A 72,089-nucleotide genomic window follows, 5' to 3' on the forward strand; every position below is an offset into this window, starting at 1 on the left:
AGGGCAGGCACAGTTCTGGAGCCACTAGCCTACTGTGTCGCCTCTTTGCCTGGCAAAGAAATAAAGCTACGCCTTCTCTTTCCTCCAAACCTCTGTCTCCGTATTTCCATTTGGCATGGGTGCATAGAGAGCCGAGATTTTCAGCGACACCTTGTGGGCCAGAGTAGGGAGGCTGGGTTTCATTTTACACACTGTTATTTGATGTTATTTTAAAAGTACATAGATTATTGAATCACATAATCTAAAAATTTTTGATAACTGTATTTTAATAATTTCCAATCTAGTTTCTTTTATCATCCTGTGCATATTATTTTATGCATCGAAAAACACAATTCTGCCTCAGGATTCCAATAAGGAGAGAAAGAGGATGCAGGGAATGAGGCCAAAGGAGGGGACCCACTGTGGCTTCTGTCATCACCTCCACCACCATCACGGCCACCTCTGTGCTCCTGGCCTTGGGAAAGGAGGTATAAATCCCCAGGTGTGAGCCCACGCCTGCAGGAGGGTCAACTGTGAGTAGGTGATGGCAGATACAGATAAACTCAACATCAACAGCCTCAACCAATGACTGCTGCAAATGAGAGGGTCTAAGCCACACAAGGATGTCTGGCTACAAGGAAAACGAAAAAAGAGAACTGCCGGGGACCAGCCCCGGCTGATCAGGGTATTCGAAGCGGGGACGGCGTCGGCGAGGATCAGGAAACAACTGCTTAATTAAACGTTAATTAAGGATATAAAGAGTAATAGAATGAGGATAGCTCAGTGAAGAAATTCAGTGGAGAAAAGAGGCTGAAATAAGGATAGCTCAGTGAGGAAATTCAGTGGAGAAAAGAGGCTGAATAATTCAGCCAGAAGGTAAGAGAAAGAACGACATGGTGAGACCAAGTTTCGGTGAACAAGGCCCACACTTTATTTTCCAAAGTAGTTTTTATACCTTAAGTTATGCATAGAGGATAATGGGGGAAGGGGTAGAGTCATGCAGCAAGCCAGGCTTTCTTCCTGCAAACTTATCATATGCAAAAGTTTAGGTGATTTGCATCATCTTCTGGCCCGGAGGCCTTTTTCTCTAAAGGTGATTATTCTAAAGTCAGGCGCCAGCCTCCAAAAAGCATTAGATAAAGTTGCATTCCTACAGAGCAAAGGTGTGGTGGGCTATAACAAGAAAAAGAATTAATTCAAGGGTCCCAGGTTACAAACATTAAAGCTACTATTTAAACCAATTATATTAATCAATACACTGCCAGGGACACAGCAGGTAAGGGATATGGAGACTTAGCAGCAAACATTGGCCCAACAAGTGAAAATCCCTTCACCAATACAATTTCTAATCAATCTTTTGACTGCTCAAAGGAATCTGTATTTAGACAGTTTAGAACATCTCATGCCTCTCACAGTTTGGAGGCTCTGAGCAATCACATGTGGCCGGAAAAACCTATTCAGGCAGGCTAGAGGACTTCCAAGGGAGTTTGTAGGTTGAAACACTGTCACACCCAGGAATTATTAACTGGAGCTATAAGCTAACTCTTTTTTCAGAGAGGTAGTGGGGGACAGCCCCCCGTAAAGTCAGAGGTGTAGGTGAAAGCACAAAGCAGAAAGTAGGCAGACTCTGGTTTTGGGGGTAGATTGCTCGAGAATTTCCAGGGAGACTCCTGAGGCTTGATCCCGCCTTTGCGTATGCCAAGCCTCCTTCCTCATGACCTTTGCCAGAGGCGGAGCTCGCTCCCCGCATCTCCCCCTTTTTTATTTCTTAAAACAGCCAGAGGCAGCTCAGTCGCGAGCTTTTGAATGCTCTGCCGAAGAATCCTGACAATACAAGGAAGAATGATTATGAGAAGCAAAATTAGAACTAAAGATATTAGACAGAATGCTTTTTCCAGAAGTAAAGTTAGAGAAGGTGTGAAATAAGTCATTAGCTGCTCCAGCGGTGGTAAAATCCAGTTGACAGTGTTCCAGGGTCTGTATTTGATTATGAAATTTCCCTAAGTCCAGGCCAATGTCAGAGCTGTTGCAAACACCTGAGATATGTTTTTTGATTTTTTCCCATTCATAATCTGTCTCGTTTACCTTTAAAGATGTCACGCATATCCACCGGTAATCAGCGTGGCAAGACAGAGCCATTTTCACTTTTAAAGCCTGTAACTCAGTCCCAATATGCATTATTGCCTCTTTTAAGGTGTCTACTCTCATCTCTAATTTCTTATCTATAGCTTCCTGTGTTGCTAGAGTTAAAGAAACACTTTTAGACGTGGTATCAACATATTGGGCAGTATGCACTTGTTGAGTCAATGATATTGCTGCCGCAGTAACAGAACTAATTGCTGCTATTAAAGCTGATATTCCTAAAATAAGTAAAGCCCACAAATCGTCGCGATCACATTAAATCTTGTAGTTGTTGTAACACAGCAAGACTATAGTTATATCAATAAGTGGTTACATCGTAAGATATGGTGGACATTGTAACACTACCAAAGAGCAAACATTATATTGAGGGTTTAAACAAGATGAGAGCATGCATTGTTCACAAGTCACTACATTGGGTCCACCAGTGAAAGTCACATGTACATTAAGTTTTCCAGAATCATTGGTAAAGAGAAAAACATAAGGAAAGGGTAGACAAGCCAAAACAGAATAAAGTAGAATTATTTTCTGGTTGGAGTTCGCACTGCAGCAGCCCCGTCAGTCTTGCCGGGATCTCGATGTTTATCTTGCTTCCCCTTCCGGCAGGCTCCTCTTTTGTGATCGAAGCAATGGGGGAACTGGATGTCTGGGGGTCTGCAACATGGCGAATCAACCTGTCTTGGATCTAAATTGGAGAATCTGCATCCTGTGGAAAAATACAAGCACATCCTCGACCGCTAGTTAATAAGGGGTCAGGACCCTTCCATTGTCCTGAGAGAAGGTCCTTCCATTTGACTAACGGTTTTGCATTTAATTGCTCCAGGCACCAATGACAAGCATTGCAGTAGTTCTAGCCAGATCAGTATTTAGAATATTTATTACGAAAAGAGCAAATATTTATTACGAAAAGAGCATGTTGCAAGATTTGATGGGGAGAACTATACTTAAACTCCCCTTCTTTTAGTTTTTGAATTTGGATTTTTAATGTTTGATGCGCTCTTTCAACAATGGCCTGTCCCTGGGGATTATAAGAGATGCCTGTATTATGTTTCCTGAAAAGACTTAGAAGTATAAGCAGGAGCATTGTCAGTTTTCAAAGCTTTTGGTAGGCCCAAATATGAAAAACAAGTAAAGAGATGTTGTATTACATCTTTAACTGCTTCCCCTGTACGAGCAGTTGCAATAATAACATGAGAAAAGGTGTCTACAGTTAAAGAACAAAGGACAGTTTTCCAAATGAAGAGACATGAGTTAGATCCATTTGCCAGAGTATGTTAGGTTTGAGACCGCGAGGATTAACTCCCATAGGTAGACTATTATAAACAGTGGGGCAATATAAGCAAGAACGCACAATCTCTCGAGCAGTCTCTCTGGGAATTTGGAATTGATATCTTAAAGCAGTAGCGTATTGATGAAGTGAGTGAGAGGCTCTGGCCTCCTCAATCACAGAAGCCACTGTATTTCTGGTTAACAAGTTAGCCAAATCATTAAAGGCATTTTAAGGGCCGGGCAATCCGGAATGAGCCCGAATGTTTCCAATGAAAAATATTTTATTTGTCTTCCAAATTTGTTGCTGTAATTTACTTAACAAATGAAATATGGTAGTTTTACTTTCAGGCAAAACCGCAGTTTCAATGTGTGGAAACAACCTGACAATATACTGAGAATCAGAATAAAGGTTAAATTCCTCATCTGCAAACATAGCAAAAGCCTTTATGACTGTTGTTATTTCAGCGCTTTAAGCTGAAGTTTTCTGTGTTTCTAAAACTTTTTGGTGATTTTTAGTAACTATGGAGGCTTTACCATTTGCTGACCCGTCAGTAAAGGCTATCTGAGCATTTGGACTAGGAGATTGTTTACATCTGACAGGAAAAATAACTGGATGTCTGGATATAAAATTCAGCAAAACATGTGAGGGTAAATGATGCAAAATTTTGACCAAAATAGTTTCCTATAGCAATCTGCCAATTTTTATCAAACATTAGAAGAGCAACAAGTTGTTCCTTATTATATGGAATTACAATTTTTGATGGCTCTTTACCAAATAATTCAATGTTCCGCTTTTTTCCTTTAATATCAAAGTAGCTATCAATCCCGGATAAGAAGCCACTACATTTTTAGTTTGAGCGGGAAGATGGACCCACTCTAGGGGGCCGTTTTTTTATAAAACCAATTTTTTGTCTGGTTATCCCAGTTACACCTATGGGGGGGTTTTATGGCAAAGGAATTGTCAAGCAGTTGTCAATTTAATTTTTAAAAATTTTTTAAAATTTACATTTTAACAACATAAATTTAGAGATATGTTAATTTAGGTCTAATGTTTAGTTTAGGTCTCCGTATAAATTTAAATAATAAATGTATAACCTCCTTATCTCATTTTAGTATACAGATATACCTGAATGCAAAATGTATTTATATATGGCAACAAGTATAAACTTATTGACATACAATATATATAAATCAATATACTTGAATTAATCTTATAATTAATATATTAATTCATATATATTACAGCAATACAACACGCACACAGCCAATACCAACCAACACAAACCAATGTACTGTAATAATACATGTCACACATATATAATTATACAGCATACAGAACATATATCACAGCACATCAATCCATACCAATTAATATCAGCCACACACATTATATTACTGCAATATACATTTAATTATACAGTATATATATAATACATATATTGATTTATATACAAATTAAGTAAGTATAGATCTATAAATAGAATTAGGTATACCTTTATTATGTTTTATTTATACCCATACCTAATTAGGCAAACTGTAGTTAGGCAAATATATTTATATTACGTATTTATAACAATATATAAAGTATTGTTAATTGTACCACCTGTTGATAACTAAGAAATTGAGAAAACCCTTCTCTGAGTATCTCCTATTTGAGACAGCACGTCCCTCCCCCATAGGGTAAAGGGGAGCGTAGGAACTACATACAGTTGGAAAGTTCCACAGGTATCCTCAAACTGCCAATCTAACATTTTTGAACTTTTAACTACTGTGGGGGCTTGAGGGCAAATGAAACAAAATTTGACCCCTGAAATCTATCAGGGCAACTTGACAATCATCACTATTTTGTAAAAGACTTGCAGTTGATCCTTATTGAGTGAAATTATTATATTTGCTACTTCTTTTCTAAAAAGTTCCACACTTTTTTCCTCCTTTTATAATTGATTGTGCCACCAAGCTGGGATAAGATAAAACTATTTTTCTTGGGATCACTGGTAGATGGAACCAATGGGCCTTTTTGTCACAAGCACCCTGTAGGTGTATGTTTTGTTGGAAGAATAATTTAATCTCATCTTTTGGTAATATTAATCCTAATTAACTGATCATTTAAAGTCTCATACACTTCAACAAGAGCTAACTCTGTCTCATTAGTCAACTTTCTCTTAGAACTGGAATTAGGATCAATTTTTAAGCAATCAAATAAAGGCTTTAAATCTGCAGTAGTCAGTTTTAAATGAGGGTGTATCCAATTAATGTCCCCTAATAATTTTTGGAAATCATTTAAAGTTAGTAAACAATCTCTCCGCAGCTTCAAAGGGGCATTATCAGTTTTTAAAACTTTTGGCAGACCTAAATATGAGAAGCAAGTAAAGAGGTATTGCACAACATGTTTATAAGCTTTTCCAGTTATCGTTTTGTAACCTAGATCTGGTCTACAGCTTTTTAGATGACAAGCAACCATCTAATCTTTGCTTGAATACTTCCAGCAACGGGGAACTCACTATTCTTCAAGGTTTTAAACTCTCCCTCACCTTTTTCTCTACAGCATTCCCACCCCACATACCACTTTCTCTAATCTCAACTCATTTTCAGTAGTATGTGTTGGCCAGGAGCTGGGTCAGTCTTTCCCAGCAATGTTAAGAGACGTCTGTTCCTGTGTCTAATAGCCCTGACATTTTATTTTCTTGAATTAAAAGATCTTTTAAAGGCCTTGGAGCTGTAATTTCCTGCACCCAAAAGGCTGGATCACTAGATCTAAACGCTCTGTGGCTCTTAGCTTGAGAAGTCAAATTTTTCCTGCCTGATAAGGTAAAAGCAAAAACTGTGTTATTCTTTGACCTTTATTAATTTGCACAGTTTTGGTAAGCGGCGAGATCAAAACTATAATTTCTCCAATATAATCAGAATCTACCACACCATATACCACCGAAATTTCTTGAAAAGAAAGCGAGCTACACCCTAGCACAAGTCCTACAATGCCCTCAGGCAGGGGGCCAGCCACTCCCATTGGAATGGGAGCAACCACAAGTCAGGGGTTAAAATTGTTGCTAAATCCCCTTACCGGTCCGCTTTTTTCTTAGCCTGGGTGAGACCCCCCTGAGGGGGTTTTCTCCAAAGAGCGCGCTCTGCATATTGTGCACGCAGTCTGTTTTAAAATCTCCACTGTTCAAAAAACTTTTTATCTTCCTCAGGCTTAGGCAACACTTTGAGAGGCTTTGGGGGCAAAGTGGGGAACTCTTGGGCCCTGGAAGGCGCAAACGGAGGCGGCGATCGCCTTAAATCAGAAAGTGGTGGATACGTTTTTCTTTTTTCTTTTTTTTTTTTTTTTAAGGTTTGCGCAGAGAGGGAGGGAGCTCGCCAGGGCACCTGGTCACAGCCTCTCTTACAGTCTCTCTCTTCCTCTCTTCCTGCTTTTCTCACTTTTCTCTCCCCCTTCCTTTTTCGCTACCCTTCTCTTTCCTTCGTTTCTTTCCCTTTACCCTCTTTCTTTCTTTTTTCTCCCTCTTTCTCTCTGTATCTCTTTTTCTAACTTCCTTTCTTCCTTTCTCAATCTTGCTGCATTCCCTGATTCCTTCCTTCTCTGTTCCTCTCTCCTTTTCACTCTTTAGCTTTTTCTCTATCTTTAGATCTTTCTCTATTTTTTCTTTTTTTTTTTACTTTTATTTTTATTTTTTTCTCTTTTTATTTATTTATTTATTTTTTGCTTGGGTGAGGCCCCCCTGAGGGGGTTTTCTTCAAGGAGCAGGCTCTGTATATTGTGTATTTTTTAAAAGCTCCTTTGTTTAAAAGAAGTCTTTTTTATGTTTTTCAGCTTTAGGCAATGCTCTGGGAGACTTTGGATGTAAACTGGGGAATTCTTAGGCCCTGGGAAGTGCAAGCGGAGGTGGAGTAGTCACCTTAAATCAGAAATTGTTGGATAAATTTTTAAAGGTTTGTGTAGAGGGGGAGGGGGCTCGTCAGGACGCCCGGCCGCAGCGTCCTGTAAGCCCTCTCCTTCCTCCGGAGGTAGAGCACAGTCTCCTCCTTTTCTTCGTCAATGGCAGAAAATATGATCTGCGCAGAAGGTGGAGACCCACTACCATCCACCGCTATAGCCTCTCCCATAGGTCATCCCACAGCCTCATGACGAGGGTCCAGAACATTTTTAATCATATTTATAGGATAAGTGTTTAGTTGTTTTTTACCTTCACCCAAGTATCTAAATTAACAGTAGCCTCTTTAACAGTTTCAAGATTACTTGTATAAAGAGTTGCCATTCTTAGTTTCAGTGTTACCCATGTCAGAAAATTAAGTATAATAGAAGATAAAGCTTTTAGCTTTTAAAAGATCAGGCTTTTCTTTGGCCTTTTAACTCTAGAAACCGGGTTTACTCTCAAACCCCTTTGACACTTTCAATAAAAACCGGGTTTTCTCTCAAACCCCTTTAACACTTCCCACCACTACTCACCCTGTCTGTCCTACAGGGGGGTCCGCGGCACCCTGGGTGGGGGCCTATCCGTCCCGTAAATTCAACACTTTCTCAACACTTTTTCAATTCAACACTTTCTCAACACTTTTTCTGAGGTACCTACCTTCGAATCAGCCTGTTTGGGCGCCACTTGCCGGGGACCAGCCCCGGCTGATCAGGGTATTCGAAGCGGGGACGGCGTCGGCGAGGATCAGGAAACAACTGCTTAATTAAACGTTAATTAAGGATATAAAGAGTAATAGAATGAGGATAGCTCAGTGAAGAAATTCAGTGGAGAAAAGAGGCTGAAATAAGGATAGCTCAGTGAGGAAATTCAGTGGAGAAAAGAGGCTGAATAATTCAGCCAGAAGGTAAGAGAAAGAACGACATGGTGAGACCAAGTTTCGGTGAACAAGGCCCACACTTTATTTTCCAAAGTAGTTTTTATACCTTAAGTTATGCATAGAGGATAATGGGGGAAGGGGTAGAGTCATGCAGCAAGCCAGGCTTTCTTCCTGCAAACTTATCATATGCAAAAGTTTAGGTGATTTGCATCATCTTCTGGCCCGGAGGCCTTTTTCTCTAAAGGTGATTATTCTAAAGTCAGGCGCCAGCCTCCAAAAAGCATTAGATAAAGTTGCATTCCTACAGAGCAAAGGTGTGGTGGGCTATAACAAGAAAAAGAATTAATTCAAGGGTCCCAGGTTACAAACATTAAAGCTACTATTTAAACCAATTATATTAATCAATACACTGCCAGGGACACAGCAGGTAAGGGATATGGAGACTTAGCAGCAAACATTGGCCCAACAAGTGAAAATCCCTTCACCAATACAATTTCTAATCAATCTTTTGACTGCTCAAAGGAATCTGTATTTAGACAGTTTAGAACATCTCATGCCTCTCACAGTTTGGAGGCTCTGAGCAATCACATGTGGCCGGAAAAACCTATTCAGGCAGGCTAGAGGACTTCCAAGGGAGTTTGTAGGTTGAAACACTGTCACACCCAGGAATTATTAACTGGAGCTATAAGCTAACTCTTTTTTCAGAGAGGTAGTGGGGGACAGCCCCCCGTAAAGTCAGAGGTGTAGGTGAAAGCACAAAGCAGAAAGTAGGCAGACTCTGGTTTTGGGGGTAGATTGCTCGAGAATTTCCAGGGAGACTCCTGAGGCTTGATCCCGCCTTTGCGTATGCCAAGCCTCCTTCCTCATGACCTTTGCCAGAGGCGGAGCTCGCTCCCCGCAGAGAACTGTGCTTAAAGTTCTGCCAAATCTTTCTCAGTCAGCCCATCCTACTAGAAATTGAAGCATTGCTCAAAATAGTGATGATACCCACAGGCAATACTTGGATTTGTCTCAACTTTTGCAGTGTGGTGGTTTCCCACTAGGAAGCAAACTATAGTGGCCGACACAGACTTTGGAGACTATCTGCCTTTTATTGGCTAAAGAAAAAAATTGATTATCCAGAGACTTTTTTCTTCTTAGAAGAAACCACAAATGTGCCATTATCAATAGATGTATGGATTTTGTGATGAATGTAAAAGATATAAAGTTACGTTATGGAAAACATGTTTCACAGACTGCTTTACCTGTTTACCAGTAGCAGCCTTCTTGGTCAAGAAAATACTCTGCTGTCCTGGAGGTTTGTCACCAGATCCTCAATCTATGGAGCAGATTTGGAAAACTATGTGACCCTCTGATGTACCAGATCAAGGTCTTCTTTGTGACCTTTTGCGGTGTGACCTGGGTAAAGTTGTCTTAGGATAAAAATGACAGAGGAGTGTCCTTCACACTTGGTGCAGAAGTGGTTGGCAAATTTCTCCATAAGTATGATTTGGGTCTTATATGTAGAGCCTATAAGGTGGTAGAAGATGGGTATGAATTTTTTGCCAAGAAACATTCGATCACTCTGTTGTCTGCACCCAATTATTGTGGAGAGTTTGACAATGGAGATACCACGCTGCTGCTGCTGCTGCTAAGTCGCTTCAGTCGTGTCCGACTCTGTGTGACCCAATGGACGGCAGCCCACCAGGCTCCCACCTCCCTTGGATTCTCCAGGCAAGAACACTGGTGTGGGTTGCCATTTCCTTCTCCAATGCATGAAAGTGAAAAGTGAAAGTGAAGTCCCTCAGTCGTATCCGAGTCTTCGCGACCCCATGGACAGCAGCCTACCAGGCTCCTCCATCCATGGGATTTTCCAGGCAAGAGTACTGGAGTGGGGTGCCATTGCCTTCTCCATAAGTATGATTTGGGTCTTATATGTAGAGCCTATAAGGTGGTAGAAGATGGGTATGAATTTTTTGCCAAGAAGCATTCGATCACTCTATTGTCTGCACCCAATTATTGTGGAGAGTTTGACAATGGAGATACCGCGCTAAGTGTGGACAAAGTCTTTTTCAGATTTCAAAACTTGCAGAGAAAAAGAAGCCGAATGCCAGGAGATCCATTAACATCCCCAAGGGGTGTGACCACAAAGCAAGCAAAGAAATGGGTGTCATTTTGACACTGCTTAATTGGAACTTGTGATATAGAGTGTACGACCTTCATTTTTTAAATTATGTGGATTGTCCAGCTTGCTCAAATAGTGTTGGTGAGCCTGCTCCTCCCATTTTTGACTTAATGAATGATATTTGCTTGTTATAACAGCAAATAGGAAACTCTCCACACCCAGGAAAAAAATGTTTTATTTTTTTACAGTTTTGTTTTGTTTTTTAATTCTCTGTTCCTTTTGCAAACAACTTTAATGATGGTATTAAAGCTGAAAGTCTCGGGACAGTTTATCCTGTCTAGGAGGTAAGTGTACAACTGATCTGTTTTAAATTCACTACAACCCATGAATAATGTGAATGTTCGTTTTCTTTAAGATATAAAGAGAGCCCTAGGGTGCTCTATCTGTACAAGTTATCATCATAAAATGCATACTGTTGATACAAACCGCTGTGAACAAAATATTTTTAAACCTTTGTTTCAAAAGGATTGCTTTTTATCTTACTGTCTTATCATGTACACACATTTTTATAGCTGTCCAAGTTGGGAGTAACTTTCAACCTTGCCAGCATCACTGGTATGATATGTATTTAATTAAAGCACACTTTCCCTTGTTGTTGTTGATTAGTTGCTAAGTCATGTCCAGCTCTTTTGTGACCCCATGAACTGTAGCCCACCAGGTTCCTCTGTCCATGGGGTTTTTCAGGCAAGAATACTAAAGTGGGTTGCCATTTCCTTCTCCAGGGAATCTTCCCAGCCCAGGAATCAAACCCCCCGCGTGTCCTGCATGCAAATCCTGCAGACGGATTCTTTACCACTGAGCTACCAGGGAAGCCCTATCATATACTTAAAATGATGATTAAAGTCATTATTTTAAATGTTTCTGTCTTCCCTAAAGCCAAAGCTTTTGTTGAACATTGAGTGTCTACATATTGACACTCCTCTGAGTATAAGGTGGCTTAATTGTGTACACAAGCTACTTCCTGAGGATTCAAAAATAGGTTTTTGAATTTGAATAGCAATTAGTAACATAGTGTTCCTTAAGCTATTAATGATTAAAGTTAATAACCTTTTGTACAATTTCACTATAGCCTATTCATTAAATAATCCTGTTACACCAGGTCTGAACCTGTCCATTTAGAAAGCTTCAAATTACAGAAATAATGCTGTTCTAAACAAGTGACCAATTATACTTTCTTTGCTTTACTTTCTTTATTCAATAGTGAAGTTGAGGCTTATAAATCAGAACAAAGGAATCAACTTACTATCCACTAGTTTATACAGAACTTACAATACCTATGACTTTTTAAAACTGTGATCTGTTAAAAAAGAATTGTTTCAGCAGATGACTGTGTATAATATCATGTGATGAAAATGAATTCAGACTTCTTAAATGATGAACTTGTTAAAAATAAAACAACGAAGACTTCCCTGGTGGTCCAGTGGTTGAAAATCCTCCTGCCAATGCAGGGGACATGGGTTCAATCCCCGGTCTGGGAAGATTCCACATGCTGCAGGGCATCTAAATCCGTATGCCACAACTAGTGAATTGCACACACCCCGCATTCTGTGCTCCGCAACAAGATGCCACTGCAAGGAGAAGCCTGCACACTGCAACTAGAGAGTATTCCCCACTCACCACTAGAGAAAGCCCTCTTGTGTGCAGCAACAAAGACTCAGCACAGCCATCATTGTTCCCCAGTTGCTAAGTCGTGTACAACTCTGCAACCCCATGGACTGCAGCACACCAGGCTTCCCTGTCCTTCACCATCTCCCAGAGTTTCCTCAAACTCATGTCCATTGAGTTGGTGAGGCTATCCAACCATCTTATCCTCTGTTGCCCTCTTCTCCTCCTGCCCTCAATTATAAATAATAAAAATTTAAAAATAGAAAAAAATTATTAAAAAAAAAAAGATAGCCACACAATTCTGCAAAAGGGTTCATGGCACAAAGAAGATAAGATGTAGGTCCCTTCCCTGCACCCAAGCAGGACTAGTCTTCCACAGAACCCCAGAACCTCAAAGTGAGGCTCTTAAAGAACACCCAGGGAACCCCTTAGTGGTCCAGTGGTTGAGACTTGACACTCTCACTGACAGATCAGGTTCAATCCCTGGTCAGGGAACTAAGATCCCACAAGCCTTACGGCATGGCAAAAAAAAAAAAAAAAACAAACACCCAGTACAGGTGCAGAGACATTTTGAACTCCCTAGAAGCTACATCAGGAGCTTCTTGGCTTCTTGGTAGGGCATGGGGAAACACTGGAAGGGGATCTGCATATCCTCTTCCCCATCTTCACCCTCTTCATCTACAGTCTTTAATCAGGAGTGCTTCACTTGGATGCACTTTATGTATGAGGCATAGACATAAGATGTCCTTAAAAGAAAGAACACCATGGTATAAAAATCACTCATATACACCTTCAAAACCACTAACCACCCATTTTACAGATGAGGAAACTGAGGCCCTGAGAGAGAAAGGGAGTTGTTATGACACCAAAACAAGGCACAGCATGCTGTTTGTTGACTCTCAGGCACGTGTTATTTCCAGGAAAATTTAAAGCCTCTTCTCCAACCAGCCCTGCTGCCCACATAGGGTCAAATGGGGGTGGGATGCTTCTGAGCAGAAAATGCTCATGACACTCTGAGAATGAGGGGTAAATGGGGGCCTAGGAGGTTTCATCAGGAGTGCCATGGCAGAGGGACTCATCTCCAGGAGCATCTTAGCACTCCAGATGACACTGAATTCGCCAGAAATGGCCTGTCAAGCTGGAGGAACTCCCAAACAGGTACAGGAATATGAAATTCCTGGGTGTCATCTAGGGCAGATTTATGGAAATATTACATTCTGTGCTCTATAAACAAAACAGTCCACCAATCCTCATTTTACTTGTTAATCCAAATATGATATGCATGTACATATTTTTAAGTATTAAGTGCCTCCTGCTGCTGGAAGATAGAAATGCACAAAGAGGTTCACAATTTCGTCCTTCAGAGCTGCTTAACAAGGAGTAGAATCATAAAAACCTGGTGTTGAAGGAATATAGGAACCTTCTAATGAGGGTCACAAAATCCCTGGAGAAAGCCTGCTGGGCTGGGCAGGACACATAAACGAAGGGTGTCAGGAGGTACTGAGAGGCAGGGCTATGAAGACATGGGGAGTGCATTAGGCCTCCAAGGATGTTCAAAGTTAAGAATTGTTTTAATATTAAAAAAAATACATTCTTATGGTACAGTGTTCAAAGGGCGCATCCCAAAGAGGATTCATTGAAGAAAAAACCACCCTCTCCCGTGTGTTGCCCAGCCAAGTTTTCCAAGGAGGCAAAGAAACAGATTTTACTCATAAAAGATATTTCTACACAAATGATAGCATACAAACACCATTTTTTTAACTTCTTTTTTTTTTTCTTAAACATCATGTGTTGTTAAGATCCTGGAGCTCTTTATATTTCCTTCAGTTCAGTTGCTCAGTCATGTCTGACCCTTTGCCACCCCATGGACTGCAGCACTCAGGCATCCCTGTCCATCACCAACTCCCGGAGTTTACTCGAACTCATGTCCGTTGAGTCGGTGATGCCATCCAAGTATCTCATCCTTTGTCGACCCCTTCTTGTCCCACTTTCAATCTTTCCCAGCATCAGGGTCTCTTCAAATGAGTTAGTTCTTCGGATCAGGCGGCCAAAGTATTGGAGTTTCAGCTTCAGCTTCTATATAGAAAACCCTAAAGACTCCACCAGAAAATTACTAGAGCTAATCAATGAATATAGTAAAGTTGCAGGATGTAAAATCAACACACAGAAATCCCTTGCATTCCTATACACTAATAATGAGAAAATAGAGAAATTAAGGATACAATTCCATTCACTAGTGCAACGAAAAGAATAAAATGCTTAGGAATATATCTACCCAAAGAAACAAAAGACCTATATATAGAAAACTATAAAACACCGGTGAAAGAAATCAAAGAGGACACTAATCAGATCAGATCAGATCAGTCGCTCAGTCATGTCTGACTCTTTGCGACCCCAAGAATCGCAGCACGCCAGGCTTCCCTGTCCATCACCAACTCCCGGAGTTCACTCAAACTCACGTCCATCGATTCAGTGATGCCATCCAGCCATCTCATCCTCTGTCGTCCCCTTCTCCTCTTGCTCCCAATTCCTCCCAGCATCAGAGTCTTTTCCAATGAGTCAACTCTTTGCATGAGGTGGCCAAAGTACTGGAGTTTCAGCTTTAGCATCATCCCTTCCAAAGAAATCCCAGGGCTGATCTCCTTCAGAATGGACTGGTTGGATCTCCTTGCAGTCCAAGGGACTCCCAAGGGTCTTCTCCAACACCACAGTTCAAAAGCATCAATTATTCGGCACTCAGCCTTCTTCACAGTCCAACTCTCACATCCATACATGACCACAGGAAAAACCACAGCCTTGACTAGACAGACCTTTGTTGGCAAAGTAATGTCTCTGCTTTTGAATATGCTATCTAGGTTGGTCATAACTTTCCTTTCAAGGAGTAAGCATCTTTTAATTTCATGGCTGAAGTCACCATCTGTAGTGATTTTGGAGCCCAGAAAAATAAAGTCTGACACTGTTTCCACTGTTTCCCCATCTATTTCCCATGAAGTGGTGGGACCGGATGCCATGATCTTCGTTTTCTGAATGTTGAGCTTTAAGCCAACTTTTTCACTCTCCACTTTCACTTTCATCAAGAGGCTTTATAGTTCCTCTTTACTTTCTGCCATAAGGGTGGTGTCATCTGCATATCTGAGGTTATTGATATTTCTCCTGGCAATCTTGATTCCAGCTTGTGTTTCTTCCAGTCCAGCGTTTCTCATGAGGACACTAATAGATAGAGAAATATACCGTGTCCATGGATTGGAAGAATCAATATAGTGAAAATGAGTATACTACCCAAAACAATCTATAGATTCAATGCAATCCCTATCAAGCTACCAACGATATTTTCACAGGGCTAGAACAAATAATTTCACAATTTGTATGGAAATACAAAAAAACTCTAATAGCCAAAGCAATCTTGAGAAAGAAGAATGGAACTGGAGGAATCAACCTGCCTGACTTCAGGCTCTATTACAAAGCCACAGTCATCAAGACAGTACGGTACTGGCACAAAGAAGAAATATAGATCAATGGAACAAAATAGAAAGCCCAGAGATAAATCCACACACCTATGGACACCTTATCTTTGACAAAGGAGGCAAGAATATACAATGAAGAAAAGACAGTATCTTTAGCAAGTGGTGCTGGGAAAACTGGTCAACCACTTATAAAAGAATGAAATTAGAACACTTTCTAACACCATACACAAAAAATAAACTCAAAATGGATTAAAGATCTAAATGTAAGACCAGAAACTATAAAACTCCTAGAGGAGAACATAGGCAAAACACTCTCTGACATAAATCGCAGCAGGATCCTCTATGACCCACCTCCCAGAATATTGGAAATAAAAGCAAAAATAAACAAATGGGACCTAATTAAACTTAAAAGCTTCTGCACAACAAAGGAAACTCTAAGCAAGGTGAAAAGACAGCCTTCAGAATGGGAGAAAACAATAGCAAATGAAGCAACGGACAAAAAATTAATCTCAAAAATATACAAGCAACTCCTGCAGCTCAATTCCAGGAAAATAAATGACCCAATAAAAAAATGGGCCAAAGAACTAAATAGACATTTCTCCAAAGAAGACATACAGATGGCTAACAAACACATGAAAAGATGCTCAACATCACTCATTATCGGAGAAATGCAAATCAAAACCACAATGAGGTACCATTTCATGCCAGTCAGAATGGCTGCTATCCAAAAATCTACAAGCAATAAATGCTGGAGAGGGTGTGGAGAAAAGGGAACTCTCTTACACTGCTGGTGGGAATGCAAACTAGTACAGCCAGTATGGAGAACAGTGAGGACATTCCTTAAAAAACTGGAAATAGAACTGCCATATGACCCCGCAATCCTACTGCTGGGTATTCACACCGAGGAAACCAGAATTGAAAAAGATACATGTACCCCAATGTTCATTGCAGCACTGTTTATAATAGCCAGGACATGGAAGCAACCTAGATGTCCATCAGCAAACAAATGGATAAGAAAGCTGTGGTACATCTACACAATGGAATATTACTAAGCCATTAAAAAGAATACATTTGAATCAGTTCCAATGAGATGGATGAAACTGGAGCCTATTACACAGAGTGAAGTAAGCCAGAAAGATAAACACCAATACAGTATATTAATGCATATATATGGAATTTAAAAAGATGGTAACAATAACCCTGTATGCAAGACAGCAAAAGAGACAGATGTATAGAACAGTCTTTTGGACTCTGTGGGAGATGGAGAGGCTGGGATGATTTGGGAGAATGGCATTGAAACATGTATAATATCATACGTGAAACGAATCGCCAGTCCAGGTTTGATGCATGATACAGGATGCTCAGTGCTGGGGCACTGGGATGACCCAGAGGGATGGTATGGGGAGGGAGGTGGGAGGGGGGTTCAGGATGGGGAACATCCGCCGTGTACACCCGTGGCAGATGCATGTTGATGTATGGCAAAACCAATACAATATTGTAAAGTAATTAGCCTCCAATTAAAATTTTAAAAAAAAGTTTTCTCCAACACCACAGTTCAAAAGCATCAATTCTTCAGTGCTCAGCTTTCTTTATAGTCCAACTCTCACATCCATACATGACTACTGGAAAAACCATAGCTTTGACTAGATGGACCTCTGTTGGTAATGTCTCTGCTTTTTAATATGCTGTCTAGGTTGGTCATAACTTTTCTTCCAAGGAGCAAGTGTCTTTTAATTTCATGGCTGCAGTCACCATCTGCAGTGATTTGGGAGCCCAAATAAATAAAATCTGTCACTGTTTCCACCGTTTCCCCATCTATTTGCTGTGAAGTAATGGGACCAGATGCCATGATCTTAGTTTTCTGAATGTTGAGTTTTAAGCCAATTTTTTTCACTCGCCTCTTTCACTTTCATTAAGAGGCTGTTTAGTTCTTCATTTTCTGCCATAAGGGTGGTGTCATCTGCATATCTGAGGTTATTGATATTTCTCCAGGCAATCTTGATTCCAGCTTGTGCTTTGTTCAGCCCAGTGTTTCTCATGCATGATATTTCTGCATATAAGTTAAATAAACAGGGTGACAATATACAGCTTTGATGTACTGTTTTCCCTATTTGGAACCAGTCTGTTGTTCCAAATCCAGTTCTAACTGTTGCTTCCTGACCTGCATACAGATTTCTCAAGAGGCAATTCAGGTGGTCTGGTATTCCCATCTCTTTCAGAATTTCCCACAGTTTATTGTGATCCACACAGTCAAAGGCTTTGGCATAGTCAATAAAGCAGAAATAGATGTTTTTCTGGAACTCTTTTGTTTTTTCGATGATCCAAAGGATGTTGGCAATTTGATCTGCGGTTCCTCTGCCTTTTCTAAAACCAGCTTGAACATCAGGAAGTTCACAGTTCACATACTATTGAAGCCTGGCTTGGAGAACTTTGAGCATTACTTTACTAGCATGTGAGATGAGTACAATTTTGTGGTTCTTTGAGTATTCTTTGGCATTGCCTCTCTTTGGGACTGGAACGAAAACTGACCTTTTCCAGTCCTGTAGCCACTGCTGAGTTTTCCAAATTTGCTGGCATATTGAGTGCAACACTTTCACAGCATCATCTTTCAGGATTTGAAATAGCTCAACTGGAATTCCATCACCTCCACCAGCTTTGTTTGTAGTGATGCTTCCTAAGGCCCATTTGACTTCACATTCCAGGATGTCTGGCTCTAGGTGAGTGATCACACCATCATGATTATCTGGGTCGTGAAGACCTTTTTTGTACAGTTCTTCTGTGTATTCCTGCCACCTCTTCTTAATATCGTCTGCTTCTGTTAGGTCCATACCATTTCTGTCCTTTATTGAGCCCATCTTTGCATGAAATGTTCCCTTGGTATCTCTAATTTTCTTGAAGAGATCTCTAGTCTTTCCCATTCTATCGTTTTCCACTATTTCTTTGCATTAATCACTGAGGAAGGCTTTCTTATCTCTCCTTGCTAGTCTTTGGAACTCTGCATTCAAATAGGTATATCTTTCTTTTTCTCCTTTGTTTTTTGCTTCTCTTCTTTTCATAACTATTTGTAAGGCCTCCTTAGACAGCCATTTTGCTTTTGAATTTCTTTTTCTTGGGGATGGTCTTGATTCCTGTCTCCTATACAATGTCACGAACCTCTGTCCATAGTTCTTCAGGCACTCTGTCTATCAGATCTGATCCCTTGAATCTATTTGTCACTTCCACTGTATAATCATAAGGGATTTGATTTAGGTCATACCTGAGTGGTCTAGTGGTTTTCCCTACTTTCTTCAATATAAGTCTGAATTTGGCAATAAGGAGTTCATCATGATCTGAGCCACAGTCAGCTCCCAGTCTTGTTTTTGCTGACTCTATAGAGCTTCTCCATCTCTGGCTGCAAAGAATATAATCAATCTGATTTCGATATTGACCATCTGGTGATGTCTATGTGTAGAGTCTTCTCTTGTGTTGTTGGAAGAGGGTGTTTGTTATGACCAGTGCATTCTCTTGGCAAATGTCTGTTAGCCTTTTCCCTGCTTCATTCTGTACTCCAAGGTCAAATCTGCCTGTTACTCGAGGTGTTTCTTGACTTCCTACTTTTGCATTCCAGTCCCCTATAATGAAAAGGGCATCTTTTTGGGGGTGTTAGTTCTAGAAGGTCTTGTAGGTCTTCATAGAACTGTTCAACTTCAGCTTCTTCAGCATTACTGGTCAGGGCATAGACTCTATATCCTTACATAAGAATTTTTGTTTTTATTTTCTTAAAAAAACACCTGCATAGTATTCCAGTGCATGAATATACCAAGTTTTTTCTTTTTCAAATAAATTTTTTTTATTTATTTGGCTGCACCAGGCCTTAGTTGCGGCACACAGGATCTTAGTTGCAGCATGTGGAATCTAATTCCTTGAGCAGAGATCAAACCTGGGCCCCCTGCATTGGGAGTGCAGATTCTTAGCCACTGGACCACCAGGGAAGTCCCCCCCAAGATTTTAAATCAATGTACATTTAACTTGTTTCCAATGCTGGCTATTATAAGTAATGCTATAGTTAATAATTTTGCATATGTGTGTATACTCACACACATGCAAAATTATTAAGTAGGATAATTTCCTAAAAGTTGAAATTGAGAAATCACTTTCTCAAAGATTATGTCTATTTTTAAAATTGTTTTAATTGAGGGATAACATACATGCAATAAAGTTAACAGTTGTTAAGTACAGAGCTTAATAAATTCTTACATACAATATACATTGTCAGGATCCTAGAAGCCTCCATCTTGACCCCTCCTAGTCAATGTCTGGCCCCGCAAAGGTAACTACTATTATAACTTCTATAATCATAGATTAACTTCACCTGTTCTGACCTTCATATTAATAAAATTATATGGTATGTGGTCTTTTGTGTCTGCTTTAACTCAACACTATTTAACTCAAGTATGTCTGACTCATCCATGTTGTGGTGTGTATAGTTTCTTGTTTTTCATTGTACATGTCTTTTGATGGAGCTTGCCCCCATTTGTCTTGAGTGGAACTTCTGACTCATAGGGTGGCCCTATGCCTGATCAAAGAGAAGGCCTATATTTAGGTTCAATGGATACAGTCCAAGTTTTCCAAAGTGGTTCTATTACTTAGAGTTCTGTTGAAAACGCATGAATGTTCTAGCAGCCCCATAAACTCACCAGTACTTGGCAATTTCCATCTTTTTACGTTTTAGCACTTATGGTGGATGTGTGAAAGTATTTCTTTATTGCATGGCTCTAATATCATTTACTTCTGTTACCATCCACGGAAAAAGGAATATAAAGAATCTAGGGAACCAAACACCTGCATGAATGAATCAGTGATTAAATAAATGTTTATTTAATTTACATCTCCAAAAACCTTATTGATTAAATTGAAACACACAGACAGAATTTGGAGTTTTAAAGGGGTAGTGCTAAACCTTTTGTTATTAAGACATTATACATCTTTCATAATATTTTGATGTCAAATATATTATTTTTAAATCTAGTGGAAAGATGGTGGATTTTCGATGATTATGAGGATTCCGTTTTGGTGAAAAAATATAAGAAAAGTTTATCAGCTATTTTTTTATGTACCTCTGTGTTTGAAACTTAGTTATTTAAAACATATGTCTGTAAAGTCTATGCTCAGCTAAAAAAAAACAGTATTTCTTTCTGATTTTAATTTTGCATTTCTCTGATGACATCATGAGAAGCGCTGGACTGGAAGAAACACAAACTGGAATCAAGATTGCCTGGAGAAATATCAATAACCTCAGATATGCAGATGACACCACCCTTATGGCAGAAAGTGAAGAGGAACTCAAAAGCCTCTTGATGAAAGTGAAAGTGGAGACTGAAAAAGTTGGCTTAAAGCTCAACATTCAGAAAACGAAGATCATGGCATCCGGCCCCACCACTTCATGGGAAATAGATGGGAAAACAGTGGAAACAGCGTCAGACTTTATTTTTCTGGGCTCCAAAATCACTACAGATGGTGACTTCAGCCATGAAATTAAAAGATGCTTACTCCTTGAAAGGAAAGTTATGACCAACCTAGATAGCATATTCAAAAGCAGAGACATTACTTTGCCAACAAAGGTCCGTCTAGTCAAGGCTATGGTTTTTCCTGTGGTCATGTATGGATGTGAGAGTTGGACTGTGAAGAAGGCTGAGTGCCGAATAATTGATGCTTTTGAACTGTGGTGTTGGAGAAGACCCTTGAGAGTCCCTTGGACTGCAAGGAGATCCAACCAGTCCATTCTGAAGGAGATCAGCCCTGGGATTTCTTTGGAAGGGATGATGCTAAAGCTAAAACTCCAATACTTTGGCCACCTCATGCGAAGAGTTGACTCATTGGAAAAGACTCTGATGCTGGGAGGGATTGGGGGCAGGAGGAGAAGGGGATGACAGAGGATGAGATGGCTGGATGGCATCACTGACTCGATGGACGTGAGTCTCAGTGAACTTCGGGAGTTGGTGATGGGCAGGAAGGCCTGGCGTGCTGTGATTCATGGGGTTGCAAAGAGTCGGACACGACTGAGCGACTGATCTGATCTGATCTGATCTGATGACCCATAAATAGTGTTGACCACTTTTTCCTGTGCTTTGATCAATTGGATATTTTCTCTTGTGAAGTACGTATCTAAGATATTGGTCCATTTTGGTTGGGTTGATTGGTATTTCTTATTGATTTCTCAGAGAGCTTTATATACTCTGCATACAAATCCTTGGTCTGATATATGTATTGTAAACATGTTCTACCAATCTTTGACTTGCCTTTTATTCTCTTAATGCTTTCTTGGTTTTTGTTGTTGTTGCTTTTGCTTTTTTTTTTGATGGAAAGAAATTATTAATTTTAACAAAGTCCAAATTGCAGTCTTTTCTTCTGTGGTTAGTGTTTTTTTGCACGTGTCTTGTACAAGGCAAAGTCGTAACCTCTTTCTGTTGGGTGTGCTGTTTCTCTAGCTAACGTAGCCCAGTCCCAGTGACTTCTGGGTGGTAGGTCTGTATATGCTGACTCTTAGGAAGTATGGGTGGGAATTCTTGAAATAGTGGGGTAGCCTGGCACCCCACTCCAGTACTCTTGCCTGGAAACTTGCATGGACAGAGGAGCCTGGTAGGCTGCAGTCCATGGGGTCACTAAGAGTCAGACACGACTGAGCGACTTCACTATCACTTTTCACTGTCATGCATTGGAGAAGGAAATGGCAACCCGCTCCAGTGTTCTTGCCTGGAGAATGCCAGGGACGGCGGAGCCTAGTGGGCTGCGTCTATGGGGCAGCACAGAGTCGGACACGACTGAAGTGACTTAGCATAACATAGCATATACAACATGACTTCCCTAGTGGTTCAGACGGTAAAGCGTCTGCCAACAATGAGGGAGACCAAGGTGCGATCCCTGGGTCAGGAAGATCCCCTAGAGAAGGAAATGGCAACCCACTCCAGTATTCTTGCCTGGAAAATGCCCTGGACGGAGGAGCCCGAAAGGCTACAGTCCACGGGGTGGCAAAGAGTCGGGTACGACTGAGAGATTTCACTTTCACTTTCTTTATGAACAAAGTAAATGCTGAGTATTTGTTGAATTACTAAAATTGTAGACTTAATTCAAATATTCAATGAACAGCTTGCATAAGATAACTACAATACACCTGTATGAAAAGTCCTTTACTGGCCATTTCTATCTTTTGGGTCTCAGCTCAAATGTTTCCTCCTCAGAGTAAGACCGTCCCTGACCACAGCATTTAAAGTGCTTCTTCCACCTCCAGTCACTTCTCATCATCTTGTCTTTACAGCTCTGGTAAAGCTCTGAAACTTATTTTCTTTACTCCCACCTCCTGCTCAACACTATTTTTCGTAAATCTAAGCAGGCGGAGGAAGAACCGGTAAAAGTAAACGGCAGCAGGGACACCAGCGTCTCAGTCCTATTTTCTCCTTCAAGGGGGAGGACCGCCCTTGCCATCAAAGAGGCCCGCAGAGGGGACCGCCCCCTTATGGGCGTGGCCTCTAATGTTGTGTCGGCCGCGTGCGGGCCGTGGTCCCAGGGAGGCGAGCAACGTCACACGCACGCAAGCCCTGCCCTTTTCCTTTCTCGCCACAGGCGGCGAAAGGGCGTGGCCAGGCGCGAGGACCCCGCAGCTGGCGGCGCTGCTGCCTGAGTCGCCTCCAGGTGGCTGCTCTAGGTTCCTGGCCGCTCAGGCAGCTCGGAAGGCACTCTGTTTTGGGGTCCTCGCTGCTCTTCCACGTCTCCCGGAAGAGTAGCTGGGCCGTGGCAGGTCCGGGACCCGGTCTACTCAACCTGAGCCCTCTCCCGGCCCGCTGCTGAGGAAGGGCGGCCCGGGAGGGTGATCAGGCCGCGGTGCAGCCGCTGCAGAGCCTTCAGGTGAGGCGGCCGCGGGGGCCCTACGGCCCGATGGGTTCCTTTGGGGCGTTAACGGCCTTAGAGGCGGGGGCGGCAGCCCCTTGGCGGAGACCTTGGTCTCTCCGCCCAGCTAGGGGCTCAAGAAGAGGGAGGGGAGGCCCCCTGGATCTCCACGGACGTTGCTTGGTGCCCTCCCCTTTCCTGTCTCCGCGACCTCAACCTGGTTTGGCCCGTCTTCCCCCTCCAGAGGCTCAACGAAGTGGGTGGGAAGCAAAGTTGGGGGTCTGGACTCGCCTACCTGAGATCCCAACAACAGACTCAAGGGGACCGACCAGCTGACCCCCAACCTCCCTTCCTCCGTGTTGACACCTGGCCGGCTAGCAGGCCCTGCCCCCGCAGTCGGTCGACCCGTCCCCGTCCCACGCCCTCGCCCTGTTTCTTCACCTCGGTGTGGGCCGTTTATTTACTGGGCAGAATGACCTCAGAATTCTACCTCAGAAGTCTGCTAGAGTTTTTCTCTTGTCCATGGAGGAAATGCCCAGGGCCCGTCTTAACCTTTAATTGGGTAGTCAGTCTTAAGGCACAGGCTTTTGTTTGAAAGTCCTTTTAAACTTTAAGATGGCAGGCAAGATGGAAGAAATTAAATATGTTTTGATCGCCTTATTAGGAGAGATAATTTGCCCTCTAATTACCACCAGTGTTTACTTGGGAATAATAAATACTTTGTAGGGAGTTTTATATGTTTGGGAGCATGTCACTTCCATTTTCATTTGATTTACATAAACTCTGTGAAATACACAGTCATGTAATCATCCCGTTTTGTAAGGAACAGGTTTAGGGGGTCAGTTTCTTCTTGAGGTTATTCAGGTACTGGTAGGTTAGATTGAGAAGGCAGGGGTTAAAAGTGGGTTTGGCTGACTTACATTTGCCTGTCTGAGCTGCTGTCTAAACTCTGGGATCTTTCTAAACCTTCCCCCCACCTTTTTTTTTTATGGAAAAAAGGGAGGGTACTGCTACTTAACAGTTGTGAAATTTCACAACAGTGGTTGTGAAAATTATGTGTGCTAAAGATAATGTTTGCAGGACATCTAAAAAAAATTAATTCCATTCAGCAGTATTTATGGTGCCTAGGGTATGCTGAGAATTCACTGGTGAGCAAAAGACATGGCCTTTATCTACCCACTCTCTTCCTCTCCTTCCCCAAGAGGGAGAGATGGGGGAAAAATACGTATAAAACATGAAGGGCTGTCAGGGAAGAGAATGGTGTGTGTACAGACAATGATAGAACCTAATTTAGATGGGAAGAAAGAGCTGGTTTTGGAGCAGATGACATTTGTGTGAAGACCAAGAACGAAAGAGTTAATTGTGAAAGAATGCCAGCACCGCAGGCGAAAGAAACTGTGCACACTCAAGAAATGGTTGTTTACTTTTTTATATACTACTCTCCTACGTCATGGAAGCTAGTTATTTCATTATTTTGATTCATTGCGGCACTGGATAAGTACCCAAGTATATGTATCAACATGAATGGCTATGCTATCATCTTGTTTTATTTGGAACTTAGCCTAATGTGCTGTGGTAGGTACAGAGAATCCAAATGATTGGAGGTGTGTTTTAAATGTGTATATGCGCACCTAAATTATCCATGATAGTGTTGCAGTTTAACACTGAAGTAGCTTTTGTATTAATCAGAAGTTTCTTCAAGTTTTAGCACTTTACAACAAACTTCAGAAAATTATTTTTATTTGGTTGTCCTGGAATTTTGCCGTATTATTTGACATTCAGTGGCTTTTTTTACATCAAGATTTACACATCGTTGAAATAGGAGTGATGGTAGTAGTGGTGGTTGTAATTATAGTAACAACAACTGCTAACATGAGTGCCTACTATGTGCTCGGCATTTTCAAAATGTTTTTGGTGTATCGTTTCATCTGAAAACCATCCAGTAGTATAAGTACACTTGTTTTCCTCATTTTCTAGGTGAAGCGTTTCGGTTATGTACTTTGCTGGAAGTTGCGTAGTAAGAAACAGGCTTTCCAACCCAGGACCAGCTTGACTCCAGAGGCTGGTCTTAACCACTGAGTTCTGCTGCTCAGCCACACTGATCCTTTTACATCCTTTTTACAGGTTCACCAACAGGATTATTCTGCTCCCATCATGTCCTGGTTTGCTGATCTGGCTGGAAAGGCAGAAGATCTTTTAAACAGAGTTGATCAAGGGGCTGCAACAGCTCTCAGTAGAAAAGAGAACACCAGCAACATCATTTATAGCAAAAATACTGACTATTCTGAACTTCACCAGCAAAATACGGACTTGACTTACCAGACGGGATCTAAAAGTACTTACATTTCCTCAGCAGCTGATAACATTAGAAATCAAAAAGCCACCATCTTAGCTGGGACTGCAAATATAAAAGTAGGAGCTAGGACTTTGGGGGAGACCTCCTATCCTGTTGAAAATGCATCTGCTCCTAGGCCTTCATCCCAATTTGTTCGAAGAAAAAAGTCAGAACCTGATGATGAGCTGCTGTTTGATTTTCTTAATAGTTCCCAGAAGGAGCCTACTGGGAAAGTGGAAATCAAAAAAGAAAAGGCCAAAACCCCTGTCTTGCAGAGTTCTCGGACATCCAGCGTCAATTCTGTGAACACCAGTGTAACCACCATCAAAGCCGTTGAAGAAAATCCTTCTGGGAGCCAAAGCCATGGTAGTTAATTAGGCCTCTGTTTGTTTTAGAGTTAACCAAACTGGATGTGTTATCATAGCCTAAAATGTTCTGGCGGCATTTGTCATCATCTGGGAGGATGACAGGGGAGGCACCTGTTACCTCCCTGTTGGTAGAAGGGCAGGCTCTCTGAAATGTGTGGCATGAACAAGGGAGATGGCGTGGAACACTGTTAGTCAATACACAGTTACAGTAGGGACTTTTGAATGTTGTCTGTGGGTAACTTTACCCAGAAAATTTTGAAATCTGGGAGAAAACATGTAATTTTGGATTTGGAAATGTCTCTAATTCATTTCTCTTTGTCATTTGTATTATAAAAATGACAGGAGGCTGTATTTCACTTAGATTCTGGATTGTGAGTTTTTTGGTGTGTTTTTCCCCCTCCCTTCCCTGAAAGTAAAGCGTAAGAAACTGAACTTTGATCCAAGTTGGAGAGTTGAAGGCATTGACCTAGTAGTGAACTAAAAACTTAGAATTCTGGTTTTCAGTTGTTTTATTTGCTACGAAATTACCTCAAAATGTACACCTTCTCATCTGCAAAAATGATATTTACATGATGATTTGGCTAATTTGTATACCTGGGAGACATTTTAAAACAACAATGAACATGATAAGTCCTTGCAGGGATTCTTATAGAGCTAATAATTCATGGTAGCTTCTTGTGTTCTTAAATGTTAAAGACTCTTACACAGTCTTGGGCTTCCCTTGTAGCTCAGTTGGTAAAGAATCTGCCTGCAACGCAGGAAATCTGGGTTTGACTCCTGGGTTGGGACGATGTCTTGGAGAAGGAAATGGCAACCCACTCCAGTATTCTTGCCTGGAGAATCCTTTGGACAGAGGAGCCTGGCAGTCTGCAGCCCATGGGGTTGCAAGAATTGGATACAACTTAGCAACTAAACCACTACCACATAGTCTTGGCTCTTAAAGAACAAAATGTTTCTTATATTTCAAGACTAAAAAGTGATAAAGAGATGGGTTTTGGGCTTTCAAGACAGACACATGCACTGGCAGTTGGTTTAAGTACAGTTCCAGTTCCAGTTCAGTTGCTCAGTCATGTCCGACTCTTTGCCACCTCATGAATCGCAGCACGCCAGGCCTCCCTGTCCATCACCAACTCCTGGAGTTCACTCTAACTCACATCCATCGAGTCAATGATGCCATCCAGCCAACTCATCTTCTGTTGTCCCCTTCTCCTCCTGCCCCCAGTCCCTCCCAGCATCAGGGTCTTTTCCAGTGAGTCAGCTCTTCGCATGAGGTGGCCAAAGTATTGGAGTTTCAGCCTCAGCATCAGTCCTTCCAATGAACACCCAGGACTGATCTCCTTTAGGATGGACTGGTTGGATCTCCTTGCAGTCCAAGGGACTCTCAAGAGTCTTCTCCAACACCACAGTTCAGAAGCATCAATTCTTTTGCCCTCAGCTTTCTTCACAGTCCAACTCTCACATCCATACATAACCACTGGAAAAACCATAGCCTTGACTAGACAGACCTTTGTTGGCAGACTTAAGTACAAGCAGTCCTAAATTTCTTCTCAACTATTTTTTGATTAATTTTACAAATGCTTATTGAGACCCTAATGGGGCAGGATACAGAATTGAATGGGTTATAGTTTATTAGATGAGATGCAGTTGTACACAGATAATCTACATGTAGTGTAGTAAATGCAGCAGTTGAGACATGGTCAGAGTATTGTGGATGCATTGTCTTTTTTCTTATTGCTTCAGAGATACTCTATATATGAAGGTATATGACAGTTCTTTCTCCTCCTCCTCCAGTTTTATCGTATGTTTTTCCTCTTTCTATGTCTCAGTGAATAGAAGTTCTTGATATAGGCTATTCTTGAGACTTTTGTACTTCCATATGCATCTTAGAACTTGCCAAGTTCCACAAAAATTCTGTGATCTTTTTATGAGAGTCCATTGCTTCTACATAGATAGTTTGGTGAGAATCAGCATTTTTACAATGTAGAATCTTCTAACTGTTAACATGGTATAATTATTTTTTAGATGTCTTTGATTAAGGTTTTGTTTCTTCCATAAAGGTCTTGCATACTTTTGTTAGTTTTATTCCTGAGTAGTTTATATTTTTTAAAACTCTTATAAATAGTATGCTTTAAAATTTTTTGCTTTCTGTTGGTTGCTATATATCGGTTTATGTAAATATGCACACATGCACGCACTCATACACAGCAACGTAGACACCTCTTAGGCTTTGTATTTTTCTGTACATTCATTTAAATTTTCAGCAACACAATAATATCATCTGTGGATAATGACTTTTCTGCTTACCCATTTTATCTTTTTAAAAAATCTTTTTTTTGCCTTATTACACTGGTGAGTACTTGAAAACCAATTGTGTGTCTTGTTCCTTGTCTTAAAAAGAATGCTTTCACTGTTTCAGTCTGTGTTTGGTTTTTCTTAGGTACTTTTTATCAGGTCAAGGATGTCTTTCTGTATTTCTAGTTTGAGTTTTTATGTTGAATTTTAGCACTTTTTCCTGTAAGTACTGAGATATCACAATCTTTCTCCTTAATACTGATATGGTATACAGATCAGTTGGTTTATTTTATTTAAACCTAAAACCAAACCAGACTTTCAGTAAATGTTTGCTGAAACTCACTAGTGAAACCATTAGGGTCTGGGCTATTCTTAGTGGAAGATTTGATTATTGATTCAAGTGATTTTCCATTTCTTTTTAAATCTGTTTTTGGTAAGTTACATTTTTTTTCCTAAGAATTTGTCTATTTCATATACTTTGGGGAGGATTATATTTATTTAATTTTAGGAAAATAATGTGGTCACAGCTGAAATTTTAGCTCAGACACTCATCATTTATAGTAACCTTGCAGAAATCAAAGCTTGATCACAAATACTACCTGAGGAATACCAATATCTGGCATTGTGCTAAATGCTTATTTTTTTTAAACAGTGCTAATGAAGTATAACTGATATACAATAAATTACACACTTTTAAAGTATACAGTTTGATGGGTTTCAGCATCATGTAGATTTAAAAATGTACTGACAATGTAGTTTATAGTGTTTCTCTCAGAAAATCATTTTTTATCATGTCAAGCCTCTCTAGTGTGTTTCTTTTCTGTTTTGTTAATTTCTGATCTTTATTATTAATTTCTGTTTTCTTTAGGTTTATTTTGCTGTTTAATTCTTATGATGGGTGCATAACTCATTAATTCCTTTTTTTCATTTTTAATGTAAATGTTTAAGGCTATAAGTGTCCTTCTAAATACTGCTTTAGGTATATCTTATAAGACTTGGATATATACTTTATTTCTTTTTAAAATCTTATAAAATTGAAAGTAATTTTTAAAACTCTCATTTTTTATTCATTAAAAATATCTTTATTTTGGAGATTTCAAATATGTCAAAGTAGAGATTGATCATTCCCCTCCACCCCCATACAATAGTTTATCCCACGATGATAATCAATAGCTTGTAGCCATTCTGGTTTAATTTATACCCTCTCATTTTCAATCTCTTTCTTTACCTCTACCCTCCACAGAATTATTTTGAAGTAAATCACAGATCTCATATCATTTCTTCTATAAATATTTTATTAACTCTAAAAATATAAGTTTTAAAAACATTCACACCATTATCACCATAAAAATGTAATAATTCCTTGTATGTGGGTTAGTCGCTCAGTCGTGTCTGACTCTTTGTAACCCCATGAACTGTAGCCCACCAGGCTCCTCTGTTCATGAAATACTCCAGGCAAGAATACTGGAGTGGGTTGCCATTCTCTTCTCCAGGGGATCTTCGTGACCCAGGGACAGAACCCAGGTCTCCTGCATTAAAGGTGGATTCTTTATCATCTTAGCTACCAGGGAAGCCCCAATAATTCCTTAGTATTCTCTAATACCTAGTCAGTATTCAAGTTTCCTCTGTCTCATCATTTTTACATACACTGGAATGTGCAAATCTTAGTTGTATTAATACAAATGGCTATATCTATGGAACTCACACCTTTATTGTGATAAAGAACATTTCCTTTGCCACAGAGAGTGCCTCATGTCCTTTTCTAGTTAATCTCCCCCCACATCCTGCAAGCACCCACTGTTACCGTTTCTTTCACCTTAGATTACTTTTTGCCTGTTCTGAAACTTTGTATGTTTGCCAGCAAAAGGTGATATCATACAGTGTGAATACTTTGTTACCTGACTTCTTTTATTGAACATGTTAGTGAGATTCCCTCATGTTATTGAGTATATAAATATTTTTTTATTGTGTGGTATCTTACTCTAGTATGGATACACCACAATTCATCCACTCATTTTTGGACATTGCAGTAGTTTCCAGTTTTTGGCTTTTGTGTATAAAGGTGGCTGTGAACATTTTTGTCCTTCTCTTTGTGGGAAAGTGTTTTTATTTCTCTTCAGTAAATACTCAGGAGTGGAATTACTGGGTCAGGTGGTAGGCACGTGTTTAATTTAATAAGGAGCTGGGAAAACTTTTCCCGTTTTCCCCCGTCTGTCCTTACACTGCCATCAACAGGCAGAATATGAGTTCCAGTTGGTCCGTATCTTCACCAGCACTTTGTGTTGTCTTCTTAATTTTAGCCATCTAGCAGGTGTGTATTGGTTCTTGTTGTGGTTTTAATTTGCATGTCCTTGATCACTAAAGATATTGAGAAATTTTTTCACTTAGATATGGTTCATTTTTTAGCACATACTTAATTTTGGGGGAGCAAGTGAAGTGTATTTGCATCATATTTTGTAACAAATTAGAAACAAGATAAATCCAAAACAATGAGTATCTGAATTAAAGAGTATATCTTTGGGTAAGGCAATGTAGATTCCAGTTTGGTGTGTAACAGATTGTCCTGACCTGTTATTACTCACTGCCTTGAAACCCACAGCTCTTCTTTTATTCCTTTCCATTATTTTTCAGTGTTGAAACTTCATCCTTGTTTTCAAAAATGATTCATAGACAAAAAGGAGACCAAAACCGTTCTTACCTAAATCCCAGTGCATAAATTATCTCTGCTTTTCCCTTTCCCAGAACTATATTCTTCTATCTGTTTTTTATCACCATTCATTGTATCCAGACTTTGAGGGTCTTTAGAAATCTAGAGACTCTATGTGTGAGAATGAGATTTCATCAGAGGGAAGTCTCTTAAGAATGTAAGTTGATTTTTTATGGTATTTTAGTGTAGCAGTTAACTTGAACCAGACGATGTTCTACCACAGTAAGCTACCAATGCATATGTGAGGAGTGTTCCAGTGTTACAAAGATGTATTTGCTTTCTTACAGCAGCCTCTCAGGATTCAGATTCTGGCCATGAAGCCCACGAAGATTCTTCAAAGGAAAATGTATTATCAAATGCTGCCTGTACTGACCCCAACCCAGTGCCTAACGATGATGGCAGATCACATGAACTGTCTAACCTTCGCCTGGAGAACCAATTGTTGAGAAATGAAGTTCAGAATTTAAATCAAGAAATGGCCTCATTACTTCAAAGGTCCAAGGAAATTCAAGAAGGTAGAGCCTTATCTAAATTATCCAGGGTTAGGAATGTAGCATTTCCAAAAATATAATAAAAACTTGATTGCATGTAAACTGTTAGAAATGTCCTGGATGAGACTTGTAGAGTAGTATCTCATGGAAATAGAGAGCCCAGATTTGGAAATGCTCCATGTTACCCGCCTGAGACAGAACACTGGTTTATTTGGTCATCCTTTAGAAACCGTGCACAGGAAGGTGTATTAAGACTTGTGAAACTGACTTCAGAAGCTTCACTCTTTCCCAGACGAATTTAGGCAGAGAAATGTTTCCCAGAGACCCTGCACAGTTTGCTTCTGTATTTAAAACAAGGTGATTTTTTGCTGTCAGGCTTACAATTACAGATGGTGTATAGGGTGTGGAGATCTATATTGCATTGCTCTTTCTGCACCACCAGTTTTCTAGGTTCAAAGCACTTTTTTTTTTTTTTTGGCCACAGTAGTGGAAAGAAACAGATTCCTTTCCAGTGTTTATCTTCAGATTTTTTGTTTCTTTTGATCCTACTAGGGTATACATTGGAGAAGGAAATGGCACCCCACTCCAGTGTTCTTGCCTGGAGAATCACAGGGACGGGGGAGCCTGGTGGGCTGCCGTCTATGGGGTCGCACAGAGTCGGACACGACTAAAGCAACTTAGCAGCAGCAGCAGGATATACATTGTCCACCCTTGATTTGGATTTGCGTTCTTTCATATCTATAGCAGAACTCCAAAAATCCACCACTGTTTTAGTCTTGTGAGCTCTCTACTGTCTACTGTTTGGCTTCCAAATGCTTTACAAAAAAAACGTGTAGAAAAGCAGCTAACTTCATGCCCCTTTCCAACCAACTAACTGTAATATAAGATATGAGTATTGGCCTTGAAAAATGGAGATCCCTCTTGGAGCAAAAAATTCAAAAATATTTGTAAGCTCTTAATTTTGGCAATAGGTACTAAAGGGATTTAAAGGAGAATCTTTGTGTGCTCTGAGAAAGACATGTTTATTTATATGGAGACATTTCCTTCTTTCTTTTCGTTTCTTTGTTTGTTTTTTAAATAGAATTAAACAAAGCAAGAGCAAGAGTTGAGAAGTGGAATGTTGACCATTCAAAGACTGATCGAATAACTCGAGAACTTCGAGCCCAAGTTGATGACCTGACTGAAGCGGTGGCTGCAAAGGATTCCCAGCTGGCTGTATTGAAAGTGAGACTCCAGGAAGCTGACCAGCTGCTGAATACTCGCACAGAAGCACTGGAAGCCTTACAGAGTGAAAAATCACGGTAGCTAATTCTATTAATAATGAAAAAATGAGCTGGAATATTTATCAGTGTACATAATGATAAACATGGTAGTCATACCATCTTGTGAAATTTTCACTTTGGAAATTTGCAAGAGGGGAAAATGTAGCTTTTGGTTAATGCTGGAAATGTGTGTGATTAAAAATGGATGTATTATTTGAATCTTGAGATGCACTATTAGCAAATTCTGAATTTTAAAATACTTGAGGAGCAGTGTCATTAATCTTTTGACATACAATAACACGTGGCATGTGCTTGTATTTGGATGCCTAAAAATATAGATTACAGTCCATTAAAAGGGAAAAAGACTTCTCAATGTTTTAGTCAAAACCATCTTTTTGTATGTGCTAATTTGCTGATGCTCTAAAAATTATTCTACCTTTTCACTTGTATACTGTGGAAATAAGTTATTTCAAGTGATGTATTTTCTTTTAGAATAATACAGGATCACAGTGAGGGTAGTAGCCTGCAGAATCAAGCTTTGCAAACTCTTCAGGAGAGACTGCATGAAGCGGATGCCACTCTGAAGAGAGAACAGGAGAGCTACAAACAGATGCAGGTTAGAATGGGGACAGCAGGGCTCCGTGTTCTTTTTTAATACTTATTTCTATTATTTATTTGGCTGCACTGGGTCTCAGTTGTGACATGTGAGATCTTTAGATGTGGCGTGTGGGATCTAGTTCCATGACTGGGGATCGAACCTGGGCCCCCTGTATTGGGAGTGCAGAGTCTTAGCTGATGGACCACCAGGGAAGTCCCGTGGCTATTTTATTATTTGAATGAGGAGGAATCACTTTATACCATTCATAGCACATGTACTATAATAAAATTCTGCTGTGTATTTCAGAAAACTTCGTTTCTGTGACAAAAACTAAGTATTTGGCTGTTTTTCTTGATCCTTGCTAAGTGTATTTACTTTTACATGTTGAACATTTAAAACACTTAGTATTCATTAGATGCATACATCTGTTCATTTAATTTGATTGCGCAACAAGCGTTACCATTGTTTGATTAAAAGCTAATTTGAGGCATCTCATTTATTCTTTTTATTTAAGCTTTTCTGATTCCAAGTTAATCTGATTCTGTAAGAAAAAAAATTTTTTTTTGTAAGAGAAAATTGTATATCATATTTATTTAGAATTATACTCTTAAGTGAATTTTTGCATCTAGTTTAGTGATTTTTCAGCTCTGACTCAGACAGTAAAGAATTTGCCTGCAATGCAAGAGACCAAGGTTTGATCCCACGTGTTGGGAAGATCCCCTGGAGAAGGAAATGGCAACCCTCTCCAGTATTTTTGCCTGGAGAATCCCATGGACAGAGGAACCTGGCAGGCTATAGTCCACGGGGTTACAAAGAGCTGGACATGACTGAGCAACTAACACACACACACACAGCTTTTGAAAATAAGGATAAAATATAAATAATTCTCAGAACTAAATTTAGGCTAGTAAGGCAGACCTTGTGTTCTTTAGAGTGTGCTTTTAAAGTTTCTTATGCTAAAAAAAATTACATTGACTAGTTTAGTAGACAGTTTGAAATAAAGGAAAAACGTTAGCCATGATATTAGAGAAGATGTAGCTGTATGCTTGTGTCTTCCCTTTGTTTTCTAATAGACTTTCTAGTTTTCTGTAGACCTTTATTCATTGATCAGTCAGTATCAGATCAGACCTGGTATTCAAGTGATCAGATTCACCTGGGAGACTGATTAAAACCAGATTTCTAAGCCCAGTCTTGGAAATTTCAACTCAGTTGAGCCCGGGGAAGGCCTTGGTTGGCTGTTCTTTTTTTTGGCTATATTTTTAACAGACTTCCTCATTGATTTTGATGTGTTGCCATGTTTGGGAACCACAACCTTAGAGTTCCAGTGCTTCACTTCCTAACAAATGAAGAACTTTTTTTTTTTTTTAACCTCCCTATTTCATGGGCTGAGCTAATAAATCCCATAAGATATCTAAATGCATCCTGAACCCTCCTCCCTCCTCCCTCCCCATACCATCCCTCAGGATGGATTTTCTTTTAAAAATTTAGAAAAAAAAAAAAAAAAAAGAATATTATTAGCATAAAAAACTGACTGATAATTTGATAAATAATAGAAAGTTTTAGCTTTCTTTCCTAAAGTACACATTTACTTATTCACTTAGATACTGAGTTATATGCCCAATAAAGATTTCTCAGACTTTAAAAAAAAAAAAAAAAAAAGATATCTAAATGGATGGTTGTAAACTCTCTCAAAGCAAAATGATAATAAGTATGATATAAAAATTTACCACAGAGTGAGTTTGCTGCACGCCTTAATAAAATGGAAGTGGAACGTCAGAATTTGGCAGAAGCAGTTACGCTGGCAGAAAGAAAACACTCAGATGAGAAGAAGAGAGTGGATGAGCTACAGCAGCAAGTCAAAGTGCTGAAGTCCAGCTTGGACTCCTCTAAGCAAGAATTAGCTGACTACAAGCAAAAAGCTACTCGAATACTCCAGGTGAGCCTGAGATGCACGTGTGTGAATGTTGAGGCAGGCCAGTTGACGGAGAGGCTCCCTGAAGCTCTTTGTAGATCTGTGAGCTGCTTTGTTCCTTTTGACTAGGTTGGCTTACTTCAGGTGTCTTGTTCTTCTTAGAAATATTATTAAAAAAATGAAATGTTTCCTGCTCCCACCACTTTTTTCCTTTTAAGAAAAAAATTCATCCTTCCACCACCTAGTTCAGGTCTTCAACCTGTCACCTTAATCACCATGATAATATCAGTGTTTGTCTTTAACAGTGGATCTATCCTCCCTTGTTGATTCTCTTTTGAATTTTTCAGAGCAATTGGCCTAGGCCTCCTCCCGCTCTCAGATCTCCTCTCCCACCTTTCCACATTCCCTTTAATTAATTCAAGACTGTAAGTTTCAACTTCTCTTTCCTTTGCCTTTCATATCAGAGGGAAGACATGTCCTTTCATTTTTTACTCCCCTTGGATAATTTTTCTGCCTGTACGTTGATTCCTTCCACCTCATTTAAGCCCATTCTCCATTAAGTCTGTCCTGTGTCTTCCTCTGTGTCTCTGTCTCTGCTGCCTTCTTCTGGCTCCGCTTGCTCAAGAGCATGTGGTTACTCGGTAGAAGAACAAAGACCAGATCTTGAAACCCTAGTTACCTATGGTAGAAGAAACATTGCTTTTGGCCCTTTGATCACTTTGATCCATTTCTCTGTCCTCCTTTCTTTTAATGCCAAACTTGTCAGAATTAGGGCTTCCCTTTTGGCTCAACTGGTAAAGAATCCACCTACAATGCAGGAGACTCCAGTTCAATTCCTGGGTTGGGACGATCCACTGGAGAAGGGGTAGGCTACCCACTCCAGTATTCTTGGGCTTCCCTGGTGTCTCAGCTGCTATAGAATCTGCCTGCAATGTGGGAGACCTGGATTCAGTCCCTGTGTTGGGAAGATCCCCTGGAGAAGGGAACAGCTACCCATTCCAGTATTCTGGCTTGGAGAATTCCATGGACTGTATTTGTATAGTCCATGGGGTCACAAAGAGTCAGACACGATTGAGTGACTTTACTTTGTCAGGATTAGTGTTCTGTCTCCTCCATTTTAGAACTATTAACTTTAACTCCTTCGTGTAATTTCTGTCCCCGTTACATTTCTGAAATTGTCTTCTCACAGTCTTTAATGACCTAAATATTTTCTGTCCTCTTACTAGTTTCCATCCACTTTGATTTTGGTAGAATGTTTTGACCCTGTGCACCCTCCTCCCTTCTTGAAAGTTGCCTTGTAATTTTACTTGTACGGCCTCAGCTCTGTCTTCTCTTTACTGCTATTTCTCTTGGGCGCTCTTCTTTTGTCCTCTTTTGCTATTCTTTCTTACTTTGCTGTTTTCTTTCTTACCTTGCTTTGTCGTTTACTCTTGCTTCTGTCACTTGATGTGACTTCAGCATGGCTCCAACCCTGACTTCCTACCTGGTTTCTAAATGCCTGCTGTGCTTCTCTACTTGGGATGTGGTATTGCAAACCCCAAATCAGCCTTCCCCTCATTCTCCTGTTTTGGTAAATAATATTGCTGTCTTCCTAGAAAGTGAAGCTTGAAACCATAGTGTCATTTTGACTTTAGCCCTTGCCTGCTATTGGCTAGGAACACCTTTTTTTTCTACCTCTATGAAATATCATATCTGTCTCCTTCAAACTCTTCTATATAATTATTTGTATTCAGTTCAGTCGCTCAGTCATGTCAGACTCCTTGCGACCCCATGAATCACAGCACGCCAGGCCTCCCTGTCCATCACCAGCTCCCGGAGTTCACTCAAACTCACGTCCATCGAGTCAGTGATGCCATCCAGCCATCTCATCCTCTGTCGTCCCCTTCTCCTCCTGCCCCCAATCCCTCCCAGCATCAGGGTCTTTTCCAATGAGTCAACTCTTTGCATGAGGTGGCCAACGTATTGGAGCTTCAGCTTTAGCATCAGTCCTTCCAATGAACACCCAGGACTGATCTCCTTTAGGATGGACTGGTTGGATCTCCTTGCAGTCCAAGGGACTCTCAAGAGTCTTCTCCAACACCACAGTTCAAAAGCATCAATTCTTCGGCGCTCAGCTTTCTTCACAGTCCAACTTTCACATCCATACATGACCACTGGAAAAACCATAGCCTTGACTAGACGGACCTTTGTTGGCTAAGTAATATCTCTGCTTTTCATAAATGTAATTTGTTAATTTATTTAAAGGGTTCTTAATTGAGCACTTAACTATTCACTTGCACTGTGATAGGTGCTAAGGATACTGAGCTCAAAAGATGTGTCCTCTTTCTTAAGGGAGCATTTGATTTAGTGGGACGACACTGAGGCAATTGATATAATGAAATTATTGATGCAGCACTGTGGGAGCTTGAAGGAAGAAGCCCTTAACAACTGCCTGGAGATGTCAGGGATCACTGGAGATCTGGATGAAGAGAAACTTGAAGGACAAGTAGGGGGACTCGTGATCGGCCAGAGATTTCAGATAGAACAGCCTGTGCCAGAGTAAAGGGGGCCCGAGGGAACATAGTATGTTTAAGGGACGACACCTGTTCTCTGTTGCTAGAGCAACAAGTGTTAGAGATCAAGAGACAGGAGGGAAGGCCCAAAGACAGCCGATGTCAGATTGTGGAAAACCTTGCATACCAAGCAGAGGAATTTTGATTTTATCCTATAGGTGATGGTAGGAGGTGAGAGGTGTTAGAGAATTTGAGCAGCATGATGAGATTTGGGTGTAAGAACTGTGGTAGCCATGAAGAGGTGAGGGGAGAGCTGACATCTAGGATGGCATGTAGGATGGTTCCAGGTTTCTGGTTTGAGTGTGCCCCTGAACTCCCAAAGGGAAAACGGGAAGGACAGCAGGTTAGGGTAGAAGATTATGATAAATTATGGTGAGTTTGCAAAGCTGATGTGGCACTGAGGTGACAGTATCAAGAAGGCCATCAGAAATGCAGGTCTGGAGCTCAGTAAAGAGGCCTGCTTGTTAGCCACATGGAGGTGTGGAGATATAGACCTAATCCTGTTTGTTATAGAAAATTTGAAAAATGCAGAAAAGCTTGCAGACATCACCTGTAATTTTACCACATAAAAAGGAGAAACTATTTTTGATGGAAGGGAGTTAATATTTAAGGTGAAGGAACCAATGGTCCTTGCTGTTACTGGCCTTAGATTATAGCACTTTTTCAAGTAGTCTTCCCGGCTCAAATCTTTTCTTCCAACTCATCCTTATATTAGGGATCAACAGACTTTTTCTGTAAAGGGTGAAATAGTACATACTGTAGATTTTGAGGGCTGAATGTGGTTTCTGTCACATGTTCTTTGTCTTTACTTTTTTATAATCTTTTGAAAATGTAAAAACCATCCTTAGCTTAGTGGGCTGTACAAAAAAAGGTCACAGGCCAGACCTGGCCCATCAACCATAGTCTGTGAACTGCTGCCTTAAACCACTCCCAGATATGCCCTCCTCAAACACAGCTCCGGTCATAGCACTTCCTTATCCACTTTCTGGCAGTTGGTTTCAGACTCCAAATAAAATTCAAACATTTTAGCCTGTCATCTGAAGGCCTCCCAAAACTGGTCCTAACATGCTATCTGACCACATCTCAGAATACTTTCAGGCTCTCATGCTTTTGGGTTTTTATGCTTTGTCCTCTGTTCTCTGTACACCTTTTAAAATCTTATCCTTTTTCCAGGACCAGTATAAGAGCTGTCTTTTTAGTAAACTCTTCTCTTCGCCAGAAGTGGTTTTTCCTGCTCAGAACTCCGCAAGTAATCTTCCTCCATCCAGCCTTCTCGCAGCTTGTGTTTACTGCCTTCTGTTGGATATTTGCCACTTCTCTTTTATTGTTAAGGCAAAGGGTACTATCTGGAGTGAGAGACATTATTTATATCACAGAGAACACTTAGCATAGTGCGAAACCCACTGTAGATTGTCCATAAATATTTGTTGAGTGGAATATAATGGGAGGGGAAAAAAGCATAAGAAAGAATGAAGAGAAAGTTTGAGAATACTCTTGTTAATAAGTTTTCGACAGTGATGTGGTCCTGGGGACCACAGTCCAAGAACAGTATACAGCAAGGCTCTGTTTCATTTTTATCCCTATAGATTTAACATTCTGTGGACTTTCTCTGATGAAGAATATAATTGAAATATTCCCATCGTGGTTTAATTGGTGTGTGGTAGATGATATTCAGTGTACAAGCTAATCTCTGCTTTGCTTATTCTTTTTTTTTTTCTATGACAGTCTAAAGAAAAACTGATTAACAGCTTAAAGGAAGGATCTGGTTTTGAAGGCCTAGATAGCAGTACTGCTAACAGCGTGGAACTAGAGGAACTTCGGCACGAGAAGGAGACGCAGAGGGAGGAAATACAGAAACTGATGGGCCAGATACACCAGCTGAGATCCGAGTTACAGGTGAGAGTCATCGCAGCGCAGCTTCACCGACAGCCGTTTAGCCCCAGGTGTTAGTGGTGTGAGAGGGGACGGATTCTGTGTCTGTGGGGGGGGGATTAGTGACGTGTGAAACTGTGGGGATATTAGTTATCTGATAGAAGTACCTGAATCGAAAGCAGCAGGCTTCTTGTCCATTGATCGACTTACAGTTACAGGAATAAGAACCATAGGTAACCCGACTCATTCATTCAACAAATACCAAGTATTTGCTGTGTGCCATGCATCTTCTAGGCTCAGAGTTACACAGGGAACCAGACAGAATGTGTATTTTTTGGATCTAACATCCCAGTAGTTAAAAACAAAGTAGATCTGGGTTTACTTCTAAAACAAGGATGTGTTCTAATATTAGAATGGGCTTAGGGATGATCTTTTATAGTTTCATGCATTTTCTTATAATTTACTGTTTATGTGTAATTAACATATTTAATCTAAAGGTAAAATTGGGCCACTTATTTATCTTAAACAAGGGTCTTTGACATAGGAGGGGCCTCTGAGGATGAGAAAGACAAAGTATGCGATAATGAGCCTTCTGTTTTTAAAAAAAAGAAAAACTCTGTCTGCCAAGAATGTTTATCATGCATCAACTTAGGAAATTATTGATTTTTTAAGATGTACATGAACAACAGTGAAAAGTGTGGAAGTGGTAAGAATGGGCTGGCTTGTCTAGGGTATAAGCTTGACTGTCTGATCTAGATGCAGATCCTGTATCCTGGCTTTAGCACTTAATAGACCTGTTATCTTGGAGAAGGCAATGGCACCCCACTCCAGTACTCTTGCCTGGAAGATCCCATGGATGGAGGACCCTGGTGGGCTGCAATCCATGGGGTCGCTAAGAGTCGGATACGACTGAGCGACTTCACTTTCCCTTTTCACTTTCATGCATTGGAGAAGGAAATGGCAACCCACTCCAGTGTTCTTGCCTGGAGAATCTCAGGGACAGGGGAGCCTGGTGGGCTGCTGTCTATGGGGTTGCACAGAGTCGGACACGACTGAAGCAACTTAGCAGTAGCAGCAGACCTGTTACCTTGTAGCACTACCACCTCTCACTAAGCTGTAGTTTTCTCCTCTGTAAACTGCAGATGAGAACAAGGTTCTATGGGGAACCTATGTATAAAGGGCCTCGCGTTGTTCCTGACACGTAACAGGCTCAGTAAATAGTAGCTGCTGTTATTTATGAGTTTTTTTCTTATTATCCTTTAAACTGTAGGATTTTTTTTCTATAAATAATTTTGAATTCCAAAGACTTCAGTCCCATGAGTTTGAAATTGAATAAACACTAAACTTTTGGATATTTTCATGTATATTTTTCATATACTCCATGTTTTTTGGTGAGATGGAAAATATGATTTGTTTTAATATCTCATCCCTACCCCAGCATCATTGATGACATTGACACATCTCTACCCTTTCTCAAGAAGTTTATGAAACTGATAATAAGGGCCATAGTATTGGGTCTGGCAAAATGGAAGAATTGTTGGTGATTGTAGTAGCTGTCATTTGCTGAGCACTTCAAGTGCCACGCTCTGCACTAAGCACTCGACATATCTCCTTGCATTTCTTCCTTCTTTTAACCCCTTGAAGGAGATGATGGATTCTCATTCTACAGTCTGAAGAAATCTAGGTGTGGAGAAGGAAATAACTTGCTGTGACTCGTAAGGTGGCAGAGCCAGGATTAGAACCCTGGTCTGTCTCATGCCAGACTCTGTATCTTTAACCACACTGCCCGCCTCTTGAGAATTCGTCTGATTTAGTCAAATTGATAACAAAGATTAGACTACTTTCTACAACCCCAAAAATGGTAAGGAAAAATAATTTAACTTATTGCTGTTTGCCGCTACGTCCACACAGCTGTGTGAAAGAGTACTTTACTTTGATTATCTGGGAGGATCATTAATCTATCAGTTCTTTTCAAATGATCTGTGCAGTGCAGAGTTTGTGGAGATGAGCGTGTATACACAGTGTACCAAAAGATGAAAAGCAAAATTGAGATGCCAGCTTTTGTCCCAGGTACTGTATGAAGGGACTCGGGCTTACCCCACAGAGGGAGAAAACAGAAAGCGAAAGCAGGGTTCTTTGCCGCTGGTGGATTTTGCAGAAGGTGGTTTTGTGATATGAAGAAGTGAGAAGTGACACCAAAGGAAGAAGTTAGAAAGAGAAACATGGGGACATGTAAAAACAGAGAATAGTAATAGAGCTAAAAGAAAAAAAAGAAAATAATATGCTAATCTCATGAAATGAGGAAAAAAGTTATATTTTTACTGTGTGTTGATTTCTGATACCCACACACGTATAGAAACTAATGATAATCTACAGTTTTAGGGGACTAAGGCAGTGAAGTCCTTCTTGATGTTATATTTCTATTTCTCTTGAAATTGTTAGCTTTTGAACAGAGGGAAATCTCCCAGTGAGCCACAGTCTGCTCATGCCCATTAAAGCGAATGGTTTCTGCTGCAGCATCCTGTTCATTTCTCTCACCGTTTGCCGTGGTACATAATGAGGGGTCAGCTTATGGGCTCCTTCTAGGCTGTGTTTGTCTCATTCATCTTCATCCTCCAGTGCCTGCTGAGTCCCGTTTACGGCACATAATGACCACTCAGTAAATACTGAGCCAAACAGTTCATTATTGCTTTCACATGTAACGATCATCTTTTTAGGATATTGAGGCTCAGCAGGTGAGTGAAGCAGAATCAGCAAGAGAACAATTACAGGATCTGCAAGACCAAATAGCCGGGCAGAGAGCAGCTAAACAAGAACTAGAGGCGGAATTGGACCGACAGAAGCAGGTACGGATTTTTGATTGAGGATTCCCAAGGAAGACTGTTCACCAGCAGTCATATGAGGTGATTTCTAGTAAAGCAGCTTACTGAAACTCTTACAGCTTGAGCTCAGAGGTCCCTCCAACCTTATTACTACCCCATCCTCCTCATTGTTTGTTTTAACAGATGAGACTTAGAGACATAGAATGACTTTGAGATTTGCCTAATATCATACAGCTAATTGGAGAACAGAATCCAGGGTTCCTGTCCCAGAGTCCAAAATTCTTTCTACTGCCCTGTCTATATTTTATTGTATCTTCTTGTCAGAGTATGTATGTTAGAACACTTAATGACAGCAGTTGGTTTTCATATTTTATCACATTTTTACTTTCTAGAAGCAATAGTAAATTTTATTTACTAGAAATAGAAATACGACATTAGTGCCATTATAGACTGCTCTTGCTGTTTGCGAAAAAAATGCTTGTCACAGGCTGTTTTTACAAATCGTGCTTAAAATTATATTTCACTATTCAATTAACAATTGTCTGCTCTCCAAGCCAAATTATATTACTTTAATGTACTTATAGTTTCAGTATTAACAGAGTTAAACATGTTTATAGCCACATTTTCACAATAAGAATCTGTATTTAATATTCATAACATTTATAATTTACTGAGTAACATCATTATTATAGGTACTTAGTATACATTATCTTATTTCATCTTCACAATGAAATCACTGTGCTTTTCATTTTACAAAAGAGAAAGCTGTTTGTGTATTTCTCAGTGCATCACTTATAACATTTCCAGCTTTGCCTATTTATATTCTTTTTAAGAATTTTTTCATTAGGATTTATCATTTCTGAAACTGGTTCTATTCTTAAAGATGTGTTTGTTTTTATTATGAAAGTGATTGTTTCCTGAGTAGTAAGAGAAAAATTCACTGAGTAACAATCTGTAGGGTACATCATAGACTGTCTTAGATAATTTAGTTATAGGATTAGCTGTCCTTCCAGAAATTGCATTTTAATTTACCTAAGTCTATATTAAAAGGCAAGAATTTGATGTTCTTGATGTTTAGTGGGATAACTTTCATTTTACTGTGACGGATGGTTTTACCACTCCACTAGAAGTGCCCTTTTCTAAGACGAGGGAGTTAAGTAGAGGAAAGTGGAACTGAATGTAGCTCTAGGCTGTTTATTTGGTAATCAGATGTTCTGGATGGGAAGTACTTAATCTTGGGATCAAAAAGTCCTTAAAATAATTTAAGTACTTTCAGCCTTAAATTTTGTGCTAGCCTAGAGCTTAAAAGAAACCAGCAAACCTTCCTGTAAATTGCGATTCCCCTACCTGAATACCTTCCTCGTTTTTCTTCTCACTTATCTCGGTTTTTTCAACCTGTACAGTGAGCAGGTTGAGCCCATATCACGTGTGCTTCTTCATTCAGCTCCCTTTGCTTTGTCTGCAGTTCAGTAATGCTTCTGAAGGTGCCTAGTTAATGATTTACTCTTTCTTCCCTATCATCGCTTTACTCTTTAATTCTGACCTGACTCTTACTGATTGTGTCCATTGTACAAACTAGTTTGATGCAGTTGTTAGTGAATTTGGAGGTATTTCTTTTTTTCCCTCTCTCGTTGTTTCATCAATGATGGAATAAAACAGTTTTAGGATACTGCCTAAAAAATTAAGCCCATGAAAAGCTGCTCAAAATCATTAGGGAAATGCAGATTGAAACCACAATGAGATTGCACTACACGCCCCCATAATAGCCACCCTTACAGAGAGCAGTACCTAATGTTGGAAAGGATGTGGGAGAACTGGAACTCTCTCATCGTCCTGTGGGAATGCAAAATGGTACAGGTATTTTGAAAAACATTCAGAACATAGTTTGGCAGGTTTTCTTCCAATATGTTAGGCATTCACTTATATGATCAAGCAGCTCTGTCTCTACATAATCTACCCAAGAAAAAAGGAAACATATATGACTAATAAAAACCTGTGCTTAGATAGTCCATCAGATACAGATGGCTACATCGTGCTGAAGGGCTAACTTGTCATCGTATCTCCTGAAGTCTGTTCAGTATATAGGCAGCACATGTTGATGGAGTGCTTACTTCGTGTTGGGCACTGTTCCAGGTACTGGAGATGCCGTGGGGAGCACTGGTTTAGCTTTTATTCATTTGTGCCTCACTGTGTAGGAATTCCACTACATAGAAGAAGATCTGTATCGAACAAAGAACACGTTGCAAAGCAGGATTAAGGATCGAGAAGATGAAATTCAAAAACTCAGGAATCAGGTATGAAACAGTATTCACAACTTGGGAAAAGGTATCATTGTAAAACCTATATTTTTTTAAGGATACATTAAGACCCCCGCCCCCCCACATTTTCACCTGAGTCCTATTTTTGGAGTCATGATATGTTATTTTTCAACCTGATACAGAATTTTCATCTACTGCCATTTGACTCTGCATTTGCTCTATTCTTTGGCTTGCTTCTTATACAAGTATATTGTAACCAGTCACCTGAGGAGCGATTAATTACTCTAGAGTTTCATATCTTATAACCTCATCAGTGGTTTTGCTGATTGCCAGTATTATAATTGTGGTTTCCTAAGAAAGATCCAGTGATAAATCTTCTTACTAATAGGTCTTTCATTAAAGTTACTTTTTTTTTTAGCTGAAAATGCAAAACATAAAAAATAACCTGTGCCTCCCACTCACACGCACTTATACATATAAAACCAAAACAGAAGTTTCACAAAATAACACCCTATGTGCTGTGCCCTCTATGTACTACTCTGTTCTATTGTTGTTTTTGTAAGTGGTGACTGTGACCCACCAAATTGATTTCCTGACCCCCTGAATAACAGTTAGAAAATCGCTTCTTTCGATGGTGAAAGAATTGTAGAGTTTTGAAGAACCACTGAGTGCCCTGGATTCCCTGCGGGAATGCAGTAATATGGTCTCTGCGTTCTGTGCCTCTCATTTGCTACAGTAATCTTATGAACATCTTGCCTTTCAGCTTACCAATAAAACCCTAAGCAACAGCAGTCAGTCCGAGTTAGAAAATCGACTCCATCAGCTGACAGAGACTCTCATCCAGAAGCAGACCATGCTGGAGAGTCTCAGCACAGAGAAGAACTCTCTGGTCTTCCAGCTGGAGCGCCTCGAGCAGCAGATAAACTCTGCTGCCGGAAGCAGTAGTAACGGGTCTTCTATTAACATGGCTGGAGTTGACAGTGGAGAAGGTAAAAAAAAAAGGGGGCATGGGGTGAGGAATCTCCAAGGAATATTTCATTGCTTTAATTTCCAACCTTGCCAATTCAAACATGATCTGAAAAGTTACAGAAAGACATTTTTGTTTAAAAAAAGTTTTATCCAGCAGAGTACCCGCTTTTCTCCTGATGTGACGCTTGGTCTATACACTGTTTGATATGATCATTAGAGAACTGGACAGTGGGCTGATTAACATCCCTGACTCGTTTGGAACCTGGAGAAGAAGGTCCAAGGACACTTCATGGCTGTCAAGGACAAATAATTCACCTGAGAGGGGCTTTCAGGACCCTTAAAGTAAAAGTTGCTTTAAAAACTGTAACTGTGAATATTAAAGTTAATATATAATCAGTCACATGAGTATATCCATGCTCTATAATTTAAGTAGAGAAGTGTATAGATTCTCAAAGTACATGATCAAGAAGAATGCTGAAGAATGTTGAAGTGCCTATTCAGTATCAGGTGCTGTTGCAGAAATACAGTTGTCAGCAAAAGAGGCCAAAATCTCTGTCCTGTAGATCTTACATTCTGGTGTCGTGGGGGGCTACAGGGGAGGTGACATAGAGTAAACAAGTTGTGTGAGATGGTGATGCACGCTAAGACAAAGTTAGACAGAAAAGATGTACAAGGTGCCAGGTGTAAGAATGGGGTAATAGCCCAAATAGGGCGGCAAAGGAAGACCTCATTGAAAAGTGGCATTTTATTGAAGTCTCAAAGGAAGTAAGGTGGTAGATATGAAGAGATCTGCAAAAAAAGTATTCCAGGCAGAAAAAAGAGCAGGTGCAAAGGCCCTGAGGCGGCAGCATGACTGGCACAGTGCAGGGGGCAGGGCAGCTGGAGTAGACTGAGCGAGCGGGGCAGACTCGGGAGGAGGCTGTTGAGGCTGTGTCAGGACTTCCACTCTGAATGAAAGGGGGAGCCATAGAAGGGTCTGGAGAGCAGCGGCTGAGCTGGCCTGTCTATTTTAACAAGATGTCTCTGGCTGCTGCGCCAAGAATAGACTGCAGAGAACGAAGCACTGAGGCAGGGAGACCAGGGAGGGGCCCTGGTGTTAACCCATGTGAGAGATGTTGGTGACTCAGACCAGAGTGGAGACAGTAGGCATGAGTTCAGGATTTATCTGAAGGGAAGCAGATAGAACTGCTGGCAGATCAGATGTGGAGTTTGAGAGAAAGGAATCAAAGTGTTTGTGTACTTAGGGAGAACTGCAGGAAGAGAAGGTTGGCAGCAAGGGCAGGAAGTCAGGATGATGGTTTGGGGTGTGCTAGGTAGAGGTGTCCACCAGACGTCCACATGTAGATGGAACGGGTGCTTGGACAAGTCTGGAGTTGGGGGTGGCCTGGGCTGGAGATACAGATTTGGGAGTTACTAGCTTTGTAGAAAGAGTGTGCAGCCTCACTTTTGCTGGCCCAGGAAGAAAGTGCCCATTAGTGCTACCTCTTGCCAACACTTGGTAAATGCTAATTTTTTATCATTTCATGGGAAAATAATTTTCTTAGTTTTCAAATTTTGACTTTTGTGGATATGGAAGTTTAAATATTTTAACTTTAAAAAATGTTTTCATCTTTGGTTATATTGCTTAAAAATTGGCCTTAAGAACTTCTTCTACATGTAATATAATGTATGAAAGGGAAAGTATTAGTCACTCAATCACATCTGACTCTTTGTGACCCTGTGGACTGTAGCCCACCAGGCTCCTCTGTCCGTGGGATTTCCTAGGCAAGAATACTGGAGTGGGTTGCCATTTCCTTCTCCAGGGGATCTTCCCGACAAGAGACTGAACCCAGGTCTCTTGCATTGCAGGCAAATTCTTGGCCATCTGAACCACCAGGGAAACCCGATACAATTCAACTATAATTTTGTTAGAAAATTGATTTGGTGTCTGTACATTAATTATTTTCTTATTTATACAGGCACACGTCTGCGAAACGTTCCTGTTCTGTTTAATGACACAGAAACTAATCTGGCAGGAATGTATGGGAAAGTCCGCAAAGCTGCTAGTTCAATTGACCAATTTAGGTAAGCCGTGCCAGTATCAATGAGCAATGGACCGTATTTTTATAACATTTTCCAGTGGCTTCATAGTGAGTCCTGTCCAGCAGAGCTGATATAGTTATTCATTTATTTACCTACTTACTTAACTTACTTCCACGCCACTTGGCTTGTGGGATTAGTTTCCATGCCAGGGAACCCACACCTCCTGCAGTGGAAGTGTGGAGTCCTAACCACTGAGCTACCGGGGGATTCCCAAGCTGATGATTAAAGTGATGATTGCCTGACTCCTTTCATGGTATTTCAGTGTCATGAAATTCCTTTAACAGGTCTGCCAGTGCCTGTATTTTATTGAAGGTGATTAACCCTGGCCATTTCTCTCCTTTCTATAGTAAACTCTATTTAAAAATTCATTAAATTTTATTGAGAAAGCCTCTGTCATGTGAATACATCCATTTGAACATTTTATCTCCTTTATCATAGGATTAGAGTAAAAGATGCTATATATACAAATGAATAGTACTGATTTTAATATATACTATATAAATAGCATAATTTATATATATATGTTATGTGTATTTATAAAAAAACCTTTTTATACTAGCAGTCATCCACCTTATAAAGAAAATGTTTTGCCATTGTATGTATATCACCTTGAGAAAGTTCATGTCTAAATAACCTGCTAAACTCTCTGGCCTTTTAGTTTTTGTAATAAAACATAGTTTAAATGAATTGTTGTACAATAGAGCAATCTTTTCTTACCTTTTTGTGTCAAAATGGAGCTATGGTGTTAAAAATAAGGAGAGTGATTTACTAATTTGAATTCCTGAAGCTATGGGCTTTGGATGCCATAGTTACTATCTCCAAATTATTGAGCACATCTATTTCAACTATTGAGTAGTTCAACGTACATATTAATTTTTAGAGAATATATATACAAGGCATTGTGCTAAGGATAATGAAAGAAGCAGAGGTCTTAGAAGAAAGGTGTATTTGTACATGTATTTGTCTTAGGGAAAAAATGTTGCAAAAGACATGAGCAGTAAGGTCTGAATGTCATAATGCTTCCCATTCTTGAAGTGTTTACCTGGGTTTCTGTAATTTTGAACCTTTTACAAGTTTGCTGCTGCTGCTAAGTCGCTTCAGTCGTGTCTGACTCTGTGTGACCCCATAGAAGGCAGCCCATCAGGCTCCCCCGTCCCTGGGATTCTCCAGGCAAGAACACTGGAGTGGGTTGCCATTTCTTTCTCCAATGCATGAAAGTGAAAAGTGAAAGTGAAGTCGCTCAGTCGTGTCTGACTCTTAGTGACCCCATGGACTGCAGTCTTCCAGGCTCTTCCGTCCATGGGATTTTCCAGGCAAGAGTACTGGAGTGGGGGCCATTGCCTTGTCCATGCAAAAGCTCCTAGATTAGTTATATCGAGGTTAATTCCAACTAGACTCTTTTCCTGTTCATGTCTTCACACTTGCCTTTGGTTCCTAAAAGAAAAATGATTGCTAAAGGGACTAAGTTTGCTTTCTACAGTTGTAACTGAAGAGAAGTAATAAACAGAATAGACCCAGCCCTTCCCTGGTGGCACAGTGCATAGCAGTCCATCTACCAATGCAGAGGACAAGGGTTCCACCAGAAAGATTCCACACACGGCAGAGCAGCTAAGCCTGTGCGCCACAAGTACTGAACCCACGTGGTGCAACTGCTGGAGCCCGTGTGCATACAGCCCGTGTGCATACAGCCCGTGTGCATACAGCCCGTGTGCTTACAGCCTGTGTGCATACAGCCCATGTGCTTACAGCCTGTGCTCCGCAGCAAGAGAAGCCCTCACAACGCAACAAAGTGTAGCCCCCACTCGCCACAACTAGAGAAAGCCCAGGCAAGGCAGCCAAGACCCAGCACAGTCAAATAAATAATTAATTTAAAAATAATTTTAAAATGTTTTATGAAAAATAAATATATCTAGAATATTAATATCAAAAAAAGAATTAAGAGAAGTAGCATGTGGTAAAAATTTGCTGCTGCTGCTGCTAAGTCACTTCAGTCATGTCTGACTCTGTGTGACCCCATAGACGGCAGCCCACCAGGCTCCCCTGTCCCTGGAATTCTCCAGGCAAGAACACTGGAGTGGGTTGCCATTTCCTTAAGTATTTGTTCACTACTATGATATTTTATATGGTTATTACAAGTAATCACTTAACAGTATACTATAAAACAAAATCTTTCTCTTATGGTGGCCACACAGTTTAAATGAGTAAAGTTTTAAAAACAAAAAACATGAGACATTATCACAGAAACGTGTGTTTTGAGTGTAACTCTCTCCTCTCTCTCCACCCCCACCCCTTGCTCAGCATCCGTCTGGGAATTTTTCTGCGAAGATATCCCATCGCACGAGTTTTTGTGATTATATATATGGTAAGTAAACTTGTTTGAGGAAACAGTGCTGCATTTGATTTTTAACTAGTTTTTTTCAGCTGCTCATCTTTTTAACTAAATGTTTAGCAGTCAGTTTTGAAAGCGTATAGAATTCATGTCTGATAACTTTTTTTCTTAAAGTATGCAAGTAAAGTCAATAATTCATTATGTCTAAAAATTAAATTGCTCACAGGCTTTTCCTATAATAAAACTTTAGTGTAGTTTAATAGTTAACCTTTATTTCTGAGCCCCTCAAATGATAAAAATACAGTGCAAAACAATTTACTTCATTTTTATAAAAATACAATACAAAACAATTGACTTCATTTTTAACTTGAAGTAAAGCTTATTTCCATAAGTTTTGCTTTATTTCCTAAAGGGATCTCAAAGTTAATGTATATTCTTTTAGATTTCTTATGTCTAATAAAATGCTTACCATAGTTTGGCTGCTATGTCTTATCTTCTGTGAGCCCACTAACTGTTCGGAGTGGGGTTGTCTAAAAGTAGTTGAACTGAATTAAGACGGGCAGTTTTCTTGAAAAGAAATAAAAGCACACCTAGAAGTTTCCTTGTGGTCCACTAGAGGGAAGAGTTACTCCTTTAAATAAAAAGCTTTTAATAAGAGAGGGATGGGTAGTAGAGCAAAAGGAGAAAAAACTGAGTAACACCATAAAGGATTCAGAATGTGCCCACGTCTGGGTCGGGAGATCATGAGGATCACAGGCGCCCTCTGTGAGCATGAGATGCGATGTTGCACATCTGGTGTGCGAGGTGCTTCGTCATGGCACCTCCTCACGTCATCACCACCTTGGGGGAGTTAGTGAAAATTGATCAGCACGTCCTATGCTGGACCCTGAGTCAGCCTCTGAAACCTGACACATTATTCCCATCTCCTCTTCACAGATCATGGCTAAACTCCCTCTCAAAATAGCAGCCATAACCGTTATAGCAGAGACCCTTTCCAACCAACATCATGTATATCTAGCACTTTTAATCAGGCCATCTCCCCTGTATTTTAATCCCCTGATCAGTTAGTTATGTATACATGTGCGTGTTATGAGTGTGTTCACGACTTTACTCCTCTCGGCTGAAAATGCTGTAGGTATCGTAGCTCTTTATCACCCTTCATTGCACTTATTAGCTCACTTGAATGTATGTTTGTTTCTTCCTTGTTTCTCCAGTAAACATGTACCAAGTGCCTGCAGGGTTGCAGACATAGTAAGGGCAGGGATACGGAGACACATGAGACGCGCTCCTGCGCTCAGTGCACTGCACGAGGGCCTTTGGGGAGGTTGATTTATTGGCTAATAGGTTGTTTTTTCTTTCTTTAGGCTTTGCTTCACCTCTGGGTCATGATTGTTCTGTTGACTTACACGCCAGAAATGCACCATGACCAACCGCGTGGCAAATGAACTGAGCCTGCTTGATTCAGTGATCAACCTTTCTCCAGACTTGGGGTCTGCGGAAGGGTCACTTGCCTAAAATTCCTGAGAGGGGTGTGCAACATTATTTTATCACTACAAGTATTGAACTTTTTAAGTTATTATACAAGTACTCTGCTACCCAAATTTTCCTCTGATTTCCTTCAAATGGTAAGAGTTTCTGAAACAAAAATAATTTAGCAAGCTCAGCTCTGCTTTTTCTGAGGTCAGCAGCACGGTGTATATATGTATACACAGAGATGCTGGGGTTGGATGCCTCTGTACAGGCTTCCTGTATTTTAGGTGACACTCATTATGGATTATAATCAGGGAAACTAATTGTATTTAGTGATATAAATAAAATGTTTTCCTTTTGATAATTCAGTCTGCCTTGTATTTTCATATATTTAATTTTGCAAATGTAGATTTACTTTTTACATGTTAAAGACCTGATTGGTATAAATCTTTTTATAAATATGTGAATAAAATTGACTGTGCATTTTTCTTTTTCAAAATGATAGTTTTTCATCCCCATTATACAAGACCTTTCCAGATGGGCGTTCATGAGTAGAGCCAGAAATTAGAGCCAATGTCACTTGGAATTGCATTAGTGGTTTATATACTCTTTCCTCCCTATCCCCACCCCACGTGCTGTCTTCCTTTTATTTTTCTTTTTAAAAAGAAAATAGTTTCTTTTTAAACTTTTTTTTTTTTTGCCAATCAACAGTGTGGTGACAGTTTCAGGGGACAGCAAAGGGACATCCATACATATACATGCGTCCATTCTCCCCCAAATTCCCCTCCCATCCAGGCTGCCACATGGCACAAAGCAGAGCTCCCTGTGCTACACAGTAGGACCTTATCGGTTATCCATTTTGAATATAGTGGTATGTACATGTCGATCCCCAACTCCCTAACTATCCCTTCCCCCTAGTCCCGCCCCTCATCCATTGTCTTCCTCCACCCCTTTTCCTTTTCTCCATTCTGTATCTTGGTTTAGCTTGGGACATCCATCAGATTTGGTTTAACACCATTGCATTTTTAAAATACTCCAGTGCAGAGACGGTATCAAATTATTCTTTAAAAAGGGACATTCTCTTTGCCTGAAGTCCAGTATAATGTCTGTTTTGGCTTTTCTTCCTGTGTACATGTCTGAATTCTCATTTTGTCCACGCTCAGCACTGGTGGTCTCTCTTTGTACGTAAGTAGCATATGGAGATCCTGGGCTGTATATACCCTGGGCACGGGTATAGTGCTTCCTATCAGGAATGTCACTGCCTTTGCAGTAGCCTGCCAGTGCCTAACCAAAAACCTGACCAGTTCTATTCTTAATGATATTGATACTATGACTTTAAATGTCCTATAAATTGTTCAAAGGTTTTGGTATACTAGCTGTGGATATTTTCTTATTTTTTATCAGAATGAAGTTTTAAAGGTCATGTTAGGTGTATTCAGGCTTTTTTCCCAACCATGAATAAAAAAGAGTTCCATGCCATCTAAAAGTGGATATGGGATTTTGGAGGGTGGGGTAGAGATGTGTTATTAAATCTATATGTCCTGGTTCTTATTCAGATGTCATAGCCTATCAGTCTGAGCTGGAAAGTCAAGTCTGATGTCAGAGTACAGTTTAGACTTATTAATATCTTTTAAAGTTTTTTTTTTTTCCTCTTCTAATTTGGAAACATTTCTGGAAAAAGATTAAAACCAGGTTACATGCTTGAAGTGGAAAACGCCGCATGCTTCATCATCGTGCGTGGCCAGACTTCCCGTCTCCGCGTGTGCTCCTGGCTTTTGTTGGGGCAGCTCTAAATCTTTTGTTGAGTTTTTACACATTCTTGGCTTTGGAAATAGTTTGACAAAGTGTTTCCGAGATTATTTTTCTGCAGTTGCTTAAATCTTTAATTGAGTTTCAGTTTCAGTATTCTTGACCACTAACACACTAGGGGATTTTTAAAAGTCTTCCACTCACTTATCCTCAGATAACACAAAACCTCCTTGACCTACTTAAAAGCGTTGTGTGAGAGCTGAATTTTTTTGCCTTCTCAATGTACTGCTTTGTGTTATGGCTGTCAGTTGGAAAATAGGATTATTTTCTTATTATAAGGAAATTTCCCTTGCTCTAGACTTCATGCTTGCTAAAACCCACCATTTCTCTTGCTGCAGAACAAAAACTTCAAAGGAAAAGTATGGGTTTCATTCAAGTGTGGAACTAGGTCTACCCTGGTTAGTTTTATAGCCCCAATAAGGGAATAAAATCTGGGGCTGGACAGTCTAGCCTTCATTTAGAAAGACTTATGTATAGTCAAAGCTATGACTTTTCCAGTACAAATGTAAAAGTTAGACCATAAAAAAAGCTGAGCATTGAAGAACTGATGCTTTCAAACTGTGGTGCTGGAGAAGGCTCTTGAGAGTCCCTTGGACTGCAAGGGACCAAACCAGTCCATCCTAAAGGAAATCAACCCTGAATATTCATTGGAAGGACTGATGCTGAAGCAGAAGCTCCAGTACTTTGGCCACCTGATGCAAAGAGCTGGCTCTCTGGAGAAGACCCTGATGCTGGGAAAGACTGAAGGCAAAAGGAGAAGGGGGCAGCAGAGGATGAGATGGTTGGGTGTCATCACCGACTTAATGGAATGCGTTTGAGCAAACTCTGGGAGACAATGAAGGACACGGATGTCTGGTATGCTACAGTCCATGGGGTCACAAAGAGTCGGAAAGAGTCAGAACGACTTAGCAACTGAACAGCAACAACATACAACTCACCCTGGAGGGGAAGATCCAACCCACGTGAGTATGCCTCGCTGGGCTCCAGCTCTCTACTGCAGGAGGACAGCTGTATTGGAAAAGGCCCATATGGGCATCTGGGTCTGGATGGAAGTAGGACAGAATGGGTGAAGCCAAAGGACCTGATGGCCTGAAGCACTTCAATTTGTGATTGGTCAGAATAAAGAAATGACAGTATTGTCTTAGCGGTTATTCTGAACACAATAAGGCTCGTATTCCTAGGAACTCTTTCCTGAGTGAGGAGATGGTGCATTGAATGGTTCTGAACTTCCACAGTTCTAACGTGGGGTCTGTCTTCAGACACAGACTCCAACACAAACACCTCAAATGAAATGTTCTTTTTTGTACGAACACTTGTTTGTCAAGGGTATTACATACAGAAACCTCATTTGTAGAAGATGTCTCAAAGGAAAAAAGTGGTGGTGAAATACTTTTAAGCCATCACGAGATAGGTCAGATTACGTGCTCCTTGTGCTGGCCCCTTCTAGGAACTGGGAATAGAGCGGTGAACAAAAGTCCTGCCTTCGTGGAGCTTACCTTTGAGTGAGGGTGGGAAGACCACAAACGTATGCATAACTTGTCACTCAGAGTTAAATGCTGTGATTAAAAATAAAATGAGACAAAGGCATAGAGGGAGATGGGAAAGGTGGAGGGAAGTCCTCCCTACAGGAGTAACGCTGGTGCAGGGCTTGAAGAAGGTTACAGGCCATGCAAAGTGGAGCACTTTAAGTGCAACCCCCTCTAAGAGGAATGTGCTTGGTGCAAGCAAGGAACAGAAGGGGCAGGAGGCTGGAGTGGCTGGACACAGTGAGGGGATGTGGGGGTGGGGGTCAGTGTGGGATAGAGACCTGTAGACCCACGTAAGGACGTTGAAATCCCACTTAGTTTCTCCTCAGTAGCCCCTCTGCCCCTGAAGTACCGCCTTATTTAAACAAGGAAAAGCTTTACAAATCTTATGTTTTAGAAATCTGCAGACTTACCGGGACTTCCTTAGTGATCCAGAGGCTAGGACTCCGTGCTCCCAGTGCAGGGCGTTGGGTTCCATCCCTGGTCAGGGAGCTAGATCCTACATGCCAAACTAAGAGTTGGCATGCCACAGCTATTGCTCCCACGTGCCGCGACTAAGACCCAGTGCAGCCCAATAAGTAAATAAATATGTTAAACAAAGAAATCTGCAGATCACAGTTGTTCCACATGCAAATGCTAAATTTGCTGAAGCGAGGACAGCCTGAACAGGCAGGGGTGATTTTCCTGAGCAGTTACAGAGAATATCAAGTCAAAGAATTGGTACCTTCCAACATAACTCCTTGGTCTCCACGTTCATAATTGATGCCTCGTCTCAGTTCAAGGACAAAGAGAAAAGTGAAATCCAAGAGCAGAGCCCTTCATGTCTGAAGGCAAATGTCTCCCATCCGTTGATCAACCAGCCTTAGCACAGTTCACTGTCCGGTATTACCTCTCTGATGCTATCAGAACTCATAAAATGACATTTCTGATCCTGTGAGGACAAAGCCATTATTCTTTTGACTGCACGACACATCTTGTGGGATCTTAGCTCTCCAACCACAGACTGAACGCTTGGTGGTGAAAGCACAGAGCCCTAACCACTGGACTACCAGGGAAGTCCCAAAGATATTATCTTTTGTATCCACTATTATATCCTTAATGCCTAGAGCAGTGCCTGACATAGAGTTGGCCTTCAGTTGCTCACTGAACTTCACTGACATTTAGGCAAAATACTAAACTAATATATAACTCCTTTAGAGCTCCATGGGCCTTCACTAGCATCTGCCCCGTTCACGCCGCATCTCTAGTTTCCAAAACGAGCAAAGAACAGAAACTAACCAGCCAGGTACGTTGCTAGAAGTGAGGATTTAGACTGGGCAGCTTGTCAGCGTTTTCACAAAGAAAGAAAAGCCATACGAGTTTAAAATACAAAAGCAAAAGGTGACCGGCGGGTACTGCTAATCCTAGATGTTCACAGTCAAGACCTTTAATCGTCAGGGAAAATTCATTCATGCTTAATGACTCTCCCCCCAAAAACAGGCAAGGCTGCTTGTAGTGGAGAAGACTTCTGATAGCAAGAAGATATTTAGATTCAGTTTTTGAAAGTTCTGCCAAGCAACATGTAGATACCTTTTAGTTCAGTTCAGTTAGTCGTGTCCGACTCTTTGAGACCCCATGAACTGCAGCACGCCAGGCCTCCCTGTCCGTCACCAACTCCCGGAGTTCACTCAAACTAACGTCCATCGAGTCAGTGATGCCATCCAGCCATCTCATCCTCTGTCGTCCCCTTCTCCTCCTGCCCCCAATCCCTCCCAGCATCAGTCTTTTCCAATGAGTCAACTCTTCGCATGAAGTGGCCAAAGTATTGGAGTTTCAGCTTTAGCATCATTCCTTCCAATGAACACCCAGGACTGATCTCCTTTAGGATGGACTGGTTGGATCTCCTTGCAGTCCAAGGGACTCTCAAGAGTCTTCTCCAGCACCACAGTTCAAAACATCAATTCTTCGGCGCTTAGCTTTCTTCGCAATCCAACTCTTACATCCATACATGACCACTGGAAAAACCATAGCCTTGACTAGACGGACCTTTGTTGGCAAAGTAATGTCTCTGCTTTTCAATATGCTATCTAGGTTGGTCATAACTTTTCTTCTTCTTTACTAATGTCAAGTTTGCTCTCTACTCCATCAGACCTCTCCTCTTTAGCTGATGAACTTCTTTCTTGGTCGCACTGGTTAAACTGAGTTCACACAAAGTAATAAGATTGATGTATATAGACCTATCAACTACTAGCAATTTGCTTTAATTCACAAATGTAGCTTAAGTCAACTGAAATCAAGATTTAATTAAAACCTGGACTTCCCTGGTGGTACAGTGGGTGAGAATCCACCTGCCAATGCAGGGGACACAGGTTTGATCCTTGGTTCGGGAAGATCTCACTTGCTTTGAGCAACTAAGCTCATGCACCATAACTGCTGAAGCCCAAGCACCTGGAGCCTGTGCTGCCCAAGAGAAGCCCATCCACCCCTACTAGAGAGGAGGCCCCGCTTGCTGCAACTAAAGCAATGAAGACACCACGCAGCCAAAATAATAATAATAATTAGTTAATTAAAACATTAAATGTAATTGGGGCTAGAATATGCGTACTCAACATGGATTGATATCACCTCCAAGGGGGTGAAAATTGATTCTTAGGTGGGGAAAAATATTGTTTTTATATATAAAGCTCAGATATACATGCAGTTTTTTTTTAATCTTAGTTCACTGATTCCTAAAATGTTGATGTTCACTCTTGCCATCTCCTGCTTGACCACATCCAATTTATCTTGATTCATGGACCTAATATTCCAGGTTCCCAGGCAATACTGTTCTTTACAGCACTGGACTTTACTTTCACCCCAAGGCACATCCACAACGGAGTGTCATTTCCACTTTGACCCAGCCTCTTCATTCTTTCTGGAGCTATTTCTCTGCTCTTCCCCAGTAGCGTTGGGAATATTGGACACCTACTGGCCTGGAGGGCTCGTCTTCTAGTGTCATGTTTTTGCCTTTTCTACTGTTCATAGGGTTCTCAGGCAAGAATACTGGAGTGGTTTGCCATTCCCTTCTCCAGGGGGCAACAGAGGATGAGATGGTTGGATGGCATCACTGACTCAATGCACATGAGTTGGAGCAAACTCCAGGAGATAGTGAAGGACAGGGAAACTTGGCATGCTGCAGTCCACAGGGTCGCAAAGAGTCAGGCACAACTTAGCTACTGAAGAACATACATGCAGTATGTAACAGTATATCTGTGACATTAAGATTTTATTGGGGTGCAGAGTAATAATGAAAAAAAAGGTTGAGGAATTCTGGACTAGAAAGATAAAGCAACCTAGGTCCTGCCCTCGTGAAGCCTACATTCTAACTAAGGAAACTGTATTTTGAAGTCATGCATGATCTGCCTTCACTACCTCATGAACTTCAAGTCACCCCCCACATCGTCTATGACCCTCCAGTCTTGTACTGTTCTAGTCAATTGCTGTTCTGATTATTCACTGCCTCTTCCTATGGGAAGATTTAATTTCCTGTCCCGCAATGTCAGCCTTGGCCACATAACCTGACTTGATTTGGTTGGTGAAATGTGAGTGGAAGGGACATGAGCCATTCCCAAGCTTTAGGTATCATCTTGTAGTTTTACCCCCCCCAACTTGTTCCTCCACGATGAGCCCAACATATTCTAGACAGGGGCTAGTTCTTTGGTCTAGATCCTAGAATGAAGAGGACATGGAGCAGAGCCAAAACATGGCACGTGTCCACAATGGACACAGAGCTTGAACAAAAAGTACAACTTGGCTTTTGTGAGCGCCTGAGATTCTGGAGGTTGGTTGTTAACCTCATCATGACTCAGCAGTAGATGACTAATGGAGCTACCAACGTATCCTGCTTTTTCTTCACCTCCAGACCTCCTCTACGCTTAGGACACTTCCCTTCTTGGTTCCTGGCCTTTCCTGCTGTCAGTTTACATGCCCTTTTCTCTATTAAGTCAGAGTTCCTCCCTTCCCCTCCCCAGAAAAAAAATACACCAGGCTGGGTGTCTCTAGCAGGCAGAATAACGGCCCCCTGTAAAGCACGTCCATGTCTTAATTCCCGAAACGTATAAATATGTTATGGCAAAAGGGACATTGCAGATGTGATTAAGGATCATAACAAAAGAAGATTATCTTAACCAGCTGTGCCTGGGTGTAAACATAAGGGCCCTTAAAAGATGGAAGAAGAAAGCAGCAGAGTCAGAGACGTCATGTCAGAAGCAGAAGGCAGAAGGACTGAATTGCTGGCTTTGAAGATGGAGGAAGGGGCCATGAATCAAAGAATGCAGGCAGTCTCTAGAAGCTAGAAAAGGCGAGGAAACAGATTCTTCCCTTGAGTCTCTACTAAGGAAGAAAGCCCTGCCAAGACCTTGATTTTGACCCAATGAGACCCACTTCACACTTCTGACCTCCAAGACTATAAGAGAGTAAATTTGTGTTGCTTTTAGCCACTAAGTTTCTAGTAATTTGTTACAGCAGCAATAGACCACCAAGACAGTGTCCTTCCCTGGTTGTGAACTCCAATAGCCCAGTAGTTCCCTAAGCATAATACTGATGTTGACTTGAACTGTCTCTTCACTTTCCATCACTCCATCCTTCTGGAATGAACAGACAACCAGGACTAATGAGGAACAGTGATGGGTGGCAGAAAAGTATAAGCCTAAGGCTGGACGCTTCTACTTTCTGGTTTGCTTAAATCAGCTGAACTGGGCGAGGCACTAAACGTTTATGATCCTCAGTGTCCTCATCTTTAAGAATGGAGAAGCTGAAGAGAAACACAAAGAATTTCCCCCAGGTAAAAGAGCATTTTCTAAGTTGAAAGTGTATACAAATGTTCGTTTTTTGTTTTTTTTTTTTAATCAGATGCTGTTTAGTTTAAAGATGGATGGGACTGAGAAAATGGAAAACAGCCCTACTGACATCCAGTCAGCCATGTTCCCAGCCAAACATGAACCATGCTGAGAATGGGACATTGGCAAAGTCACTCTGGTCAGCCCCCAAATTCCTAAACACCCCAATACACTCTCTGACATGCATTCCTCCTTTCTGAGAAATTGCTGCTGTTTCAACCAATAACAACTCAAGCCCCACTGAATCTCCTTTTAGATGACAATCACTTAAGTACTCAGTCACCCAGTTGCCCCTGCTTCTCGTCAGCATTCAACAAAGGGTGGCCCACTCCAGTGTTCTGGCCTGGAAAACTTCATGGATAGAGGGGCCTGGCAGGCCACAGCCCATGGGATTGCAAACAGAAGGGCACGACTAAGCGTGCACACACATACACACACACACACACAAACCCAGAGGAGGCCCCTGATTAACATACCTCTGAATCATTGAACGCAAACCCTAGAAGAAGCCCCTTTCATCTCCCCTGCTGGGACACTCCTGAGGACACCTCCTCCTTGGCTACAGTAAGCTTGGTAAACCTAAATTTGGGAGTCTGTGTTTTGTTTATATGTTTTGACTTCAGGTGTGGTCTTTGGTCCATTGGAAGCTCTTCATAATTTTAAATTTACAAACAAGCAAACAGATTAGGAGACCCATCAAGGTCCTCCAATTAGGTACAAAAATGAGATCAAACTTGTGTTTGTTTTCATATCACGATGGACTTGGGCTATTTGATTACTGAACATGTCAACTCACCAGATCTGTCTGGCACCCAGGCTCCTATTTCTCATCGTGGCTAGAACCTTCCAGTAGCTTTTAGTCGCTGGAGAAAACCTGCCATATTTTTTTTCAAATAACGCTTAGTCCTGGGCCAAAGCCAGATATTCTGATGAGAGTTAATTGTTCTTTATCAGCTTGAGAGGAAGCAGGTGTGTGTTCCCCGCTGCCATCTGATTTCTTCCATTGAGATCTAGAAGCAGACGCTCCACCAGCCGCCCCAGCAGGAAATTACCCTTCTGTAGAAGGTAAACAAGAGGGTTTGCTTTATTTTTAGTCAGAATATTGGACCTAAAAAACATTTCCAATCACTTATTGTTTTTTTTAATCTGATTATTAGAGTAATATTGCTGTTGTAAAAAATACAGAAAAGTGTAAAGAAGAGGGTATCATTTATCCATAGACCCACCACTCTAAACAAGTAAGTCTTCACCTTTGGGCGTTTCCTTCCAGTCTTTTTTTTTTCCATTGTGTATGTATATGTACATGGAGTGGTCCAGAAGTGGAGAAAAACAGCTTATAGTGGAATTTACACCCTATATACAATTTTCAATTTTAATCGTATTTCTAATATATACTACATGCTCATTATAAAAATTATAAGCAATACCGTGTGTGTGTGTGTGTGTGTGTTGCTCAGTCATGTCCAACTCTTTGCAACCCTATGGACTATAGCTCACCAAACAATTCTGTCTGTGAGATTTCCCAGGCAAGAATACTGGAGTGGCCTGTTCCTTCTCCAGGGGATCTTCCAGACCCAGGGACTGAACCCAGGTCTCCTGCATTGCGGGCAGATTCTTTACCATCTGAGCCACCAAGGAAGCCCAAAGCAATACCCTACACAGAGCAAAAAGCTCTAATGCATTTTTAGCACTTTGCCATCCAGCCACTTCCCAAGGATAACTCCTCTTAAATAAGGAGGGAATGATTCCGACTGCTCACTTGTAAATCCTCAGTGAATGAGGATTTAGTGGTGGGCAAGGGGAGGTGTGGCACTTGTATCTATTTATTTTATTTTATTTTGGCCACAGCATGTGGCATGCAGAATCTTACGTTTCTCCACGAGGGATCAAACCCAAGCCCCCTGTGAGGGAAGCACAGAGTCTCAACCACCCGACCTCCAGGAAAGCCCCAGTGTGGCAGTTTTAGAATGGATTCTTCTCATTCCTTTTGTGGCAGACAGACCGTAAGTTGACCAATGATTTCCTGTCTCCTGGTGCCCCTGCCTTTGTGTAATTCTCTTCTCGTGAGTGCAGATGGGATCCATGACTAGCTTCTAACAAATAGAATATGGCAAGTGTAATAGTATGTCCATCCCTTGATTTGGTTACATGATAAGGCAAAGACGGTTGGATGTGTCAGCCTCATGATTACACTACATTATGTAAGATTCCATTTTAGCAGACTGGATTCTCCTTGTTGTCTTGATGAGGCGAGTGTCTGTATTGAGAAGCCCATGTGTTAACAGACAGTGCGTAACCTTTGGGACCTGATGGCAGCCTCCCAGCTAACAGCCAGCAAAAAGCCAGGTCCTAGATAATACAACTGCAAGGAAATGAATCCCGCTCACAGCTTGCACAGACTTGGAAGCAGATTCTTCCCCAGTCAAGCCTCCCAATTAGCCTGGCCAACATCCTAATTATAGCCTTGTAAGATCCAGAACAGAGCCCAGCTAATTGTACCCAGACTCCTGAACCACAGACATTTGGGGATAATAAATGCATATTGTCTGAAGGTGCTAGAATTGTGGTAATTTGTTACACAGTGATAGGAAAGAAATACACCTCATCTATGCATTTCCAGAGCGCAGGGCTAGGACTCCTTGGTTGCGAGCAACAGGTACCAGTTCAAACTGGTAAAAGGAAAATCTAAAGGTTCACCCACTTGATGCCAAGAGCCAGCTCCCTGGAAAAGACCATGATGCTGGGAAAGATTGAAGGCAAAAGGAGAATTGGGCAGCAGAGGATGAGATGATCTGATGGCATCACCAACACAATGGACATGAATTTGAGCAAACTCTGGGAGATAGTGAAGGACAGATGAGCCTGGCCTGCTGCAGTCCATGGGGTCCCAAAGAGTCAGACATGACTAAGTGACTACACCACCACCACCATTAACACAGCCAATAAATTTAGCACTGCGCAAGGATATTATTTAATAGCCAGTCCATATGTTTATAATAGTCTGAAACATGTTCTTTGTAAGCTGTTTAACATTTTTTCCTGATTCAGGATCCAAGATCCAATCCAACCTTGCACAGAATTACCCAAGTCCCCCAGTCCCTTTAATCTGGAACAGCCCCCTATCCTGTCCTATCCTTTGGTCCTTCTTGCACTGGTATCTTGAAGAGAGTGGCATGGTTTTCTTGTCGAAGGACCTACAACATAGATGTATGTTTCTTCCCAATTGGATTCAGGTTTAACATTTCAGGGAGGAATTCTTAAGCAGATGATGTCAGGTCAATATATCAGTTCAGGAGGCACCAATTGTCAGTGATGCTAAGTTTGATCACTTAGTTAAAATGTTTCCTGACAGGTCTCTCCATCATAAAAGCGTATTTTGCCTTTTTTTGTTGTTGTTAATAGGTATTTGGTGGAGTGATATGTTAGACCATGCAAAGATCTTATTCCCCAACAAACTTTCAGTAGTTATAGAATGCACTGACAAAAAGAAAAGACCAAGCAAAAAGGAATGCACTGGCAATCCTTACCTGAATTATTATATTAGTTTATTATATTATATATTATTATATTATATTTTTATTAATATATCACCATTTTTCATACCATTGTGTGCTGATCTTTTTTTTCCCACACTTTTTTAAATACTATTACTGTATACTTATGAATTCCTTTTTCTAAAAAAGTGTTAAAATCCAATGTTGTCATTCTTGTTGATATTTAAACTGCCCCAGGTTTGGCCAGTGGGAGCCCCTCCAAGCCAATTCCCATGTCCTTTCCACCTGTCCCCTTCATCTTGGAGCACATCTTTGCTTTCCGGCATGCCAAGATGTTCCAGTCTAACACGGAACATTCCCTGCCCTTGACCTGGAATCAGTCATTTCTGCAAAAAGCGTTCCTTTTTAAGGAGAATGATAGAAACCAAGATCTCAACATTAAGACCTCCGAGACAATTTTTCATGTTGTTAACCCTAATGGCAGGAAGCAAAGAGGAACTAAAGAGTCTCTTGATGAGGGTGAAAAGGCTGGCTTAAACTCAACATTCAAAAAGCTAAGATCATGGTCCCATCACTTTATGGCAAATAGGGAAAAAAATGAAAAGAGTGGCAAACTTTATTTTCTGGGGCTCCACAGTCACTGAGGACAGTGACTGCAGCCATGAAATTAAAAGAGGTTTGCTCCTTGGAAGAACAGCTATGACAAACCTAGACAGCATATTAAAAAGCAGAGACATTACTTTACTGACAAAGGTCCATATACTCAAAGCTATGGTGTTTCCAATGGTCATGTGTGGATGTGAGAGTTGGACCATAAAGAAGGCTGAACACCAATTCAATGCTTTTGAATAGCAGTGCTGGAGAAGACTTTTGAAAGTCCCTCAGACTGCAAGAAGATTAGTCAATCCTAAAGGAAATCAACTCTGAATATTCACTAGAAGAACCGATGCTGAAGCTGAAGCGCCAATGCTTTGGCCACCTGATGTGAAGAGCTGACTCGCTGTGGAAAAGACTCTGATGCTGGAAAAGATGGAAGACAGATGGAGAAGGGGATGACAGAGGATGAGATGGTTGGATGGCATCACCAACTCAATGGACATGAGTTTGAGCAAGCTCCGGGAAATGGTGAAGGACAGGGAAGCCTGGGGTACTGCAGTCCATGGGGTCACAAAGACTCAGACGCAACTTAGTGACTGAGCAACAACATCCGCATAATATTTCCAGTAATGGTTGTATTACCATTTAACTATTCCATTAATACTGGGAGAAAAAATCTTTGAAGAGAAAAAATCTTTCACTATTCAAAATAACACTGTGATGAAACAACTTGGACACAAATACATTTTTTGAACTAAGAATGAGTGACTGAGGACATACCCCAGAGGGGAGTCACTGGGTTAGAGGGAGAGGCACTTTTCAGACTCGCTTTGCAAATCGCCCAAGTGCCCTCCAGAGAGACGGTGGCCAGCTTGCCGCCTGCTAGCAGTGGATCAGATTCTTAGTGCACTCTCACCTGCAGCAAGTATTAGAATAGGAAAGAGGGGGACTTCCCTGGTGGTCCAGTGGTTAGGACTTCCCCTTCCAATGCAGGGGGTGCAGGTTCCGCCCCTGGTTGGGGAGTGAAGGTCCCACATGCCTGTCAGTCAAAAAACCAAAACATTAAACATCTTACCAAATTCAATAGAGACTTTAAAAATGGTCCACATTAAAAAAAAAATCTAAAAAAGAGAGAGCAGTTCTTTAAATCTGATGGAGAGCATGATATCTCGTTGGTTTTCTATTCATTTGATTACTGGTTAGGCTGAATATAATCCGGTAGGATGTTTTTCATGTTTATTATTTGAATGTGTTGTATAAAATCAGGCCATTTTAATAGGAAGAGCTGACTCATTAGAAAAGACCCCAATGCTGGGAAAGATTGAAGGCAGGAGGAGAAGGGGACGACAGAGGACAAGACGGTTCGGTGGCATCACCAACTCAATGGATATGAGTTTGAGCAAGCTCTGGGAGATGGTGAAGGACAGGGAAGCCTGATGTGCTGCAGTTCATGGGGTCGCAAAGAGTTGGACATGACTGAGTGACTGAACAACAAAAGTCATCCAGCAATAGGCCAGCTGCTTCCAACCAAGCCTCTATAGACAGAAAGGCTTTGATCACATGCAACATAGTCTACCTTTAATGCCACCATTGTTTCAGAACTTCTGTAGTGGTCTAGTGGTTAAGACTCTGTGATTCCACAGCAAGGGGCATGGCTTTGATTCCGGGTCGGGGAGCTAACATCCTGCATGCTATGCAGTGCAGCCAAACATTCTTTTAAAATGTGGATTAAAGACCTAAATGTGAGACCGGATACTATAAAACTCCTAGATGAAAACATAGGCAGAGCACCTAGGCATAGGCATAAATCACAGCAGTATCTTTTTTTGGTCAATTTCCCAGAATAATGGAAATAAAACAAAAATAAACAAATGGGACCTACTTAAACTCAAAAGCTTTTGCACATCAAAGAAAACAATAAACAAAATGAGAAGACAGCCCACAGATTGGGAAAAACATTTGCAAATGCTGTGACTGACAGTGGATTAGTCTCTAAAATTTACAAACAGCTCACGACACTTAGCAACATCAAAACAGACAACCCACTCAAAAAATGAGCAGAAGACCCAAATAAACATTTCTCCAAAGATGTACATATGGCCAACAGGCACATGAAAAGATGTTCAACATTGCTAATTATTACAGAAATCCAAATCAAAACTACAATGAGATATCACCTCAAACCAGCCAGAATGGCTATCATCAAAAAAATATCCACAAACAATAAATGCTGGAGAGGGCATGGAGAGAAGGGAACCCTCCTACACTGTTGGTGGGAATGTAAATTGGTACAGCCACTGTGGAGAGCAGTATGGAGATTCTTTAAAAAACTAGAGCTACCATATGACCCTGCAATCCCACTCCTGGGCATGTATCCAGAGAGAAACATGATCCGAAGGATACATGCATTCCAACATTCATTGGAGCGTTGTTTACAATAGCCAAGACATGGAAGCAACCTAAATGCCCATCGACAGAGGAATGGATAAAGAAGATGTGGTACATATTTACAATGGAATATTACTCAGCTATTAATAAGAATGAAATAATGCCATTTGCAGCAACATGGACGGACTTAGAGAGTGTCATGTTGAGTGAAATAAGTCAGAGAAGGAGAAATATCATATAACATCCCTTATATGTGAAATCTAAAAAGAAATTATATAAATGAACTTGCTTACAAAATAGAAACAGACTTACAGACTTGGAGAATGAACTTACAGTTGCTGGGGGGAAGGATTGGGGGAAAGGATAATTAGGGAGTTTGGAATGGACATGTGTACATTGCTGTATTTTAAATGGATAACCAACAAGGACTTACTGTATAGCAAAAAGACCCCAAACAACCCACCACTGTGTCAAAGTAGTGAATGAGTACAAACAATAATTCAAGCTATCTGCAGCAATTAATATGATATCAAAATATCTGTGACTTTCATTGGAAACAAATTCACAGGTATAAATTTGTGGTTTGTTATCTGTTTTCATAATTAAAGGAAAAGGCTAAATTTAATTCAAAAATAAATAATGATGTAACTTTCCCCATGTAAGTCCACAGGTCCCCTGAATTCTATGCATAGACCTCTCAAGGGTCGAACAGCGGTTAACAACCTCTGCATGGATCCCTGGGCCCCTGCTAAGGCCGCCTGATGACCACCCACTTGCTTTCAGTGAATGATAAATGAATTCTTTTCCTAATGGGGCACTGAGATTTGGAAGTTGTCTGTTACAGCAGCTAGCATTGCTTGTTCTGGTGGTGGTTTTGTCGCTAACTAGTGTCCGACTCTTTGCGACCCCATGGACTGTAGCTCACCAGGCTCATCTCTCCATGAGATTCTCCAGGCAAGAATGCTGGCATGGGTTGCCATTCCTTCTCTGGGGATCTTCCCCATCCAGGGATCAAGCCCAGGTCTCCTGCATCACAAGCAGATTCTTTACTGACTGAGCCACCAGGGAAGCTAACATTCAGTTCAGTTCAGTTCAGTCATTCAGTCATGTCTGACTCTTTTCGACCCCATGAACCGCAGCACACCAGGCCTCCCTGTCCATCACCAACTCCTGGAGTCCAACCAAACCCATGTCCATTGAGTCGGTGATGCCATCCAGCCATCTCATCCTCTGTCATCCCCTTCTCCTCCTGCCCTCAATCTTTCCCAGCATAGGGGTCTTTTCAAATGAGTCAGCTCTTGGCATCAGGTGGCCAAAGTATTGGAGTTTCAGCTTTAAAATCAGTCCTTCCAATGAACACCTAGGACTGATCTTCTTTAGGATGGACTGGTTGGATCTCCTTGCAGTCCAAGGGACTCTCAAGAGTCTTCTCCAACACCACAGTTCAAAAGCATCAATTCTTCGGCGCTCAGCCTTCTTCATAGTCCAACTCTCATCCATATATGACCACTGGAAAAACCATAGCCTTGACTAGATGGACCTTTGTTGACAGAGTAATGTCTTTGCTTTTGAATATGCTATCTAGGTTGGTCATAACTTTCCTTCCAAGGAGTAAACGTCTTTTAATTTCATGGCTGCAGTCACCATCTGCAGTGATTTTGGAGCCCCCCAAAATAAAGTCTGCCACTGTTTCCCCATCTATTTGCCATGAAGTGATGGGACCAGATGCCATGATATTAGTTTTCTGAATGTTGAGCTTTAAGCCAACTTTTTAACTCTCCTCTTTCACTTTCATCAAGAGGCTCTTTAGTTCTTCTTCACTTTCTGCCATAAGGGTGGGGTCATCTGCATATCTGAGGTTATTGCTATTCCTCCCGGCAATCTTGATTCCAGCTTGTGCTTTCTCCAGCCCAGCGTTTCTCATGATGTACTCTGCATATAAGTTAAATAAGCAGGGTGACAATATACAGCCTTGACGTACTCCTTTTCCTATTTGAAACCAGTCTGTTGTTCCATGTCCAGTTCTAACTGTTGCTTCCTGACCTGCATACAGGTTTCTCAAGAGGCACTTAATTCTAACTAACACAGATATCAAGCCTTAGATTCAAGAAGTGCAAAGAACCTCAGAAAGATGTGCCGGGATGAGAACCTGGCGGTTGTGTGTGGGGGCCAGTCATTTAACAACCCCCCTCCCCACCCCGTCATCTTCCTGGCCGTGACCCTGGGAGTATGAGGCCTGGGTGTGTGGCTTTGTGCCCATCATGATCTTTCTGCGCTTCAGATACGTCAGCCTTCTGTTCTCTTAATAAACGAATACAAGACTAAGACAAAACGGTACTTGGAAATGTGTTGGAGAAATAAAAAGCACAAGTTCAAGGTTAGAGTAAAAAATAATATTGTTAAGACCATTCCTCCAGAAACAAGTAGTGGGAATTATGGGCCTGCAACTCAGACACACCTTGCTCTGCCACTTGCTCGGCGAGTCACTAGGACTCTCTGAGCCTCTGTCTTCTCATCTGTAAAATGGAGACCCAGCCCCCACAGTGAGTGCAAAGATTAGATGAGATGGTGTAGGCGACTGGATCTGATTCTGCCTGGCATACAGCAGGCCATGCGTATCCCCCAGTGTGTCCTGTTCACTGGGAAAACCCCAGGGCTTGGAGACAGGAAGGCTTGGAGCAGTTTTGCCAGGCCACCTGATGAAAGGAGAGCATCTCCGCAAGCTCCACTTCCTCACTCAGTCTACGTGGACTGCTATTTCCTGCCAAGGCTTAATTAAATCCTGGAGCAGTGAGCACAGATAATTAACGGTGAGGCTTGTTAGGCGTGACTTTGGTTAATGTCTATGAAGGTGGAAGATCCTAGTCATGGGCAATTAGTATTTATCATGTAATTAGAGAATGTTCAGTTGGCAGGAAGGGGGTGAGCAGCTTGTCTGTCTGGGGCAGCAGATGGAGGCATGGGCCTCGCCTGGGCATAGCAGGCCGGAAACGGGCCGGACCGGGGCAGGAGGCCTGGGAGAGGCTGTGGCAAAGCTGCTCTCTGTGCATGGAGGCCGCACAGACAGCTCAAACCCTGAGCAGCTCTGCCTTCAGCTGGCGGCTTTCAGCTCAGGGTATTAACAGTAGAAGCTGGATGGGGTGCATATGAACTTTGAACTTTGAGTTACAATAAAGTGGAAAAAATTATTCACTGTTTAAATTTTACATCGCATTTATTTACATTCTGAATAGGTAATACAGTCACACAACATTAAAATGTATGAAAAGACCAACTGCAGAAACCTTCTTCCCCCAGCCCCTACCTGCCCAGTTTCCACCCATCCACACCCAAGGGTGACACTGGTCTCTACTGATCCTAGGATTCTGATCCTGGAATTTCTTTTCCAATGTGGTGCTTTGCATGTATAAGCAAATCCAAATACCCTCTTCCCACTTGAAAGAAACGTTAGCAGATAAATATATTGTTTTGATTCTTGCTTTTTTTTTTAACACTAAAACTTTTCTTTGGGGCAGTGAAACTGCTCTGTGTGACACTGTAATGGTGGATAGGTGTCACTAGAAACACGTCCAAACCATGGAACGTCCAAGAGTGAACCCTAATGTCAACTGTAGACTCTGGTTGATGATGATGTATCAGTGCAAGTTCATCAACTGTAATAAACATACCGCTCTGTGTGGGTATTGATGGTGGAAGAGACTGTGGACTACGGGAAATATCTGTCCCTTTGGCTCAGTTTTGCTGTAAACCTAGAACTGCTCTAAAATATAGTCTATTACATTTTTTTTAACAGCATTAAAAAAAAAAAAAGCTGCATGGAATTCTACTGGGCATGTTGTATCAAAGGATTAGTTGTTGTTCAATCGCTAAGTTGTATCCAACTCTTTGTGACCCCACCGACTGCAGCACACAAGCCTTCCATGTCTTTCACTATCTCCCAGAGTTTGACTCATGTCCATTGAGTCAATGATGCCATCCAACCATCTCATCCATTTTTAAACTATTTCCTCCTAGTGGACATTTAGGCTGTTTCCAGTCTTCTGCTCTGACAAATAACACCCCAATAAACAACATCGAAGGGACAATGACTATTGTAGTCTTTCTGTGGGGGTCCCTGCAGGCCAAGTGCTGTGACACGGAGACCTTTGTTGGAAGGACAGGATGGCCCACTATCCCTTGGGCCACTGACCTGTGCTCTCTTTGCCAGAAGGAGAGACAGAAACCCCAGGTGACCCAGCCCTTTAAACAGTTGTGTGGATCACTCCTGTGCCCATTCCACAGGTGAGGACATAGTGACACAGCCACAGCTGGCTGCTGGGAACTGTGTTAAGCTGGAAGCATGCCCAGAAGAAAGGGCACAGGACTGGGCAGACAGCCAGCGATCGACCCCAAGGGAAATCCCCAGACGTGAGCATGGGGATCAAAGGATTGGTTGTTGTTCAATCGCTAAGTTGTATCCAACTCTTTGTGACCCAATGGACTGCAGAACATGTGAAGGCTTCCATGTCCTTCACTATCTCCCAGAGTTTGCTCAAACTCATGTCCGTTGAGTCAAGGATGTCATCCAACCATCTCATTCATCCTTTGTTGCTACCTTCTCCTCCTGCCTTCAATCTTTCCCAGCATCAAGTCTTTTCTAATGAGTCAGCTCTTCACACCAGGTAGCCAAAGCACGGGATCTTTGTGCATCAGTCCTTCCAATGAATATTCAGGGTGATTTCCTTTAGGACTGACAGGTTTGTTATCCAAGAGACTCTCAAGAGTCTTCTCCAGCACCACAGTTTGAAAGCATCAGCCTTCTTTATGCTCCAACTCTCACATCCATACATGACTACTGGAGAAACCATAGCTTTGACTATACAGACCTTTGTCAGCAAAGTGACATCTCTGCTTCTTAATATACTCTCTAGGTTTGTCACAGCTTTTCTCCCAAGGAGCAAGTGTCTTTTACTTTCATGGTTGCGGTCACTACCCACAGTGATTTGCAGACTGCGACTGCAGACATGAAAGCACCAAAGGATAGAGACGGAAAAATAGCGAGTTCTCGGGAAAATGTGCTGGAGACTAGTATCTCTTGAAGCATGAGTTCCAAAGAAAGACATGAGATTTGGGAGCCACTGACCAGATTCCAGCTCTTAAAAGGAAATCTCAAAAACAAAACAAAACAAAAAACCCCACAAAACACAAAACAACCCAGGAAAATACCAAGCGTTGGCAAGGATGTAGAGAAATCAGAACCTTTTGTGCACTGTTGGTAGGATTTAAAATGGTCCTATTGCTACTAAAATAGACGACCGTATGATCCAACAACCCCACTTCAGGTATATATTCAAAAGAATTGAAAGCAGGGACTCAGATATTGTTTGTGTGTTCATTGCTGTATGTTCCCCGCAGTATTATTCACAATAGCTAAGAAATGGAAGCAACCCAGATGTCCATCAGTGAATGAATGGATAAGCAAAATGTGGTATAAAAATACAAGCAATATTATTCAGCCTTAAAACAGAAACTCTGACACGTGCCACAGCTTGGATGTATATTTAAATGAAACAAGCCAGTCACAAGAGATAAATACTGTATGATTTTACTTACATATGGTATTTTAAATCATCAAATTCTTAAAAACAGAAAGTAGAATGGTGGTTGCCAAGGGCTGGGGGAGGAGGGAGATGAGAGAGGAATCGTGAATTGATGCTCAATGGATACAGATTAGATTTGCAGGATGAAAAAGTTCTGGAGATCTATTTCATAACAATGCAAATATATTTAATACTACTGAATTGTACATTTAAAAACAGTTAAGATGGTAAAATTTACATGTTTTTT

At 41.1% G+C, this 72,089-nt stretch overlaps 1 protein-coding gene and 1 pseudogene across 2 annotated transcripts; both read left to right on the forward strand.

Annotated features, from left to right (window-relative positions):
- The first annotated feature begins 523 nt into the window (after positions 1–523).
- Positions 524–23,235, forward strand: LOC109575232 (serine/threonine-protein phosphatase PP1-gamma catalytic subunit B-like; annotated as a pseudogene).
- GOLGA5 (golgin A5) lies at positions 23,110–51,957 on the forward strand. Of its 2 annotated transcripts, none has more exons than XM_019983775.2 (13): positions 23,110–23,292; positions 25,399–25,975; positions 31,267–31,491; positions 32,549–32,768; positions 33,222–33,345; positions 35,060–35,263; positions 39,517–39,687; positions 42,381–42,509; positions 44,681–44,779; positions 45,507–45,732; positions 47,671–47,776; positions 50,093–50,156; positions 51,488–51,957. In XM_019983775.2, exons 2-13 carry the CDS (start codon positions 25,429–25,431, stop codon positions 51,566–51,568), a joined length of 2,196 nt encoding a protein of 731 aa, XP_019839334.2. In that variant the 5' UTR covers positions 23,110–23,292; positions 25,399–25,428; the 3' UTR covers positions 51,569–51,957. The 2 variants fall into 2 exon arrangements, with proteins under 2 accessions (XP_019839334.2, XP_019839333.2); XM_019983774.2 differs by having other exon boundaries at positions 23,115–23,292; positions 31,264–31,491.
- Positions 51,958–72,089: the final 20,132 nt, after the last annotated feature.

The sequence above is a fragment of the Bos indicus genome, chromosome 21 (assembly GCF_029378745.1).
Source record: "Bos indicus isolate NIAB-ARS_2022 breed Sahiwal x Tharparkar chromosome 21, NIAB-ARS_B.indTharparkar_mat_pri_1.0, whole genome shotgun sequence".
Classification (NCBI taxonomy): Eukaryota; Metazoa; Chordata; class Mammalia; order Artiodactyla; family Bovidae; genus Bos; species Bos indicus.

What these genes read in the sequence shown, in the direction of transcription:
- GOLGA5 (XM_019983774.2), top strand. Translation starts at nt 25,429, where the DNA reads ATGTCCTGGTTTGCTGATCTGGCTGGAAAGGCAGAAGATCTTTTAAAC. An exon ending in AATTGGACCGACAGAAGCAG is followed by an intron (nt 42,510 to 44,680) that starts GTACGGATTTTT and finishes CTCACTGTGTAG; the next exon opens with GAATTCCACTACATAGAAGA. An exon ending in AGTTCAATTGACCAATTTAG is followed by an intron (nt 47,777 to 50,092) that starts GTAAGCCGTGCC and finishes CCCCTTGCTCAG; the next exon opens with CATCCGTCTGGGAATTTTTC.